This window comes from Ceratotherium simum, chromosome 21 (assembly GCF_057802395.1).
Source record: "Ceratotherium simum simum isolate JZ-2026a chromosome 21, ASM5780239v1, whole genome shotgun sequence".
Classification (NCBI taxonomy): domain Eukaryota; kingdom Metazoa; phylum Chordata; class Mammalia; order Perissodactyla; family Rhinocerotidae; genus Ceratotherium; species Ceratotherium simum.
This window is the reverse complement of record NC_141920.1, coordinates 13,326,625-13,397,838: the sequence shown is the minus strand read 5'-3', so window position 1 is coordinate 13,397,838 and position 71,214 is coordinate 13,326,625. Positions and strand designations below refer to the sequence as shown.

The 71,214-nt window shown below is 53.5% G+C and overlaps 2 long non-coding RNA genes across 6 annotated transcripts; both read right to left on the bottom strand.

Moving 5' to 3' along the window:
- Positions 1-5,046: 5,046 nt before the first annotated feature.
- LOC147914202 (uncharacterized) lies at positions 5,047-9,624 on the bottom strand. Its single transcript, XR_015555512.1, has 3 exons — positions 9,271-9,624; positions 8,991-9,117; positions 5,047-5,632 (listed from the first exon to the last, which is right to left on the bottom strand). It is a non-coding gene; the product is annotated as an uncharacterized LOC147914202 (long non-coding RNA).
- Positions 9,625-45,995: 36,371 nt separating this feature from the next.
- LOC147914201 (uncharacterized) lies at positions 45,996-68,916 on the bottom strand. 5 transcript variants are annotated; one of them, XR_015555575.1, is made up of 6 exons: positions 60,562-60,685; positions 51,516-51,816; positions 50,824-50,901; positions 47,977-48,231; positions 47,256-47,338; positions 45,996-46,726 (listed from the first exon to the last, which is right to left on the bottom strand). It is a non-coding gene; the product is annotated as an uncharacterized LOC147914201 (long non-coding RNA). The 5 variants fall into 5 exon arrangements; XR_015555572.1 differs by lacking the exon at positions 60,562-60,685 and adding an exon at positions 68,827-68,916 and having other exon boundaries at positions 47,256-48,231; XR_015555571.1 differs by having other exon boundaries at positions 47,256-48,231.
- Between the last annotated feature and the right edge of the window lie 2,298 nt (positions 68,917-71,214).

Below are 71,214 nucleotides of genomic sequence, written 5' to 3'. Positions count from 1 at the left end.
AACTAGACCCAGCTACAAGCTGTTTACAAGAAGCACATTTACTCAGAAATAAAAAAGAAGAACAACTGACAAACCCAACAACATTAAAGAATCTCAAAAGCTTGATGTTAGGCAAGAGAGCCTACTTATGATTCCATTTATATGAAGTTCAAGGACAGACAAAAAATCATCTATGATCACAGCTTATTATAGAAGTCAGAATGGTAGTTATCTTGGGGATGTTATTGACTAGAAAAAGCCACAAGGGAATTTTTAGTAGTGAAGGAAATCTATATCTTGATCTGAGTGGAGGTTATAAAGATGAGTATGTATTTTAAAATTCAGCAAGCTGTATATTTACAATTTGTGCATTTATTGTATGCAAATTTTACTTTATCAAATGTGTGTATGCATACATATGTATATATATATGTGCGTGTGTGTGTGTGTATACACCCCTTCTCACTGTGCCACAGTCCCAGATCAGGTTTACCAGGACCCAGACACTGAGATGAGGGTTGGCCAGGAGACGGTTTACTGGAGTAGTCTCCAGAATAGCACCCGTGAGGAAGCGAAGGAAGCAGAGAAGGGTGGAGGGAGAGGCTGCCCCTCGAGGCTTCAGCAGACCCCACTGGAGCCCTGGCCTTGGGATGGCCCTGCAGAGCTGTGCCCAGCTGAGGACAGGGAGCTGGGTCTTTGCACTCCTGAGTCAACCAGGCGTGGGATATGGGCTGCCTCTGGGGAGGGGTTGTATCCTAGGGCAGGCAGCTTCCTTCACACGAGAGCAACTGCCAGGGAAGGACCCAGTGGTGAGCCGTCAGCAGCCACCACTCCTGGCCACCAGTGGGATGAGGGCCACGGTCCTACAGGGGCATGGGGTGGCACAGTGTCCACTACAACCACCCGGGTCTGAGCCACCAGCCTTGCTCACCTGGACGAAGGCACCAGCCCCCTCACTTGTCCCCAGGCTTCCACTCTGGTCCTCGCCATGATTTGTTCACCCCACAGCAGTTATTTAAGAAAATATATCACATCCCATCAGACTTGAGCCCTGCTCAAACCCCTCCAGTGTCTCCCCAACACATCTAGAAGGAAATTCTTCACTCTGGCTACCATCTCCACCTGGGTCATCCACCCCCGTTACATGCCAGCTTAATGCCTTTTGTGCAGAAGAGGGTGAGCAACTTGTCTTGGTTTGCTAGCCACATCCCGGGAGCCTGCTGGGTCCCCAGCAAACCGGGATGGTTGGTCATCAGAAGACTTGCTGATGAATTGATTAGAAGGAAAACAAGGAACCAAGGGGATGCCAAGGCTCTGGCCTGAAGCGTGTGTGGCTGAGGGCTCACGGCACTGAGGACGCCCCAGGAGGAGCCAGGCCCCCTGCCCTCAAAGCCCAGCCCTAGGCGAGAAGTTGACAGAACTTTTTAACTCCCACATTCCCAGGGGACCTTTCCCAGAAAGCCTAGAGCCTGTGTGCGCAGGGAGGGGCGTGCGCTCCTTGCGGATAGAAAGGCGTGCCAGGGTGTGGCTGCAGCGGATTTACCCAGAAGACCTGTGCCTCCCTCTCTCCATGGTAATTAGAGCCCGCGGCGCATTCCATCCACCCCGGGCCTGCTGAGGTCGTATCTGTCGGGACTCGCTGCTCCCGGAGCCCAAGCTGGCTGGCATGTCAGGGCCAGGCGGTTCTCCAAAAAGGTACCCACCAGTTGTCCCTGGGCCAGCTTTTTTGGGTGTGAACCTTGCAGACTCTGATATTCGTAAAGAAAGAGACTGGGGGTGGTGGAGTGGGGGACATGAAACAAATTCTCCTACGACCTCCTCTGTTGCAAAGTTAACTCTAAAACTTCAAGCTTCATCCAGAGCGTCTCAACGGTGGGTGCTGTGGGCATTTTGTGCCAGCAGTTTTCATTGTGTGGGACTGTCAGAGATACCGCAGAGCATTTAGTGTTGCTGGCTCAGCCCAACAGAGGTCAGCAGACCACTCCTCTCCCTGGCCATAGGGATAACCCCAAACACCCTGGCTCATTCCCACTCACTCGGGTTAGCACGCAAATCTGACCCTCAAAATGCCTTTAAAACGCAGTGTGGGGACGGGGGCGGGTGACACACTCCCAGCGGCATTACTGGCTGGGGAGGCTCTTTACAGGGTGCCAAGCCATTTCATTCTGAGCTCTGATGCCTGTCAGAGAATCCCATTAAACCCTCACCATTTCTGCAAAGAGGAAGGAATGCTATTTACATTTAGCATCCCCAAATTAGACAGTTATAACAAAACCTGAGAAGAGGAGAAACGGATTCACGGTGTCCAGCCAGCAAGCATCTTGGGGCACTTACTCTGTGCCAGGCACAGTGCCCGGTGTGGGCAACACAGAGAGTGGCAGTCACTGCCCGGGCTCAGGAGCTCACAGTCTAGTCAACAGAGAAAATCACCCACTGCAGCAACAGCTCTTAGAGAGAGCCCCAGAACAAGGGAGAGTTTAAATGTGCAGGTGGGGGGTATTTGTGGGTCCTTACATTTATCTAGTGCATCTTGGACAGTAATTTGAAGATGGAATGGAATAGAATAGGGTAGAATAGAATAGAATAAAACAGAATGGAATAGAATATTATCAGATAGATAGTAAAAGTAAATAGTGTTCATGTTTTGTCTCAGATATATAAATATGAGTGTCTATTGACTTCTGATGCAAAATATATTTCATACTGTGGATCATGCACAAAAAAGCTTAGAAACACAGGGCAAGAAGCTACAGTGTGAGGAGTCTGCAATAATTGGTCTTAAAACAGGTATAAAAACATGTCATGAATCAGAAACTCGGCATCAGATTTTGGAATAACTCTCAGGCAGAGAGCAACTACACACCTACAAACATGCCCTGGTGTCCACCAGTGTAGGTGACCCCCAACAACCCTGGGAGCTGGCAGGATAGGCTCATCTCACTGCAAAGATGAGGAAATGGAGACCCTACAAGGCCGAGAAAGTCTCCAGAGGCCGCCCAGCTGAGAGGCCGGAGCACCAGGCCTGGGACCTGCACCCCGGACTCCAATCCTGAGGGTCCTGCGTCACCAGCTGCGCCTGGAACAAGGCTTCACCCCCGTCACACCGTCTCCAGGCGCCTCTGCATCACAGATGGGTTGAGAGACTCAATTAGGCTTTAGAAAAGAGACTCCCCACCAAGATTTCGTGGGTGCTAACCCCCAGGTTCCTCTCCCGGGAGGAAATCTTCCTGCGGCAACTGCCGACACTTTCCTGTGACGCCATTGACTGTCACCTCCTGGGGACGCTCCCTGGTGTGCGCTCAGGATGTGACGAGGGAAGCAGATCTTCTGAGTGTTTATCCCACCACAGACGGTGGCCCATCGCTCCCCAGACTAAAGGAGCCAAAAAACAAAATGAAATGTCAGGATTTCTCCCAGAAGAGAAAAGCCGAATGAAACGGGGGGCTTGAAACACCGCCGTGGCTGGGGAGGGGGGAGCAGCCCCCCGTTCATGTTCCATCCCCCGTATACAGGTGTGTGTGGAGGGGGTCCTTTCCACACTGCCACCTCCCCTGAGGGTCCCTCTGAGGGGCGCAGGGCCTGGGTTGTGGACTGGGGCGTCCACACGGAGCGGGATCCGCAGGCTGACCTGAGCCTGAGCGCAGACGGCTTCGCTCTCGCTGGAGAGTCAATGGGCTCCATGGCGACCCGTGTCCCGTGTGTCCATGACGTGTGCCGTGGGGCAGTGCCGCCGGGTGGTTGGGGCCCCCGTTCAGGAGCCCCCCACCTCCCACCATTCCCTCTGTCGAGTGAGCAGCTTGGATGGGGCGATCCTGGAGCTTTCTTCCAGCATTCTCCCACAGCCAGCGCATGGTATTCATTCAACGCGCACTGCTGAGCACGTGCTCTGTGCCAGGCACAGCCCCAGGCTCTGGCGGAGCAGCCGTGGTCCCGGTCCTGCCCCCAGAGACCTTGCACTCGTGGGGGAGACAGACAATGAGCAGGAAATCACTCCAGCCACACTCGGGACCATGTCATGGAGTGACACGTGCCGGGAAGGAAGTTAACCAGGCTGCAGTGATGCGTGACGGGCCTGGGTGGGCTTGGATGGGGACTCGGGGATGAGGAGGGACATGTGACCTGAGTCCTGAAGAAGGAGAAGGAGCCAGTCGTGGGAGGGGTCAGGGAGGGGGCTCCCGGCAGAGACCACAGCGGAGGGGAATCTGAGTGACGGCCACCCCCGCCCTTCCCAGGGGGCCCTGGGGGACCCACGGAGAACCGTCCTCCACCTGCCCCAGACAAAAGCCCCTGCAGTTGTAGCTGAGGGTCACCTCGGGGGCTGCACAGACTAGTGGTTAAGAGCGTGGACCCCGGCACCAGACTGTCCGGGTCCAATATCAGCCCTATCACTTACTAATTCACTTCATCACTGCTCTGCGCCTGTTTCCCTATTTAGAAATGGGGGTGGTAGTGACCGAACTGTTGCGAGGATAGGATGAATAAATCCTCACCCAGCACTCGGCCGGGGCCGGCCCACAGCGGATTCTGAGCAGCTGGACGCCGCGGCAGCAGATGTCCTCGGAGGTCAGAGCGGGCACTTTTCAACCAACACACGTTCAAGCTGGACCTCTGGGGCAGCTTTACTGATAAAATTGCTCCTTTTCAGAATGAGCGGGGAAATCAGTGCTCAGACTTGCAAACATCAGTGTTCTGTCTTGACACCAAATGACCTTCCAGAAAACCAGGGCTTGCCCTCAGACTGGGGACAGCAAAGGCCAAGCTTGTCTTCACTGGGGATATAGGTGGGCTATTACCATAACTGTCTTCACTGGAGATATGGGAAGGGGTCAGTGCGCCACAGACCCTAAGAACAGGACGGACCTCTGGGACCATCAGAGTGGTTACAAGTCAGGGCCCTGAGGCCAGACCCGGGTTCAAATCCCAACCCCACCACCTACCAGTTGTGTGACCTTAAGCAAGTTTCTTAACCTGTCTAAGCCTCAGTTTTCTCAGCTGTAGAATGGGGATAACAAACATAGCGTGATTGTAAGGAACGAGTTTCCCAAATCCATACGTCCATCCATTTATTCATATAACATATTGCCACATGAGTGTGAGTTGACATGGTTCATCTCATTGTCATTGCTCAGGACGAGGACAGCCTGAAATCCTCAGTGCTGGTGGGGTTTGCAGACAGAACCTCAGAGGTGGTGGAGGGAGACCCACGCTAATCACCAGGGCCCAGAGAGAAGCCACTGAGCCGCCGCAGCCCCTGTCTAAGGCCCGCTGCCGAGAAGAAGGCGTATTTCCGCTCTCTGGTTACACAGCACTTCTGGGGGCTCGTCCCTGTTGCTGTGGCCTCTCCACCTCACAGGCTCCAGGGAGTGCCACTGGCCAGGATTCTTGCCTTGTCAACCTTTTCCTTCGTTGTGAACTTGTATGCTCTTGCCCTGCTGGATTCCTCATTCCAAACTTCCCAGGGTAAGAGTCTCTGCAAACCAGCAAATGCATTCTTTCCCTGCGGCCCTTAGAGAATGACCGCTCTCCAGCAGGATCTTCACATCCGTGCTGCACAGAACCCCAGCAGAGGAGGGAGGGGGCAGCCCAGTGCTGTCTTTGGACCCGTCCACACGCTCCGGGAGATGTAGAAAAGCCCCACAAATTGCACAGGATTCTACAACAGCAGCAAAAGTGCCTGTGATTAAACTGAGATGTCAAAATCAATATGCAAAGGGTGTGATTAAAAGACAAGCGTGGCTGGCCCCAGAACATCACTCTTAATTGAGCCTGTGCCTACATTTGTACATGCGACAAGGAAATTAACGACAGCCTGATAAACCTTCAAGAAAAATTAATTACCCCAGCGGCTTGCCCCTCCCCTGTGCTCTCTGCTTAACCTGCTCTCTCCTGCCCCCCCCAACCCCTAGAGGGGTCCCTGGGCTGCCGATTACACATGCAGGGCTGCAGCATTCACAGCACGCCCAGCTGTTGAGGCCCCTCCCCGGGCTCTGAGTGAGTGTGTTTTCTGGCCCCATCTGCAGAGAAGCAGCCCGTGAAGAGAGCCCCGTGAGTCAGCCCAAAGCGCTGAGGGGGCTGGGTGTTTACTGCAGAAGGGGCAGAAGAAGGCAATAGCCGGGGTGGAGACTGCCCAGAGTTGCGGCTGGGGAGTTGGTGCATTGTGTGGTCTGACATGTGGCTTCCCCTGGGATAAGCCGTGCATTTCCACTGGATGTGGGGAGGAGAAGGGGTGTTTGTGGGGGTTTCGGCAGAGGCAGCAGAGCTGAGCGGGGCGTGCTGGCCTTGGTGGGCTGCGCTGAAGCCACATGTACACAGGGGATGAGATGTCACCGGGGGCTTCAGACAGGGACACAGGAAGGACTCAGGGGAGGCTCCGAGAGAGGAGTCCATGGGAATACCGGGAAGAGGCAGAAAAGAAAATTGACCAGCTCCCCACTGCCCTGCCGTCCCTGCTCTGCCCAGGACCCAGGTGGTGCCAGGCTGCAGGGGGGCTTTCTGCAGGAGGCGACCACCAGCCCTGGGAGTGAGCCTGGGCTGTCCCCGCTGCACAGACCCCAGGAACCAGGAGCAGAGAGAGCAAGCACGTGGGGCAGGGCACGGGGAGAGGGCAGTGAGCAGGGAACAGGATGGGCCACCAGTGGGCCCGTGAGTGTCCGTCTTTGCAGTGACCAAAGGGAGACAAAGTGACAGAGACCAGCAGGTTCCTGGGCGGCGGGTCCCCTCCCGGGAGGTCTCTATGGACAGTGGATCTGGGGAAGCAGAATGCAACAGGGCCAGCTCCACGCGGCCACTTTGGGTCTTGCTCCTCTCTGCGCTCTGCAGCCCCCCGCCACCCTGGTACCCCACATCCCAGTCCCCTGCTGCCCTGAGACCCCACATCCCTCTGCTGCCCTGGGACCCCATGTCTCAGCCCTCGCTCCCCTGGGACCCCACGTCCTAGCCCCCCACTGCCCTAGGACCCCACATCTCAGCCCCCCGCTGCCCTGGGACCTCATGTCTCAGCCCCTGGCATGAAAGCTCCCGCCTCCCCCTCTCTCCGATTTGTGTGACTTGGGTGAGCACCGACATCTCCACCTGTGCTCCCGGCCCCTGGTGCCTGCGACCTTCACCCTGTGGTCCAACCTCCTTCAGTCGTGTCCTGCACACCCGCCCCGCCTCGTGCCTATGCACAGCCTCAGATGGCGTGCCGTCCAGGTGGGGAGAGCCTGAGATACCACCTGTGGCCCCTCCCCACGGCGCGGGGGAAATGGTGCTTGAATGGCTCCCATCACACCTGACACACAGCTCTCCCGGCGATGCATAAGAGGGGGCTTGGCACCGCGTCCTCCTGGACATAACCATCTTTCCATAAGGCAAGGGGAAGTGGCAGAGAGGGCACCTGGCTGATCAGGGAGGCCAGAGTTTCCAGAACATCCCCCACCCACAGATGAGCAGCCTGCCCTCAGATGTGCCCAGGCGGCTGAAAACCAGCAGATGATAGACGCCCATGAACTTGCGGAGTCCTGCCCGGATTTCAGGCTTAAGAAGTAATTTACAAGAAATAATTTGCCGGATTGAGCAGCTGCCAGGAATCCGGCTGATTGGCATTTTCTCTCGGAGGCTGTTCTCCGGCTCAGGAGCCAGATTGGGGCCGGGGGCTCCTCCTTGGCCTCCGTGGACCCTCGCAGTCTGCAGGGAGCTACAGAGCTCGCAGGCCTATTTAATGGACGTTTATGGAGCCCTGCAGGAGGCCATAGCGTAGCATGTCCCCTCCTAATTAAAGGACAGCGGCCAGTTGTTCCCCATCAGAGCTCACAAAAGATGATTGCTCTGGTCCCAGGGAGCTTATGGGAGCGCGTCAGATGCCAAAATCTGGCGCCTGCCACCTGGCATTCTTAAAGTGACCCTATAAAGAGAGACGGCCATTGTGAGGGACACGGTTATTGCAGGGCCGCCATCCCAACCCCTGGAGGGGTCAGCTCTGCCCACACGGGGGCGGAGGGACAATGCCCTGAACCTGCCCCTGCCCTGGCCCAGCGGGGCTGGGGGCTTTGAAAGGGGGTGGGGGCTAGAGATGCAAATGCCTAGAGGCCTGGGGATCAGGGGACTCATACGGGGGCGGGGGGAGGGTGGTCTCGGCCAGCAGGAAGAGCCCTGTCTCCAGCCAGCGGAGGCCACGTGGAAACACACACCCAGCATTGCCCGACCTTCCAGTGGCCAGGGTGACCCCGGGAAAACGGAGGTCACTGTCCACTCCAGGGCTGTGAGCTATGTCAGGACAGGGCCGTGTCCCATCGCATCCCTGTCACTCTACGTCCTGCTCCCCCAGAGAGCCCTCCTCGACCCCCGGGTGGATGGAGCGGCCACCCCCTCTGAACTCTGCAGCCTGAGCAGCATCAGCTCGGTGGGCCCTCGCCCTGAACACAACTGACCTGCAGAGGCGGGTCTAAGTTCTTGGGGAAATGCCCTCATCTCATTTGTGTCTGTAACCCCCACACCACCCAGCCCAGCACCACACACACCCTTGATGCTCAGGACATCCCGGAAGGAATGATTGTTTCTCTCTGTGGGTCAGACGTCACACTGTGGACTCATGGCCCAAAACCAGCGGCAGACATGTCTTGTTTGTCCCTCTTGGCGTTTTTTGAAGAATATGAATCCAATGTCAACACGTGAAAAACTTAGAGATTTCACCTGAGAATCCGACTGCTTGATTCCCCTGAGGTCTCAGGAGATAGGGCCATCCTGGGCCCACATCCTCTCATAACAGCAATTAGTGGCACAAAGTCCAGGCTGCCCCTCTAGACGGGCTTGTGCTCCCAGTTTGCCACAGTCTCCACCCCTCCCCATCGTCTCCCAACACGGAGGCCCAGGATCTGCCACCCAAACTCCTGTGCTGTGGTGTCCACATTCCACTTACCAGCTGTGTGACGGGACGATCTCCTTCCCCTCCCTGGGTGTTTCCCCTTCTACTATGAACCTGTAATGAAACCCCCCTGACAGGGCGGGGGATTAGCTGAGTCCATATCCATCACCTGCTTGGAACCCGTCTGGCAGGGGGTCGTCCCTCAGGAAGTGCTGGCTGTCGGAGGGTCAGGTTGAGCCTTCCTCACTCCTTCATGACTCACCAGGCCTATTTGGGCGCTTGGCTTTGAGACCCTGCTGTGGATGGAGGAACCAAATTCGCCTGTTTCTCTGCAGCTTCCCCGTCTCCATCTCTCTCCCCAGCCCCACTGCCCACTCTGTCCCGCACCCAGAGGGCGAGGAAGGCAGACCCGGAGACCCGCCCCGTGGAGTCCCGGGTTTTTCCCAGACCTGACCACTCCGGCCACTGGAGGCCCCTGTGCCGGACGTGTCGGATTCTCTCCCTCTTGTCCCTGGAGGTCAGACCCCGTTCCACCGGCGATTTCAGGACTGCCCGGGAGGCGGCATCAGATCTGCACGTGAGCTCTTTCTTCTCTCTCTCACGTTGTGTCGTTGTGTCGGTGAGACGCTCAGAATCTGCCGGATGTCATGTGTCTCTGGATTAATACACCGTGTTAAGTGCTCTGACAGCAATCAACAGCTGTAATCCAATTAGCATTGGCTGGGTTTTTCACGCTGTTTCACCCCCAACCTCATCCTAACTGTGCGCCAAACTCGCCGCGCACACACACACAGACACACACACACAGACACACACACACAGCACACACACGGACACACAGACACACACACACACAGCACACACACAGACACACAGACACACACAGACACACACAAAGACACACACACACAGACACACACACACAGCACACACACACACAGACACACACAGCACACACACACAGCACACACACGGACACACAGCACACACACAGACACACAGACACAGACACACACACACAGCACACGCACAGACACACACGCACAGACACACACACACAGACACACACACAGACACACACACACAGCACACACACAGACACACAGACACACAGACACACACAGACACACACACACACACAGACACACACACAGCACACACACACGCGCGCGCACACACACACAGCAGATGCCAATTTTGCGCCTCGCCACCTCACGTAGCGGCAGGAGCACTGCCTAGTGAGGGCGGATCTGCGTGAACTGGGGGGGAGATCGCAGAAGCCCTGGAGCTTTTAAACCCACAGGCAGGCACCAGGCTGGGTTGCCATGGAGAGCAGGGGACGGGGCAGGGCTTGCCCTCAGGACTGTGGCCTCCTCGGATCAGCAGGTCACAGGGCTCTGCGAGGAGGTGGAGGGCCCAGCCTGGCGTTTTAATGACGCTGACCTGCTGTGTCTGAGAGTGCAAGTGTGTGCGGGTGCGAGAGAGCGTGCGTATGTGTGCATATGTGAGGGTTTGCACACACGTATGTCCAGGCACCACCTGTGTGGGATGAACACTGAATGGCCCAAAGATCTGCTGGACACATTTCATGTTCTGACAGAGTCTTAAGCTCTGAGGGGCCTCTGAGGGCACAGTCTGTGTTTCTGAGTCAGGACGGCCACTGACCCAGCCTGAGGACGCTGCTGCCCCAGCCCCGTAAACACCCTCCCCACTCCCTCTCTCTCACGGTCATCCATCCCCCACTCCCCTTCCTCGCCTCCGGCTCCCTCTCCCATTTCTCTGGCCGCACACAGCCCTCTTTGTCCCGCAATTCCCCTCCCCACACTGTGGATTATGGGGCGAGACAACCACACCCTTGCCCCTCACCTTATGAAACCCTTAACACAGGCTTGTACCTGTTTTTTGTCTTGCAAATCCTCCCCAACTCAGGGAAAATACATACGCACGTGCATACACAAATACACCCACACACATCATCTGCACAGAATGTAAACACACACCAGAAGAAGCCCTCCACCCTTTGTCAAGTAGTTCAAGTCAGGGTGTGGGGCAGGGAGACCAGGAGGGATGGAGACAATAAGCATTCTGCCTGGTTCTCTGGGAAACAGCCCAGGGGTTGTCTGCAAGGCCGTGGAGCCCCCCAGGAGCTCCTGGGGGCAGGAGCGCCTGCCCGTCAGAAGACGGGCCTGAGGTTCCTGGGAAGGGGCAGCCGCGCCACCTCCAGGAGGTTACCCCCATGGACAGACAGAGCCCAGTCCCGCCGGGGAGCCCACAGCACAAACATGCAGGCCCCTCTGAGGGCCGAGAGAGCTGGGTGTCCCCCCAACTCCATCAGACCTGGCTTGGGGTCCCCTGGGCATCAACTTGCCAGCACCCCTGGACTCTGGAGCTCACAGGCCCCCAGCCTGGCAGGAGGGCCCTCAGGGGAGACGCAGGGGCTGCAGCAGGAAGCCCAGCAGGGGGCGCGCGGGCAGGGCCAGGGGACGCGGGGACGTTCAGACGTTCGGAAAGAGGAGCCCACCCTCCTGGGCCGCTCTCTGGGGCTCACCCCCAGATGATCTGCACCCTCTTGACGGGTGACTTGGGCACCCCAGCCCTAATGAGCCCTACTGTGCACCGGCGCTGGGCTGGCACCCGGCACGTCAGGGGTTGGGGTCCTGTCCTGGGAGAGCCGACGCACCAAGGGGGCAGGAGACGGGACACAAGAGCCGAAATCACGACGGTGCCGTCTGCCTCTGACGGAAGCTGTGAAGAGGGGAAGCAGGGACACGGGTGCAGAGTGGTGACGACGAGAGACTGAGCGGCTTCACCAGGGAGGACATCGGAGGGAGAGGCCGGGCTCAGCGCTGCGCCAGCCACGGGCTGTCCCGCTGAGACCCCGGCCCGCTGTTCTTTCTCTCTCATTCTCCGGGTTTTACAATCTCCTCCCCAAATCAACAGAGCCCAGGGGTGTCGTGGGAGACGGAGTTTTTCAAACATTTTTTAATGCAACCCACAGTGAGACATACACTTCACACCGTGACGCAGCGTGCACGGGCACACACACACACACACAAGCACACACACGCACATGCCCCGATATTTCATAATCTGTTCTGTCTGGTCTGTTGCAGATTCTAAATGCCGGGCTTGACCCTCTACATTGGTTTCAAGACCCACTAACGCGTCCCAGCCTGCGGCGTGTCGCCCTCTGCACCAGGAAACATCGGCCATGGATGCGTCGCCCAGGTGCCATTTATCCCACAGGAGGGGGCGGGTTCTCCCAGAGACGCACCTTCTCCTCCTCCAGGCGGCGGGGCGGGAGGAGGCTGTGCCCACCAGACCCTCAGGGGTCACGACCTCCAGCGAGTGCCCAGCAGCCTGCAAGGCGGGTGTTGGGGTTGGGGGCACCGACCAGACGGCAGAACCCTGGCCTGTGGCGGCTCACCACGCCCTGAATCCCCCCAGCTCACCAGGGAGCAGGCCCCTGGGACGGCTGTGGGGGACGGGCCCCCGAGGGAGCAGCAGGCCGTGAGCTGGGCCCGTGCCCCCGGCCAAGACCCCCAGACCATCCCCTGACCCGCCCTCGGGACCAGGCTCCCGGGAGCCTGCAGACAACCCCTCGACCTGGAGACACGGGCAGAGAGAAACATGCCATTGTGAACACCATTCGCAGGAGTTGTTCTGACTGTTTCCGTGTGGGTGTCATCCGCTCGCTTCCCCCAGCCGGCCCCCTGGATCCCGCGTGCAGCACCTCATCTCCTGCTCACGAGGGCCCTCGGAGGCAGACACAGGGTGTAGGTCACGGCACCGGTGCTGGCAGCAGCAGTAATGACAATCGGAAACAGCATCTACGTTCCCGGAGCACCTACTGTGTGGCTGGCACATGCTAAGGCTCCATTTGATCCTCACCAGTCTGGAGGCCCAACTCCACAGACAGCATCTGTGTGACCCCAGGTAAGTGACTTAACCTCTCTGTGCCTCTATTTCTCAGCTCTAAATGAGGACAATAAAGTCCCTGCCCCTAGTAATTAACAATGCCTAGCAAGGGCCTGGCCCTAGCAGGCAGTCAATGTAGGCTGTTGACAGTAGCCCCACTTTACAGATGAGGAAACTGAGGCTCAGAGTCACTGGGCTGGCAGGAAGTGGGACGCACATCCAAGTCTGTCTGACACTGGCTCTGGCTCCCCTCCCTCATGGCTGCCTTCAGAAGGGACAGGGCAGGGGTGGCCCTCCCACAGAGGGGGCTGAGCATCTGAGGACCATCTGGCCGAGTGTCCCCGACTGCTCCCAGGGGACCACCAGTTGCTCCCTTGTGCCCTGTGTTCCCCCCTCGAGCCACACGCTGCCACAGTGTGGGGCCTCCCCGAGGAGCTCCTCCCTCCTCATGGCCGGTTCTCTTCCTGCTGTCGGGAAGGACTGTCCTCCTTCCGTCGTCCATGACGTCCCCTCATCTTGTTCATCTCTTGACAGACGCTGTCCCTCTCGTCTCCGTCATTTCCACCCGCTGACGGTGACAGTTCCTGGTCGTGCTGGGACACGGCCTTTCGGTTTCTGATAGACGTAGCTACAGCCAGTGTCCACCTGATTCCACTTACAAAGGCGAGTTTTCCTTCCAGTCTCACTCGGGGGTCTCGTGGGTTCGGGAGGCTGGGGGGCTGGGCTGCTGGCTGAGGGGATGGGGGGAGGACACAACCCCATCCTGAGCAGGGAGGGGCAGAGCTGGTTCCACCCCAGCCGCCTGGGGACGGGCGGGGCCCTCGGCCACCAGAGCCCTCCCCACAAGCCTGGTGTTCTCAGCCCAAGGCCGGGGGCCCAGGACTCCAAACTTCAGACCTGTGAGACCCACCCCGTCCTCTTGACCCCCAGAGAACTCTCCACGTTATTCCTGGGAGGACATTCTCCGTCCCTCCCGAGGCCTGACGTGGCAGAGCCGGCTGGGGAACAGCGAGCTCTGGAGTCACCTCCCTGCCCCAAATCCAGCTCAGCCACTTCCTGCTGTGTGCCCTGGGGCGAGCTGCTTGAGCCCTCTGTGCCTCCGTTTCCTCATCTGAAGAACAGACTGGTGCAATAATCTGAAGTGCAAGGGCCAAAATCTGACAGCCCCACAGGCGTCGTCTTCTCCCACAGCTGGGGTGTGTTGGGGGAGGGTATGGGAAAAATATTTTTTTAATGAAAGTACTTGTCAACATTTTAAAGTTGGGAGGTTTTCCATAAAAATAGGATTTCCAGATTCTCTTTTAAAAAGGGGGCATCTGCCATGGCTTAGCGGTTAAGTGCGCGCGCTCCACTACTGGCGGCCCGGGGTTCGGATCCCAGGCGCGCACCGACGCACCACTTCTCTGGCCATGCTGAGGCCGCGTCCCACACACAGCAACTAGAAGGATGTGGAACTATGACATACAACTATCTACTGGGGCTTTGGGGAAAAAATAAATAAATAAATAAATAATTTTAAAAAAAGGGGGGGGCATCTGTGCACACTGGGCCCATTCCTGTCTGGCACTGGAGCTGATGACAGCCGCTCCCTGTAGACGAGGCAGAAAGAAGTTCTCCAGTTCTCCACAACCCCCTCCACTCACTACTGCCTCTCTCCAAGCCCACTTCACTCCTCTCCGTCACTCTCCTGACACTACAGGTGTTGGGGTTTGCCACCCTGATGCAGCCCCAGTAGGATCGCAGGAAATGGTTGGAGGTGGGAGTCGTAAGGGCTGAACTTGACAACGTGCCAGTGCTGTTCTAAGGGTTTTACAATCATCACTTAAGCTCACAACCAGCCAAGAGGCAGGGACTTACATCATCCCTATTTGACAGATGGGGAAACTGAGGCACAGAGCTTAGGCGACTTGCCCAAGACCACAGAGACGTCAGGGGCGGCCCCGAGATCTGACCCCGGCAGCCGCCTCCACACGCACTGGCCACGCTGGACGGAGGGCAGCCGCCGGCCCCTGCTCCCTGCTCCTCCCACGTCCCCTCTCCCCATCTGCCTTTCTCCTCGACCTTCCCTCCTCCTCCCCCACTTCCTCCTAGACCTCCATCCCAGCACCTGCCTTCCAGGGCATCTCCCGTCCTCAGCCGCAGGTCCCACTGACGTCCCTGAACCCCACACCGTCCCTCACACCCCCGTCCACGGGCAGGAGCCAGGTCTCGAGGACCCCAGGGGCAGGCTTCCCTGGTCCTGCTCCTGGCTCTCCTCAGAGAGCCCTGCGGTCACCAGCTCCCTGTCCCCGGCACTGAGCATCTCTGGGGACTAAGGGACATCCATCACCAGGCCTTTGAACAAAGCCCACGAATGTTTAATGACACTCAGGCAGCCCCACCGGGTGCCCACTGGGTACTTCCATCTTGTGCGGGCAGAAACACACCCAAGCGGGAAGGAGGGGCCGGCGCTTCCTCAGGGTGGGGACAGGGTGGGATTTAGAAGCAGCAGCCCTCCTGTCTGTGTCCCAGCTCCCACCTGGAAGCCTCACTCCACTGACTGGTCTGTGTCCTCCTGACCGTGGGCCCCCGTTCTGCTGGGCCGATCTTCCTTTTCAGGGAGGACAATTATGTCCAAGCAGGCAGGTGGCTCCTGCTGGGTCTCGTCAATTTTGGAGCAGTCCTCCACACGTTTCCTTGAACATTCCTCCCTCTCTCGAGCATGCCCATCCCGTCCTCAGGTTCCGGGTTCCCATGGTGGCCATGAAGAGGGACTTGGTAGCCATCAGCCTGTCACCCGTCAGGCCCCGTTTTCCACCTTCTGCCTTACGTGATCTAACTCCTGGCGTGTATTGAAGAAATATTTGACAGGCACCCGCTGTGTGGCAGGCACTGTTCCAGGCACTGGGGATATGGCAGGGAACAGACACAGCCCCTGCCCTTGTGGAGCCACAGGCCAGTGGGGCATCCAGCTGATAAACAAACAGCACAGTTAACAAAAAGTTTCTTCCCACAGTGGTCCACGCTGTGAAGGAAACACAAGAGAAGGGTGGTGGGTGGAAGTAATGGCTTTAACAGAGGAAGATCTCAGAGAGTGTCTGAGACCTGAGGGCTGAGAAGGAGCAGCCTCATGAAAAGACAGAGAAAGAGCATTTCTGGCAATGAGAACAGCATGTGCAAAGGCCCTGAGGCAGGGCAGAGCTTGGGGGATTTGAGAAACAGAAAGGAGTCCTGTAAGGCTGGAGTCTGAGCTCTGAGGAGAGGGATGTGTGGGGATGGGAGAGAGGTGGGCAGGGGCCAGGTCAGGCAGGGCCAGGGGGTCATGATGAGGGAAATAAGGGGCTGACAAGACCTGATTTCTATCTTTAGAAGATCCCTCGGGCTGCTGTGTGGCGTGTGGACTGCGGGGGCAAAGGTGGAAGGCCAGGCCACTGAGGGAGCCACAGCTGCTGTCCCAGTGTGGATGGGGGGGCCTGGACCTTCGACTGTGAGTTGTTCTGCCTTCCTCCCTCTACCCCGAAGGGTGAGAAAACTCTATGCTTCAAGGAGACGCCTCCTTCTGGAGCTCTGCCACTCGACTCCCTGAATCTGTACTTTGAGGAGGGCAAGGCCCCGAGCCCCCTGCCCCACCAGCCCCTTGCTTACCACCTCCTGAGCCTCGCACCAGGCTGTCATGTCCCGTTGTGAGTTGAATTGTGCCTCCCCAAAAAGACACAACCAAGTCCTAGCCCCTAGCACCTGTGAACGGGACCTTATTTGGAAATAGGGTCTGTGCAGACGTAATCAGGTTAAGATGAGGTCACATTGGATTAGAGTGGAGCTAACCCAACACCGCTGGTGTCCTTATAAGAAGATGGACATGTGGACGCAGGCACACAGAGAGAACAGCGCACGAGGAAGGAGGCCCAGGTGCGAGGGAAGCAGCTGCCAGCCAAGGAACGGTGGGGCTCGCCAGCATCCACCAGCAGCTGAGGGAGAGGCACGGGACGGTTTCTGCCTCAGGGCCTGGAGGAGAAACCCACCTATTTGCACCTTGACTTTGGGCTTCTGTCCACCTGGATCAGGAGAGAATAAATTTCTGTTGCCACCCAGTTTCTGATCATTTGTTACAGCAGCCCTAGGAAACTGATACAGGTCCCTCCATCCTTCGTTTTGGTCCCCTCAAATCCTGCCTCCCCCTTAAATTCTCTTCTGTTGCCCAACCCAGGGTGACCAGCTCCCCCGCTGAACAGCACCCCCCCACCCCACCCCCGCATGTGGCCTGGTGGTCTGTGCCTGTCCTGCGTGGATCCTGTGCCCTCATTCTGGAATGCAGGACACTTCAAGGCCACCCCCTGGACATCCCGTAACAGAGGTGGCAAACACAGCCTGTCGGCCAGGTTCCATTCACAGATTTTTTTTTTGAATACGATAATTTTACTATTTTAAATTGGATGCCAAGATTTAAAACTCAGGAAGTTCCCTATTAAAATGAGGATTTTTCAGGCTTTCACCATAAAGAAATATCTGTCCACCGTGGCTTGCCTTCTCCAGTGTCTACAATTAGCTGGACTGAGCCCCAGCTGCCCCTGTGGATGGGGCACCCACTCTCCCATGTGCTGCAGACCCCACCCAGCCCGCGTCCCCCAAACAGTGAGGGAACACCCACATTCCTGGAGGAAGAGTCCAGCAGAGGAAAGAGCAAGTGCAAAGGCCCTGCAGTGGGAACGATCAGTGTGGCCGGAGTGGAGGGACAGAGCAAGGGAGAGAGGAGTCTGAGAGCCACATGAGGCCCAGATCACACGGGCCCTTCTGGGCCCGGCGACGAGCGTGGATTTTCTTCTGAGTGGGAGAGGCAGCCACTGGAAGATTCTGAGCAGGATGGTGACATGATCCAAGTCACATTTACAAAGAACATTCCTGTGCCTCCTGCATGATTTTTGGAATAGCTACATTCCCTCTGTGTTCTCACCTGGCCACGGTTTAGCTTTAAATCAGTTCCTTTCTTTACTCGACTGCATTTTTTAAGGAAATTTGATATTCCACTACCGCAAGTGAAAAATGAATGTCACTTGCCATAAATAGAAGAGAATCCATAAAAACAAATGCGATGAAAACAAAGCAGGGCTGCCACTTTCCTGCAGGGTGCTGCTGGAGACCATGCGCCTGAAGCCCCTGCTCCATCCCTCTGGTGCGGGAGGGTGGAAAGCCCTAGAGAGGCGGTCAAGCTACGCCGGCGCCCAACAGAGACCTTCTCAGTGAAGCATCAGCGAGACAGAGGGAGACTTGACGAGGGAACCCCTCGTGTGGGATTCCGTCGTGTTCATTCTGGTTCGGGTCCCACCCAACACCTTACCCACCTTCAGCGGGCACTCGCCACTCTTCGGGGAGACATCGTTTTGAACTATATTCTCAGTTCAACATCTAAGGTCCTTGAAAGTCAAAACCGTAAGGTTTCTGTCCTTTCCTCCTCAGCTCCTGCTGGTAAAAGCTTCACAAACGTTTGTGGCTGCTCCTCACTGCAGACGCCGCAGCACAACGTGCGTGGGGTTTTGTTTGGTTTGGTTTTGGGGGTTTGGGGAGTTTTGTTTTCTTTCTTGCATACTTGTTCAAGACATAACTGTGGCTAGAAGAGAAAGACAGCAGTGTCCGCACTGCTTTTATTTTTCCCCTGACCATCACCATGGGTGGAACTGTTGCTGCACCAGCCCCGTCCCTTCCCCCGGGTCCCCCCTGCTCACTTCGCTCTTTTGTCCACGTGGCAGCCAGAGGGGTCTTTGTAAAGTGTGAAGATTGTGTCTCTGCCCTACTCAAACGCCCGTGACACTGTCACACCTGGAATAAAACCCACCCTCCTCCTCAGGGCCCACAAGGCTGCTCCCGGCCACCCTCTCAGAGCGGTCCCATCTCTGTGCTCCAGCCACAGGCACCTTCTCTCTGACCTTTGAACATGCCAAACCCTTTTCCACCTCAGGGCATTTGCACTGGCTGTTCCCTTTGCCGGGAACACTCATCCCAGATTTTCACATGGCTTGTTCTTTCTCATCCTTCAGACCTCAACTGTCACCCCCTCAGAGAGGCCCCCTTCATCACGAGATTTAAGTGGCCCCTTCCAGAGTCACTGTCACCACCATGCCCACGTATTTCCTTCGTGGCACTTACCTTGCCTGCAAGTGTCCTGTTCATCTGTGAGTTTACATCTTCACTGTCTGTCACCCTCCACGAGCATGTCAGCTCCGTGAGGACGGGGACACGTGTGTCTGGTGCCTTGATGAGTCCCAGCGCCGAGCACGGTGCCCAGCATGACGTAGGCCCTCCAGCAATACTTCCTGAATATTCTCTTTGGAGGATGGAGCCAGTGTGGTCTGTCCAGGTTCTCTGGGTCAAAACCAGATGGAGCTTTGAAGGAAATCCTTTGGCAAAGGGCAAGCAAACCTCCAGAAATGGCCATTTGTCAGGGGGTCTTGAAAGTAGTAATACCTCTAATCAAAGAATCAGCCTGAGGGAGTCGTAAATGGTCCTGCAGGCCTTTTGCAGTGCCTTCTAGAGCCCCCACCTTGAAACCAGTCCCAGTGCTGAGAATCTTGCCTTACTGGTTATGTGTCGTCTTGGGAGAGTCCATAACCTTCTTGGCCACACATTCGGAAGGCAGATGCTTCATCCATCTGGCCAATGTTGATTGGCGCCCACTCCACGCCAGGCAGTGCCCTCGGCACTGGGCAGCAGGGAACCAAACAGGGTCCCTGGTCCTCCTGGGGCTCAGGCTTCTACTGGGCAAGACTGTCGCTAGAGGAGTAAATACATGAAGTGACACGGTCGTTTCCAGTCGTCGTAGATGGAAGCAGACTGATGTGATGGAAGCGTCACTGGGTTACATGAGTCAGTCTGAGCGACTGGAGAAGGCTCTTGAGGAGGCAACGTGGCACTGAGACCTGGGTGATGAGAAGGAGGAAAGCAGGGGGCATCGATTCAGGCTGAGAGGGCAGGAGGGTGACATGACCGCAAAGTAGAGGGGACCCAGCAGGATCCACTCTGTAGGGCCAAACCACCCACGGTCAGAAATTTGAGTTTTGGGCCGGCCCCGTGGCTTAGCGGTTAAGTGCGCGCTCTCTGCTACTGGCGGCCCCGGTTCGGATCCCGGGCGCGCACCATCGCACCGCTTCTCCGGCCATGCTGAGGCCGCGTCCCACATACAGCAACTAGAAGGATGTGCAACTATGACATACAACTATCTACTGGGGCTTTGGGGGAAAAAAAGGAGGAGGATTGGCAATAGATGTTAGCTCAGAGCCGGTCTTCCTCAGCAAAAAGAGGAGGAGTAGCACAGATGTTAGCTCAGGGCTGATCTTCCTAAAAAAAAAAGAGAGAGAGAAATTTGAGTTTTGTCTGAAGTGTAATGGGAGGATGTTTAGCTTGGGAAATTTTAATTTTAATTTACCATCAGGGGACAAGAGAGAAATCCAGGGGACCAGTGAGGAGACTGGTGGAGTCAACCGGGCAGGTGGCCTGGACCAGGTGGCCGCAGTGGGGATGGGAGACAGAGAAGGCTGATCCTTGGGGCTCCCTAGGGTCCACTCTGCATCCCTTTGGCCCTATCTCCTTCTTTCTCTTGTTCTGCACCTGCCGCCCTTTTGGACACCCCATCGTCTGCCTGAAGACCATTGTGAAGCCCCTTCCTCTTCACCGTCTCTTCCACAGCCTGAATCCCACATGCGAGTTGTCCTCAGCCCCTTAATCAGTGCAGCAGCTCTCAGCCGAGCTCTGAAAGGCTTTGAAATTGCAGATACATTTAAATGCCTCGTGCTTTCCCAGGCTTTGTTAATCACCGTTTTCCGCCCAAATGTGAAATGGGGTTATAAGGGGTGTTCACTTAAAATTGCCTGCGTGTAACAAATGTCAGAACATTTCTGAAGCTGCTTTCTACAGAGAAAGCTTTTTATAAGGGCAATGCCAGAAGACTGGCATTAAGTGGGTGTTTTAGTTTTTATTACCACATAACAAATTACCACAACCTTCATGGCTTAGAACAACACGTTTGTTATCTCACAGTTTCTGTGAGTCAGGAATACAGGCGTGGCTTAGCTGGGTCCTCTTCTCCAGGGTTTCTTGAAAGGCTGTATTCAAGATAGCAGCTGGGGCTGGGTCTCATCTGAAGGCTCCACTGGGGAAGGGTCTGCTCTCAAGTTCATGTGGTTGTTATTGGGAATCAGTTCCTTGCAGGCCTTAGACTGAGGGTCTTAGTTCCTAGCTGGCTGTTGGCCAGAGGCCCCCCTCAGTTCCTTGTCACATGAATCTCTCCAACATGACAACTTGCTCCATTGAAGCAAAAGAAAGAGTCTGCTGATAAGATAAAAGTCACAAAACTGTGGAAGTGACATCCCATTACATCTGCCATATTTTAGGGCTTAGAACCAAGTCATAGGTCCCACCCACACCCCTGGGGAAGGTATCCTCACACAAGAGAAGGAATACCGGGAGACAGGGATCATTGAGGCCACCTTAGAGGTTGTCCACCACAACCCCCCATGGTAGTCATCTTCTAAGATGACCCCAAAGATCCCCATTCCTGGTGTTCACCACCTGGTATAATCCCCTCCCTTTAGTAACTTGCTTCTAACCAATGGAATACCTCAACATTGATAGCATAGCAATTCATGATTGGGTTACACAAGATGGTGACTTCCATCTTGCTAGCAGACTCTCTCTTTTGCTAGATTTGAAGAGATGAGTCACCACGTTGGGAGAACCCATGTGGCAAGGAACTGAGGGTGGCCTTCAGCCAACAGCCAGCCAGGAACTGAGGCCTCAGCAAAACAACCCAAAAGGAACCAAATCCTGTCAACAACCATGCGAGTGAGCTTGGTAGCAGATCAGGCCCCAGTTGAGCCTTCAGGTGAGCCCCCCGTCCTGGCTGACACCTTGACTGTTGCCTGTAAGAGACGCTGAGCAGAGGACACAGCTGAGCCGAGCCCAGACCCCTGACCCGAAATGATGAGTGAGTGTTGTCTAAGTTGCTGAGTTTGTGATAAGTTGTTACTCAGCAATAGATAACTAATATACAAGGTACTCAATAGATCATCACTGAATAACTGAATGAACGAACTCATTTAGCAGGAAACGTGGAGTGAGTCTGGTGTGACAAGGAGAGAACTCGGCTGACCCCCCTCCCTGCCCCAGGGCCCCTGAGCAGAGCCCCTTGTCTGAGATCAACCCCACACCGCACACCTGCTGTGGCCAGAGCAGGTGCCAGGCACCGACCTCAATGAATCCGAGAGCAGACCTTACCCCTGCATCCTGGAGCTTACGGCCAGAGCGTGGAATCCTCCAGAACCACCTCTCCACACACAGAGCTCACCTGGGCCGAGCAGGCAGCAGGGCTGGGGGTCACCTGACCCATCCCCCTCCCCTTGGAGCGGCTGAGGTAACAGCGCTGTAGCTCACACAGGGGCTGAGGTTCCAGCCTCAAGACACCCCAAGGCCTCCTCGGCTGCTTGGCAATCAGACCAGGTCCCCGTAAGGAGGTGTGACTCTCATCTTCACATAACTGGAAAATCCGCATCATCAAAGAGAGCGCTGACATTCAGCGGCCCTTTCTTCCCTCGCCAGTGCCCCCTAACCTTTCAAAAGACGCTTTATGAGCCATTTGCTGGGCTCCTTCTCCGCGCCCAGGTGTAACGAGGCTCATAAAGGGCCGGACTCGGGAGGGGGCGAACATGAGAAATGTCACAATGAGAAGCTGGGCAGAGCAGGGCCCGGGCTGCCCAGCCCCTCGGGGGCGGGGGTGGTGTGTCAGCAGCCACGCCAGAGCCCAGCCCTCAGCCACGGACTCTGGGACGGCTGGGGGCGAGGCTAGTTCAAGAAGTGAGTTCAACTGAGCCAACGGAGGCAGAAATAAATAAGTGGGATCCTGTCTCTCCTCTGCTCAAACCCTCTGCTGCTCCCACCCGACTCAGAGCAAAAGCCGAGTCCACCCAGTGGCCTGGGGGCTGACTCGACCCCTCCTCACCGCTCTGATTCCCCTACCCCTCCACCCCTCACTCTCTCTTCTCCAGCCACACCGACCCTCTGGCTGTGGATCCACACCCACCCCAGGGCCTTTGCACAGCCATTCTCTCTGCTGGGAAATCTCCTCCCCTGGTAGTGTCAGGGCTGCTCCCTCTGTCTCTCTCTCAGGGACGCCTCCCTGGCCCCACTTTAAAATAACACCCCCACCACACCCTCCACACTCACGGTGCACCTCCCTGCTTTACTTCCCCCCAGAGCTGACCAGGACACAACGTACCCTTCCTTTGACTGATCTGCATCAGCGCTCGTGTCCACGTCAGGGTGCACGTCCGCTCCCCCAGGGCAGGGCTCTTGCTGTTCTGTCCACTGCTTTGTTCCAGGTCCTAGAGCAGGTCAGACACGCAGCGGACACTTCACAAATATTTGTGGAATGAATGAGTGAGCGAGCTAATGAATGAATGAATAAGATCATACTTGGAGGACAAACCCTGGGGACTTGGAAGAACTTGTTTATTAAAGAGGTAGGGTTCTAGAATCCGCATCCCTCATTTGCTGAAGGGAAAGACAAAGAAATATAAATGACCAGGTGGGACGGCCCCCTGCCCCCGGCCCGAGTGGGCAGCAAAGTGGCTGTTACAGGGCGCCCGCCGTGCAGAGGGGCAAAGACTCGAGCAGGAAAAAGAGTGAACATCCCAGAAGCTGCTGGTAACCCAGAAGCGACATGCTGGTGACTGAGAGCTTGTGGGGGCGTCTTGCTCATGGATTCCGCTCGTGGATTCCCTCGCCTCACGGACCTTCCCAGGGGGCTCTTCCCATCATCGGGGTCTCAGCTCAAATGCCACCTCCTCGGAGAGCCCCACCTTCCTCCAGCTCTAACGTGACCCCCTCCCTGCAATCGCGCCACGTGGTTTCTTTTCCTCGATGCCCTCATCACTGTCCGGAATTCTCTGGTTGACTCGTTTATCTACTTTCTTATTCTCTGTCCACCTCCAATGAAGAGACCAGCTCCGGGAGAAGGGGGACCTGCCTGTCTCGTCCACTGCTGACCCCTGTGCCCTCCTCAGGGTGCCACACACAGTAGGTGTGCAACAAACATTGTGAAATGAGTGGTCAGAGGAAACCATTGTGTGTACACTTCGGGGACTTATAAAGTAATGCTGGAACTTGTCATTTCTGAAAGCACTTACAAGCACCCTCTGCTGTCCTCTCGGGGGGGTTGGATGTGGCCTGACGTGAAAACAGTTATGCAGACAGGAGGGTGGCCCAGTCGGCTCCCCCAAACCCTTCAGGCTTTTCTATACCTCGATGAAAATGTTGCCTTTCTTTCTTTTGAATCTGTGTTCGTTGAAGCACTCAGTAAAGATGGGATCGAGCAATTATTTTCCTTTTCTTTTGCCCACACAACATGGTCTTTTAAGAAGTTGGTTCACTATCTGAACCCCCTCCTCCACCTCGGGGGGACCATGGGGTAGCATCCAGGGGGTTTAGCCATCCAGGAGTCCGCCGTCCAGTGACCAAGACCCTAGTCCCCCTTCTGCTCCTGCCGCCTGCCCAGGTCACCTCACAGCCCGGGCCTCAGTGCTGCCACCACCACCTGTGAGATGAGGAGTGTGATGAGGCGGCCCCTGGGGTTCCCCCAGCTTTGACCTTCTTTATTCTTGTGGGTCCTGCAGGGTTGGGGAAGGAATCACGCTGGGACAGACTCCTGGGGTGGACGCTGGTGCTTTGGTCCTGCTTCCTTCTGTGGATAAGGGCCCAGCGGTTCCCCTGGAGGACTTAATTCACCCCGATTCCCACAGTCTGCCCTACAGCAAACTCTTCCCGTTCGCTCCTGCTGCCCAGAGCCCAAGGACGCCCCGGCCCCCGCCCCTCCAGGGCCACGTGCTCCACTCCCCCGTTTCCTTCTGCTCAGTTCCTCTCGTCCTCGCCTCAGAATTCAACGTAGACTCTGTTGCCAGTGTAGGGGAGGAAGACAACTCCTCTACTCTCTAGGTCCTTCTGGCTGGTCTAAGACTTAAATGGACATGAAACAGAATAACAGGAGAAAATAAAACTGTTTAATAAAATGTATACATGAGAGAAACCTAGGAAAACCAAGTAACTCCCCAGAAGGGCTGAAGCCACCACTTTAAATACCATCTTCAGCTAAAGACAAAGGAGGATGTTGGGGGTAGTGGTTTGGAACTCGAAGGGGAGGAAGGCAATCCACATGGAGACAGAAAAGCAAATGTTTGATAAACAGGTGTTTGCTGGGCCATCTATAGACACTGCGACCTGAGAGAGAACTTTGATAAAAATGTGCTTGCCGGTGCCTTCCTGTCTATCATGCCTACTTGACATTATACTAGAGTTATCTTATGGTATTAGCTCCTTCCTGGAATGGGCCTGCCGTATTAAATTCTTTTAAGCAGTCAGGGGGAGGTCAAAGTTTCTTTCAGTCTTTTGTTCTTAAAAAAGATCAAGCCAAAGAGACATATTTTGAGGTGGCCAATTCTGATCCCCCACACCCGCAACCTCAGAACCCCGATGATGCAACCACCACCTCCCTCCCAGGACAAGTTCCCCGAGTCTTCCATCCCAGGAGGGTCCTTCCTGGCACATCATGGATGGCAGGGCATCTCCAAGGAACTGCAGGATCTCGAAGCCCTCAGAAGCATCCAGAGCTTCAGGAGGGAGCCCGCCACAGGAGACCACCATGTGGGGACCCGAGGAACAGGCCACACAGGGGCATCGCTCAGGCCTCAGCTTGTTGAGTCAGATTCATGGCTCACGTTCCCCTCCCTAAAATCTCCCGCCGACAGGCAAGCCCCGGGCTCTCCGCTCACACCTATGTCTCCTTATTTTGACCTGAGGGCTGGCCAGGCCGTCCTCACTGCCGTCCACAGGGAGCAGCGAGGATGGCGGGAAGGGGAGGGGCGTTGATCTGCATGTGAACGTGGGCACTAACCAGGCCGGGAGCGCCCAGTCCTCTGGGGCTGACAACTGCTCCGGGAATAACGGTCCCTCTTAACATTTGATAAAATATTGATCAGCTGTTTCCATGGGAACCCCCGTCTTCAGGGGGGATTGGACTCCCCCCATTTGTGGGTCTCACTTTGTGCACCAGTTTCATGAGATGAGTCTGACGCACTCAGTGCCCCCCTCCCCTCCCGAGCCTCAGTCACCTGGACCAGCCCTCCCCTAGGGCCCGACAATGCGACTTCTGTTGGGGGCCCAGTGCAGAGCCTGATGGGGTCTGGGTGGTTGTAATCAGAATGGTAAATTGCAAACCATCCAGGAACCAGGCTGTGTTGGGAGGCCGTGTTGACCGAGTCCCTGGGGAATTAAATCATTTAACAGATGAAATGGGCAAGTCCTCCTCATCTTCCGTTTGAATGAGCCGTGAAATAGGCTCTGGGATCGGCCTCCAGGGTGAAGTTGGCAGGCCTGGCGCCCAGATGCTCTGGGGAGGTGTCAGAAGATGGGGCGCCAGCAGGACACGGTGCTCAGGACCCCGTCACAGCGCGCAGTAGATGAGCCTGTGTCCACAGACTGAAACAAGGGGCTGGAAGGGGTGAGTCTGGGGTGCCTGTGGGGTGCCCGCTAACCACAGGCTGACTGGGCGGCCCCCCTCGGGGGCCGAGGACCAGAGCCGAGTTCCTTAGCCTCCCGTCAGGGGGCAGGTGTGGACTCTACAGAGCCGCTCCCATCTGCGCGCTGGGTGACCGCACAGCTCTTCTCCGACGGAGGGCTGGAGTTTCTTGTCAGACGGGCTGCTGGGCACCAACGACTCCCAGTGGGGCGGGGGCTTGGTTTCCTCATCGGCTTGAAGGCGGGTTCCAATCCGCCCCGAAAACGTGGACCCCAGGACCAGCCGGCTCAGCAATGAATTCTCTGCAAAGTAAAAGAACAACGAAGCACATCAAATCGGATTTGCACAAACACTCTTCCACGTGAACGACTGTGCCTGTGAGGACACAGTGACACGGGCACAGGACGCCCACAATGGGAGCTGTCAGGTGGGAAACATCACCTCCCAGCACAGGGTCTGGGAGACAGAGCCAAGGGGTTTTGCTATCCGGTGACAGACATGCCCCTTCTGGCCCGCTCCTCTGTGGCTTCAGAGCAGCTCTTCCCCAGAGTCAGCCCCGGCGGGACACGTCACATCTGCAGGTCTCAGGGCTGACCGGCCCTGGCTCTCCTCGAGCCGTCGGGAGTGGACTCATGGTCCCTATCCATCGAAAATCGTTCCCAATTATTGCAAAATACAGATTAAAAGTAATGAATGTCTTAGAAATGTTCTTTTAAATGAGCTTCTTAATAAAAATATGGCCACTACTTGATCATCCAGTGGCCCATTATCCCCCAAAGAGAGGCACAATGCCCTTGGCTTCTCTCTTGTTCCTCTGAAGAAGAAATGAGGTCGGGCTAAAACTACATGAGCTTTGGAATCAGGCTGCCATGGGTTCAAATCCCAGCTCTGATACTTTCCGTGACTTTGGACAAATTATTTAACTGATCTGGACTTATTTTGCTCATCCATAAATTGGCATGATGCCCACCACATGGGCTGACCTGACAGCAAAAGAAATGGTATAGGTGGAACCTGGCACATCCGTTCTCTTCTTTCCCCACACTCAGACGGCACACCACCCAGCAAGGTGTGACTGTACGTGAGGAGGCCATTAACTCAGATGACGCTGTAAAGAGCCTCTGAGGGGGGATTAAAAGCAAATCCTCTTGATTAATCCATTTTGTCTCCTTCTTTCTTCCTCACGCTGTGATTTGGAGACATCTTAAATGGAGGTGTGTGTGAGGTGCTGACACTTTGTCTCTTGGGTTCCTGGTCTTTGAAATGGATGTAAATCTTAATTATCTCAGGGGACATGTGCCATCAGAAGCGTTAGTGGTGGGTGACACTCACTGAGCACTTACCACCCGCTGTACTAGGCACACGTTAGTTTAATCCTCACAACCACACTTTGAGGTAGATACTATCAGACCCATTTTACAGATGAAGAAAATGAGGCAGGGCTCAAGTGACTTGGCCGAGATCACAGAGCTGCAGGTGGCAGATCTGGGACCTGAACCCAGCTGGTCTGACTCCAGAGTTCGTGTGTTTCACCTCTGGGCGCCAGGAAAGCCGCTCAAGAGCCACACTTCTGCAGGGGTGACCTAGCCCCACCTCGGTCCTCATTCCAGCCACATTGTGCCACCCTCACTCAAAGACACTAGAGTGTTGTTCCCGGATATGGTCAGGAAGAGGGTGCCGTGGCCATGGAGGGTGAAGAGCTGCCCGTCGTGGGGCGCTCAGAGAAGGGGCACCTGCAGGGTGTCTGGTGAGGAGCCATCGTGCTCCTCCAGCACCCCATTCTCCACGACCCCCCGTGAGTGCTCTGGGAGGGCGGGCTCAGAGCCAGGAGCAGTAGAGGATGAGCACTGAGTCCTCCAGACCAGAGGGGGCGCCACAGACACACGCCCTACCAGTGGCAAGAGAGACAGACGGGTGAGTTTGAGGACACCGTGGGTTTGCTCACCAGCGTCTGCCACTCCTTCTGGTTCCTCCTTCTCCTTTGGAAAAGCCGCCCCTCCTCAACTCTCAGTCTCTGGGGTCTGGGTGGACATGACCCAGACCTGGTCCCTCGGTGTCTGCTTTGCTCTGGCCACTGCAATTGGTTCAGGGAGAAGGGCATGAGAATAATTGTTCAAATGAAACTCAATCAAAGGGTTGTTCTGGTACAAATGGAAAGGGGGGCTCCCTTTCCACTGGGATAGCTAAGATAGGAGAAGGTAAGCCCGGGCTTCTGCCTGCAAATGAAGACAGCAACAAAGTTAGACTTGAGAGATACAGAGAAACTGAGTCCTGATGACGTTTTGTGAGCACCTGGATACAGCAATACCTGAAGTCAGTTGCCTCTGAACTGTCAGTTATATGAGCCCTTATGTTCTTTTTGTGTGTGTTTGTTTAAGCCACTTTGAATTGATATTCTTCATTTAACACCCAAAGAGTCCTGACTAAAACAAAAACCAAGAAAATCATGGATCAGTCTGGTTTGGAGTAGCCAGGCTCATTCACACCATCTCTATGTAAATGTGAAGCCCTAATCACGGAGGTCATCACCAGAATATTTTGCTCAACCTCTACAATTCCCTGGGGGGAGGGAGGAGGTAGGAGAGGGAGGAAAATTATTTTTTAATTCTTACATTATTGAAAGTCGGCCATGCACACTGCATATGAAAATTCTTGCTGAAATTGCTTGTAATTTGATTGACTTACGAAAGAGAAATCCTTTTGGAGGTTGGTCTGGGTCCTGCCCTTCCCACAAAAGTAAAATTAACAGCCTCTGATGAATGTTGTGAATCAATTCCTGTAGTGAAAGGAGAAAGACTCTCACAGTGAGAGCATGAGCTCCCCCGTCCCCTGAGCACGTCCCAGAAGAGCCCATTTATTACAAAGCTGTCACATTTTTCTCCCTTGACTCAGGATTGCAGTTTCAAAGTAGTGATCCTGGTAAGAGGTGGCACCAGAAGGTTATCATTTCTTCCAGAAGGAGGGTGGGGTGTGGAGGGGTGTCCTCACTGGACGGCCAGACGGGCCAGGGTGCAGTCGAGGTTCTCGGCTGCCAGTGGCAGAGACCCACCTGAGTGACGTGAGCACAGTGGGCTCTCTCTGCAGGATCTCGAGCCCCACAGACGGGATGAGACGGGGGACCAGGCGGGAAGCACAGGGATCCAGGGGCGGAAAGGAAGCATCTCACTCCCGGAACTGGCTGATCAGGACGCTGCCCTGGGAGAGGTGACCTCCCTCTGTCCCCACCTCTTTCCTTCACTTGCTCAAAACAAAGTCCCAGGAAAGAGCCTGTGAGGGGCCAGGCTCAGACCAGTACCTGCCCCTCAGGAGAGCAGGGAGGGAGAGAGGGCCCTGTCCCTCAGCCCTCCTGGTGGGAGGTGTCACCAGGAGTTAACCCACAACACTCCCGTGTGGGAAGGGGGTGAGTCCCAAAAGCAAGTGAGGCAGCTTCAGAGAGGGGAAGTGGATCGTGGGCAGCCAGGTATCACCCCTGTCCCCTACGTGTCACTTGTGATGGGACCACAGTGAGCCCTGAACGCCGGACTAATGACTCAGCCTCCTCCAGAGGCAGCGGGGCAGGGCCCACATGACGGATCTTCGTGTGGAAAAGGCAGCTCTCAGGACTCGAGGTTCCGACTGAAATGTTGCAAGGCTGTGCTCCCAGGGTTGTTTATTTTTACAATGAATATTTATCACTTTTATAATAAAAATGAATATTCCTTTAGGAAAAAAATCTACAGGTTCTGAGAGTAGCAGACCAGAAGTCGAGGCTGATGGGTACAACGCCTCCATCGAGTCCTCCACACACTCTGTGTCCCCACTGTGGCTCCAGCCCCACGTTCGGTGCCCGGAAGATGTCAGGACAGCGGGTCTCATGACACAGCCTCTAGGTGCCCAGCTGGGCTTCCCATCTCACTGCAGACCGGCCCTTAAATTGCCCTTAATCAGATTAGATCAGGAACAATTTCTTGTTGTATCTGCCTCGTGTAGACACAGCCGACACACACGTCTCACTGCCGACATTTCTTGGCAAACAGTGTCATTTGTCAGATTTCCGTTTTCTCTGCAGTGGCCTCCTTCCTTAAGGCCCGTCGTGCTTTGCGCCGAGCAGCACGTTCTGGGGGCCTCTCACCCCATCCCCTGAGGAGCAGCTCCGAGGCCGGCAGGTCTGGTCATGCGAGTGTGCACTGCGCACGTCCAGGGGGCCCCGCCCCCACCGGGTGGACGTGAGGGGTGCCCTGGAGGTGTGAGCGCCAGCCTCTACCGGCTGCTCTCTCCTCGGGTCCTCAGAGAGACCTTTACCCCTCCTAGAGTGTCAGATCTGGAAGGTTCCTCAGAGACATCTCATCCGGGGCGTTCATCTCCATTTCTTCTGGGGGAACTTTGCTCAAAGTGGCCTGGCTGCTCCCTGCCTTGGGTTTCTTTTTTTTTTTTTTTTTGTGAGGAAGATGGGCCCTGAGCTAACATCTGCCAATCCTTCTCTTTTTGCTGAGGAAGACTGGCCCTGGGCTAACACCCATGCCCATCTTCCTCTACTTTATACGGGATGCCGCCACAGCATGGCCTGACAAGCCGTGCGTTGGTGCGTGCCCGGGATCCGAACCGGCGAACCCCGGGCCACCACAGCGGAGTGCGTGCACTTAACCACTTGCACCACCAGGCCAGCCTGGCCTTGGGTTTCTTAAATCACCCAGCAGAGCAAATCTCAACACCCAGGTCCAGTCCACCGTCTTTGGTGAGAGGAGGAGGAACTTGAGGCCTGGAGAGGAGGCACGTCTGTTAGGGAAGCTTGCCAGGCGGAGCTGGGATGGACGACCGAGCAGCATTTTATCATTTGCAAAGGCCTCTCAACCCCCTGTCGTCACATCTGACCTTGATAATAGCCGGTCAGTGGCAGATGGCACTGCGTTCACACGTCGAAGATAAAGCTGAGAGGAGGATGCATCATTGTTTTATGTGCCACTAAGAAGGAAAACATCGCCAATTAAATTATGATGCAACGCTAAGACTCCATCAATTATATGACATGACCGGATTCAGGAGACATTAACACGTGAAAAAGGAGCATCTTAGAATCAGTGCAATTCAGAGCTCTTTCCATTTTATAGATTCAGAAACTGATTCCAAGGGGTCCTGGTCTGTTCACACACACAGCTGGCCAGAGGTCAAGCCTGGGTTGTAACCTCAGCCCTGGGGGAATCGTCTCCAGGCTGTGGCGGGCGGGGAGTTGCGCTGCCCCGATCCCCCTTCCAGGACGGATTTGCTGACAGCCGTGGGAAGTGTGGTCAGCAGACAGCCTCCCACTTCTTAACACAACTCCCAATGCTCATTGAAGAACAGGCGAATGCACTGCATAAATAATAACAATTCAAGGCTGTGTGTGCTCGTTCCTACTGTAGAACACTGGCCTGGGATTGATGCAAGAAACGCGATGAGCTAAAGTGTTGGACCAAAGACAGCAGCTGTGAAAGCCTCTCCCCAAGGTGAGCGAGGAGGCTGGGAGCAGGTGATGGGGCGGGGAGAGAGGAGGAGAAAGATGGTCCCAGCCACCGTCCACTCCACCTCTACGCTGGGCGGCAGACAGGGAGGAGGTGAGAGGCTGCAGTTCAGTGAAGACCTGAAGGTTCTGCCTCCACATCGCCTTCTTCCAGGCAGCAACAAGGAATGAAACTCTGCTCACTTCTCCTGCAGAGTCTGGCATCAAGAACCGTGTCCTCATTCTTCTCCAGCCAAGGCTGCTTTCTAACTATCTTAGTTTGTCCATGTCTTCATTCCATAGATATTGGTGGAAGGTCTACTGTGTGCTGGAAATCTTGCAAGTGCTTGAAATGCAGCAGTGAAAAATACAGCTCAAATCACTGCCCTTAAAAGCATATTTTCTAGTAGAGGAAAATTGGCCAACAAATAAAGATATAAACTGTAAGGGATGTGTATCAGATGCACATTACATGTCCTCTCAGATATTTTCAGCCTCACCTGTCTCCCACTGCAGAAACCGACTCACTGTAGGTCCACAGGGTTCCACTGTGTTCTGATCACCTCCTGTTCACCCTACCAGTGGGGGAGGGATCCCCCACCCTAAATAGTATGAAATGGCTAAAGCCACGACACCCAGCACTGGACAGATGAGACTGATAGCAGTTCATTAGTCACAGGTGCTCAAAGCCCAGGGGGTAGGACGCTTCATGTCCCACAGAGCCACATGGAGGTTGCACTCAGGAACAGCATGAACCAGGAGAGGCTGTGGGAGGCAGGCTTTGTAGTCACAAGAGGGTGAGGTGCCCCTGGTGTCCATGGGAGTATGCAATTGTCTTGTTTGAATGATTCCATGGACTGGCAGGGAGGTGAAACCAGTTAGGTTGAAGACCAGGTGGAGGGCAGCTGGTCCAGCTGGTGGGGAAACAGCCCGGTGGGGAGCTTTCCCGCTGTGTGGGGGGCATATCTGGGGGGAGCAGAGGAACTTGTGCTTAGGCCTTTGGGGTCCTCTGAGGCTCAAAGATGTCAAGACAGTACTTAATATTGCACCTTAATTTCAGGCCTTATACCACCATTGTCTGAGACCAACACCCCAATTTTCTGGACCCTCTCACCAATTCTGGACACAGGTAAGATGCCACAAAGACAAGCGTGGGATCTGGCTTCCCCAACGACTGTGGGAGGAACCAGGTGATGGGACCTGTGGTGAGGGGGTGATAACTCCCGAAAAAGTCAACTTTAACCACCAAGGCACCCGAGACAAGAGGGCCCAGCAATGGATGGCCTCTCCCTCCCTCCTCATACTCACTGTCCTGAGGTGCAGTGTTCCTGCATAGCTGGTCTGGAGACCGATCGGGTCTTTTGTGAGGCAGTCGCCAGCTTGATAATCGCTTCCCAACCTTCCCCACCTCACTTCCCTCTCCCCTCACTCTTGATGCCCTGGGGTTGCACCTCCCACTAAAGCATTAGCTCTCGAGGATGACCTCAGGCTGTGTTAGGAAACCTGGACTAAGGGGACCTCATCCAACATCCCTGGGAAAGACTGTGAGTCAGACAGGAAAATGCTATGGAGAAAAACAAAGCAGAGACTTAGGATAGGGAGGGCCAGAGAGCTAGGATTTTGGTCTCATTTCCCACTGAGTCATATGAGGATGAGTCCAGGGGATAAAGGATGACCAAGAGTACTGGGGTCCATGTGGAGACCAATTTCAGTGGGGATAGAAAGTGTCATGTGACAGATTTTAATTCTGAAGGTCTCAGGGTGGAACATGCTGGTGAGGTTGTGTTTAGGGGCCGAGGATGGAGGTATTTCTAGTGTCACACAGAGTTGTAGGTCTTCGTGTTGGCTCTTGTCAGTTGAGGTGTGGGCCAGGGAAGGAAGGGGTGGTCTTATCCAGAAGCCAAGGGGCTCCTGGACGTGCTCTTGGCTCCTGCTGATGGAGATGTGAACATGGAGAAAGGTGGTCCTTCTCAGAATGAAAACATTTGCAGCTATAAGGGAAAGATTTATTACCACACGTAGGCAAGTCCACTGGTGGTTACCTCAGCAATGTCGAGGACCTGGTACTCTCCATGTTAGTGCTCTCCCCTCCTCAGCACATCAGCTTTGTCCTTAGGCTTGTGCCGTCATAGTCACAAGATGGCTGCCATATCACCTGACACCCCTTCCTTTCAGAACCATGACAATAATAAAGAAAATATAAAAGAGAGAGTTGCTCCTCATGTGTCTCTTTAAATAAGGGACCCTAGTAGCCACCCATCAAAAGATTCCCAACTTACATCTATCTCATTGGCTGGACCTGACTCAACATGTCCCCCCAAACCAATCACTGGAAAGGGAAATGAGATTGTCACAATTGGCTTAGACATATTATAATTCAATCCTTGGTGCTAGAGAGCACATTTCTTCCAAACATCTTAGTAAAACTGGGGCTCTGAGAGGAAGGAGAGTACCTGACTATTGGTGTCTGCACTAGCAATTAACCAGCTAACTGTGAATTGCAATGGCACAGCTAAGTGTCCCAGGAATAAATGAGTAAAGTAATTGCAAAAAGACATGTAAAGTTTCAATATATAATTCAGAGCCCTTTTATTAGAATTTTTGGTAAGTTGAAAGTTTGACGTTCCATTAGAGGCTGTGACTCCTACACAACTCATTTGTAACTTCAAGGCTTCGTTCTCCCCAGGACACATCTCAGGATGTGCTGAGATCAAGGCTTCTCTTCCGGGAACACCAGCACAAGCAGGGTCTCGTCCATCTCTCAGTCTCCTTTATCTTGCATTGGGCAACACCAAGGATGTCAGAGGTAGTGTGGAGTTTATAGATGAGGAAACTGAGGCCCAGAGAGGGAAGATCGTCTGTCCAGCTCACAGGTGGCGGCAGGGCTGGGATCTGAACACACTCCCTTTAGCTCAAGTAATTTCAACGATGCTTCGACATTTCCATGAAATGTTGACGTGAACCCTGAGGTTCACTCAGAAGAAGACGGGATGGGTAAACTATGGCGGAATCCACATACTGCCTGGATGACTAGGATGCTTCCAAGAAAAGTCTTTTAACCTGAATTGTCTGGGACGTCTACCCAGCTTCCCTCTCTCAGTCTGTGCTGGTTCTCACGAATACTTGGACATGAGTTCGCATTTGCATCTAAGCCTTCTGTGTGTTTTCTTCTGCTTGTTGGAAGGAGGGCGAACCAGGGAGCATTTAATAACCTGGTTCCACTCTCTGGTTCCGTGATATTAATTTGAGTACACTGGATCTTTAATACTTCACCGTCACAAAGACACAATTTCATACATGAATGAGTCAATGTGAGCTGGTAGGAGGAGGGGGAGGGGCATGCCGTGTTGTCCTGACTCCTCTTCAATCGTATCTTATTTCGCATTGATATAGATCAGGGCCCATGGATTATGCTGACAAGCTCATAAATTACTTGCCACTCACCAACAATACCAAGGTCTTGTTTTCTTGGTGGGGCAGTGGGTGTTGATTGCAGAGGATGTCCATGAACTTGAGAGTGTGTTGGTTACCTGCCAGGGACCTTGAACTTGAGACTTTCCTGCTCCACGCAGAGGCACAGATGATGTGATGGTGGGAGTGTTGTCGAGGGACATAAATTAGAGCAATTAGATTGAGATGGAGGAAAGGAAGACATGTTACTGATTGGAGCACAGCACAGGGCTTCCGAGAAGCTAAAAGAGACACGAAACCCCAGAAGTGACAGGCAGAAGTGACCGCGTGTGGAGCCAGAGGTCATTAACACGGGCCATTGACAGGCTCGGTGACTCAGGGGAGGGCCACTCGCTCTGACATGGGACAATGTGCTAAAGTGGGCATTTCATGACTTTTCAGAAGCCATAATTTTCAGGTGATGACTTCAGGGGTCCTTGAAGGAGGATAATTGATGACCTGACGAGGAACTTGTAGCATTTCCTCCTCACAGTGGAAGAGGGAAAAAGGCAGCAATCCAGCTCTTTTGAGCGGAAAAGCAGCATTTTTCAGAGAAAACATTGCAAAGTTTATAACAATGGGAGCCCGAGGAAACACAAACACGTCTCGCCTTCTCGACAAATAAGATTTGATTCAGAGACTCTTCATGCCAGAAAACAGTCTTGTCTGTGCCACGTGGAGAGAAGCGACAGGCTGAAGACGAGATTCTTGTGGAAATATAGCCACGCATCAGCCCCTTAATTATTCATAAACATCCTTGTGGCTGAATTTCACTGCTCCACCTATGTTTAGTTAATTCTCTATTTGTTCACTCCAAGTGCTACTTGTGTTACTTAATGAAATCGTTCATCCCACAATAAGCACAGATGAAACAGAGGCTTAAGCTTATCCCCTCAAGGAATTTAATACTTTTAACACTTTGCAGGGACGTAAACCGTGGGCACTGAAGTCATTTGCATGGAGGTGCACCTGTGTCTCCCGGTTCCCCACGCAAACCTCTAGCCCTGGCGGGATCTGAACTTCCCGCCTGCTGGTGCTCCCAGCCGACCCTCCCAAAGCCAGAGACTTCCATTCTGACCCCGTCGCTGTCCCTCCATCGCCCCTGTGACTCGGGACACGTCCTGAGCCTTCTCCTCGAAGCCCTGCATCAGGCTCAGTCCCCAGAACGAGACCGTTGCTGACTGACTCTCTGACCCCTGCTGCCCACGCCAGAGATCCTTGCTGAATATTTCCTGACCAACTGCTCTGATTTTCTCCTGAGATGTGACCAGGGCCCTACAACAGAGCTCGGCCATCGCACCCAGGTTCTTAGCTATGGAACAGGCTGCGATAGAGCATGAGGAGGAAAGAAAAGAGGCCCAGACTAGGAGAGCATCCCATCATAACTGGGAACATCCAAAGAGGCAAATCTGATCCCAGTCACACCCCTGCTTCAGACCTTCCAGAGGCTGCCCACAGCCCTTGGGATGGAGCCCAAAACCCCACAGGTCCCTGCCCCTCACTAGCCCCACCACCCACCACTCATCTCTGTCCACTTGGTCCCGGCCACACTGGCCTCGGCATATCAGGCTCCCAGCACCCCAGGGCCTTTGCACATGCTGTTCCCTCCTCCTGGAATGTTTACCCACCCCAACCCCTCACCTAGTTACCTGTAGCTCACCTGTCAGGTCGCAGATGAAATGCCACCTCCTTGGGGGAATCTTCTGTCTCTCATCACCCCCACACCCTGGCCCAGGGCCCAGGTCAGGAAGCCCCTCTCATGACACCGTGGTGCCTTTCCTTCCCAGCAAGGACTGCATGTAATGACACAAGGTCTTTATTATCCGAGGATGATCTGATCAGATGAAAAGGCCATTTGAGGCAAATCTAATTAAACCAGCTACCGAAGTCTCACAGCAAATATTCTGTGATGTATTTAAGAAACACACACTGGGATTTACTCTAATCTAGGCTCTGCTCACAGTCTCTACACACATAAAATCATTCAATCCTCCACACCATGGATACTGCTGTTATTGTCCCCACTTCACAGACGAGGACTCTGAGGCACAGGAAGGTGCCCAGCTAGTATTGGCACAAGAGTTCCTGTTCTCAAGCACCTCTTCTGACCAAAATGCTTTACCTGGAATAGTGAAACTAAATGTGATGAAAAATGAGCTCATATTTAACAGCCTATAGGTGATAGTGGCAAATGTGCTCTGCTTCTCAGAGTGATCAAAGGATGAATCAAGAACTGATTTTTTGCATAATCTTTCTGATAAAGCTGCAGCCCAGTCAGCATCCTTCCCTCCAGGTTTGACTTCTGCAGCCTGATCAAAGGAGAGTCGTCTTCAAAAAGCCTCGCGGGCTCTGGAGCCTCCCCAGGGGCCTCCTGCCCTGTCACAGTCCCCATCCGCTCCCGCAGACCCTGCCCCATCCTCCTTCCTGCTGGTCCTCTTCTCCAGTGTTAACTGGTCTGAAGCCCCAGACCCTCATCGTCTGTGACTTTGTGGTGACTCAGGTAACGCTCCCCATTGTGTGGTGTGATGTACACGCTACCCCGCAGCCCACGGTGCCCCCACCCACGTCTGCTGTGAGGTCCCTAGTGGGGACCAGCCTGGTCACTCACACCAGCGTGTGCAGGGGACAGCCAGCTCCAAGAGCCAATTGTGAAATGTTCAGGAACTCTCCTAACTGGTCACTTGGGAACAGCCGTGATTGGAGAATTTACACCACAGAAATCAGCAGTTGCTACAAATCAGGGCTTTTTTTCCCTGAAGCCACTTCTACCAACACGCCACTGCAGCCACGTCTCATGAACAGCCCTGACTTTTGGGTGGAAACCCCTGTTATCAAATTTGGGGCCCCCTCCAGTGACTCCCCTGTTCACACTCTATCTTCCTCCTTTCACCCACCTCACTAGAAGGGGATCGGTGCCCTGAAAGCACTGTACTGAGACCACTTCTCTCCTGCACCCCGTCCACTGACACCCCCTGGCCTGTTCTGGGATGTGTACTCCGTCTTCACAGGGGTATTTATTGAGCGCTCACTGTGTGCAGGGAGCTGTCCCAGGTGCTGAAATTGTTGGCCTTGGGAGCAATCGGATGCTGGATGGGTCCATGATGGCAGACACGTGACTCTAGCCGGATGCTCTTATCAGACGAGGAAATGGGTGTTACAGTTGTAATAAACAGGCCTGTGCTTTGCAGGCCAAGCACACACAAAAAGAAGAGGAGGGTGAACAGTCAGAGCTTCACTCTGATTCAAGCAGCACATCCCAACCCACGCAGTGTCCTCACTGTGGCAGAGAAACGGGTGGGGGTGGGGTTCTCTGGTCACTTGCCCCTCATTCCATCTGTGGCACTGCACCCTCAGTCCCCAGTTCCCAGGGAGAGCCACGTAACCACACCCCAGTCAGCGGGAAGACTGGCCAGACCCTCTCCCCCGTTCACCCCTCACTCCCTCGTCTCCAGCCCCCTACACCCCACCACCTCCCTGGACTGTTCACCCTGCCCCAGAGGCCCCACCTCGTCTGGTCCCCACTGTGGCTGGGTGGTCAGTCACTCCTGCCCAGTCCAGGACTGCTCATGGGGTCGGGGGAGGGGAGGACAGAAAGGAGCATCAAGAACACCGTCGGATCCGCCACCTTGTGAGGCTTCACCTGCCCGCAAACCCACTCTGCCTTCTCTGTCTGCTTCGCACACACGGCGTCCGTTACCTTCCCGGCCTGTCACGACCTGGATCTCGAGAGACACCAGACCCCAGAGGATGGGGACAGAGGGTTCAAGTCTGCTACACCTGTGTGACTATTTGGTTAATATCCTCCTTGTTCTACTTTCCCCCGATTGTTTCATGTCACACCTGACACGTCATAGGCCCTGAATAAACATTTTCCTGAAGGAATGACAGGAACTTTTGTTCAAGAAGGTGCTGTTAACTTTCGACCTTGGAGTGAGAATCATTTCAGATGCTTTCAATAATCAAGAAATCTTTCATTTTAATTCGTTCATCAAAGATATTTTTTCTCTCTGAGATGTTGATTTGATTCCTTTTTTAGTTTCTCCATCATGTGGGAAGTAAATAGCGAGTTGCCTGAATGTGGAATGTCATTAGTGGAGCTGCCTTAATTGGCTAATCTGCTCACATCTCTACTGGAGTGCAATCAGAAAGTGTCTTCACTGAACTCCATCTAAGTGAACCAAAGTGTCCTTTCCTTCCCTGGCTGCAGGTGGCGTGGGGGACGGGGCTGGGGAAGGGTGGAAAACATTCCCACTCATTTGCCCTACATAAAATATCCTAATTTTTGTGCCCCAGCCACTACATTGTAATACGTTACCCGGCTGAAACCTGCGTGTGTCCTAAGAGTCCTGGGAGCTTTTCAAATCGAGGAAGAAGCCCCTTAGCTTCTGCCCATGAGACTTTGACCCCCATGGAGCGCTGACCTGGAGTCTGGAGGCTGCGCCCACACCAGGCCCACCGCCCACTCAGGGCACCCCAGCAGGCCGCGTCCCCGGGGGCCTCCTTTCCTGCTGTGAAGCAAAGGGCTGGAGCCGCCCGATGGGGACGGCCTGCCAGGCCAGTAGCCTGGTAACCGGGTCTCAAGCAGAGGGGACGTCACCTGCTTCCCAGACTCCCCCCAGGCCAAGGTTCCTCTAGGTGAGAGGTCCAGGTGTCTCCACTGATGGTTCAGCCCAAAGGACACGACCCTTCCCACTAAAAAGCTTTCTTTGAAAAACAGATAAACTGTCATCAAGATTTTGAACATCTCTATGCTCAGGTAGCTTTTGGCCCTCTCTCCTTATGACTAACTGGTTTAATATATTTCTTTACTGGACATCATTATCTGAAATGACCGGTTTTTATTCTGTGGTCAACAGACAGGTTGTTGACTTCTCTAAGCCTCAGTTTTCTTATCTTTTAAAGGTCGTTGTTAGAAACAGATGAATAATGTAGGAGGAAGGACGTGAAGCAGCGCTGGCTTGGACGCCCTGATCAATCCATTCCTGCCCTCCACCCCTCCTTCCTTCCATCCTTCCTTCAGTTCATCCTCCTTTTTTACCTTCCCCCCTCCCTCCTTGCCTTATTATCCTTCTCCTGAACTACAGAGACAAATGCTCTTCAAATCATCTAGATTCATCCTTTAGTTGGTAAAACAAACTGTCTGCTGCCTCATGTCACACAGGCAGCGGTGACGGGAGCTGTTTTTACAGGGCGGGCAAAGGGCGAAGTCTCGTCCCTGACCACAGTGCCTGTTCTGTCTGATTTATTTGATTTTATTTTTATTTTCCCCAACTTATTATTTTGAAAAATGTCAAAGCTACAGAAAAGCTTAAAAAGGAGTGCGGTGGACACCCACATCCCTTTCATCTCAGCCACCAGCTGGCCGCACTGTGCCCTGCCCGCTTCCGTCTCTATGTGCATATTTGTAATATGTGTCTGGATTTTTCCCTGTATTCGCCTAAACCATTCGAGAGTGCGGTGCAAACAACATATTTCACGCCTAAACACCTCAGTGTATCTGTCACTAAAAAGACGATTTCCTGCAAAGTGTCCAAACCATTTCTACCCTCATAACATTTTATGTTGATGCAGAAATATAATTTAATGTACAGCCAAATTTAGAGCTTTTTCCCTTAATTCTGGGATCCTATAAATAATCACGCGTTGCATTTGGTTGTCGTGACTCATCTCCTAGAACATGCACCCTCCTTCTCTGTCTTTTATGATTTTGATTTATTTTTTAAGATTTTGTCTTGTACCAGGAAGCTAGGAAGTACTCAAAGGATGATGGGGACAAATCAAGGAAACAGAAGCTGGAATAAAGGGGTTCCCACTGGCCAAATTTAGGAATATTTGCACTTAAAACAATTGTGGTAATGGAGGTGAATACATGGGATAAAAAAAGAATCCATGAGTCCACAGTGATACTGCAGTATAGTGATTGGGAGAAGAGATAGTTCTTCATGGAAGAAGGCCAGCTAATAAACGTGCAGGGCTTGACGGAGCTAGAAAGTCACCATCTGCAGCCATCAATGTAATAGTTGACACAGGTAGGCACCGTCGGTGGACACCAAAACCATTGGGGGAAGATTTAGGGGAATCTTTGGATATCCACGTGGCCCCAAAGTATCCCCTACATGTTACTTAACAATTACAGAGGGAAAAAGGATCCTTTACAACAGAGAAATCTGGCGACCACCACCCTAACGGACGACTCTAACCTGACATCCTGATGATGGATGAATGGACATTGTGAATCTCCCTCCTGCGGTGGGCCGGGCAGAGTCTCCCTCTGCAGCAATCCTGCCAACAACCTTTGGCCTGAATCTACAGGGAAACAGTCACACTCATCCAGACCGCGGGACGTCCTTCAGGCCAGCGGGCCGGCTCCCGTCTGACCTCAGCTGGGCCGTCGGCAGACACTCCTTGCTGTGAGCTCTGCCTGGTGCCAGGCCCCGTGCTAGTCCTGGAGACGCAGAGAGGGAACCCTGCCTTCAAGGGTGGAGACGATGCTCTGGAGTCCGTGTCCTTGGGGTCTTGGGCATTTGGACAATCTCCAAACAATTTCCAGATGATTGCAACTTCTCCACCAAAGGGAAAAAAGGAAAAACACATATATTAGTTGTTTTCTTCTCCTGATCAAACCAGGCAGGCTAGTTTCAAAAAATCTGTCATTAGAGAGGTGCACTCAGGAGCAATCTGTGGGCTCTTGGTCCCATCAAGCAAGATGGCGGGGTAATTGGGACTATTACCGTCACAGCTGCCATCAGGATCCGCGGCTGTGACAACATCAAAGGGCACCTCTCCAGAAGCATCAGACAAGCACCCACTGGAAAAGGAGCTGTTATCAGCAGGTCCGAGCCCCTCTGCAGCCCCGCTGCTGTGAGAAAGCCAACTGACCACAAAGGGCAGGAGCAGCTTCAGAACCAGCCAAGGAAGCCCCGGGAGCCAGGTCTGCAGCGGCCGGGTCAGAGCGTGTGGTCTAGAACGCGGGCTCTCTCAGGATTCTAAACAGCCAGCTCAGCGGCTCTCTAAGGCTCCGTTCGTTCGCTCCGCACGTACTTCAGGAGGGCTGACTATGTGCCAGGCACAGCTGAGGCCCCTGGGGACGCAGCAAAGCACAGAGCAGATAAAGACCCGGCCTCAGGAGCTCACGATCTGCAGAGGGAGATGGATGACAACCAGTGACAGCCCAGGACAGTAGGTGCAGCCACAGCCGGTGCCCGCCCAGCCCTCATTCCCTGACATCTTCGCCCACGGTGGCTTCTTACTGACCCTGAGACCCTCCCTCCGAGGCCTCCTCAGCCGCCGGAGCCTGCGTGGCTGGGAGTCGACATCCTGGGAAGCAGCCCCCAGCCAAGGCCAGACGGAGCTGGGGGAACCCACCCCGGCTGCCCCCCCACCCCCCAAAACGTCCCCTCTGAGGCCTGTTCCACACTGTCTCCCACGGGACCCCAGAGGGACTGAGCCAGCGTCCCACGTGGTCACCTGCTCAGCGCCCACCAGGGTCAGCGTGATAATCCCGCCCGTTCCCCCCTCCCTTCCTGCCCTCCTGCAGAGCTCCCTGGGACCACCTCCAGATACACGCTGTACTCACACCCAGGCTCTGGGGCGGCTTCTGGAAGGATCCCGCCTGAGGCCCATGTAAAGCATGAAGTCATCAGATGGCAGTGAGTGGCCTGGAGAAAGATGGAGCGGGAAGGGGGAGGGTGGCCGTGGAGGGAGGGGCTGTGGTTGTACAGAGAGCAGTGGAGGAGCCCCCCGGGGAGGGGACACTGGAGCGCGTGCCCAGGAGGTGAGGGAGCAGGCCGGGTGGACGGCTGGACGGCTGGGAGAAGAGCAGGGGGATGGCAGAGCCAACGTGGGACCCCGAGATGGGGAGCGCCTGGCCTGCCCTGGGCAGAGCAAGGGGCCGGTGTGGCAGGAGCAGAGGGAGCACAGGGGACAAGCGGGAAAGAGGTCAGGGGGCGGAAGGGCCAGAGTGCGCTGGGCCTTGTCCACCGTGTAAAGGGCTTCTGCACAGAGCGAGGTGGGGAGACGGCGGGCTCTGTGCAGAGGAGTGGCATGATCTCACGTCCATTTAATAGGCTCGCTCTGGCCACGTGTGGAGAACAGACTGCAGGGGGCAAAGGTCAAGCAGGGAGACCAGGGAGGACTCTATTATGATAATCCTCCCAGAGATGACAGAGATCTCTGGGGGAGCAGGGCAGGCGGGCCAAGTGAGGGGATTCTGATCTGTGTGGACAGGTGTGCTGAGAGAGCAGATGGTGGGTGTGAGAGGAGGAGAGGAGCTGAAGGAGTCAGCTGAGCACCTGGGAAGGGGGAGCTGTCACTCCTGAGAAGGGGGCTGTGGGGATGGGTGTGCGAGGAACCCAACGACTATTAGACATGGAGAGATCAAGAACGCGGCTGAATGTGTGAACCTGGACATGACGTAAGATGTTTTTAGGGATCAACACTTGTGAAGGGAAGTGGGAGAACAAGGCCAGGCAGGAGGAGCTGATCTGTGACGCAGGCTGACAAAGCCACGGCAAAACCTGTGGGGAGCCCTGGAGCACATGTTGCTTGTACGGGTCAGCCCACATAGGGCCCAAATGCCCGGGCCTTTACACCCCAGGAGTGGGCTCTCCAGGAAGGGCATGACCATGAACAAGAGGACTCCTTGCAGCTTAGACAGACCCTGAAGGAGCCATCTCATATATAAAAATTTTGCAAGAAAATCTAGGATATTGCAATTAGAATCTAGAGGGGTTTGAGAAACTTTACAAACCAAGATGGATAATCCTGAAACTATAAAAGAAAAAAACCCATACATATTGAAAATATAAAAATTTGGAATTTTTGTGCATAAAATGATTACATAAAGAAAGTCTTTATATACATCTGTAAAAGTATTTGTAGGTCAATAATAGACAAAGAGTCTATTTCTGTAATATACAAAGAACTCTTACAAATTGACAAGAAAAAGAGGTGATGGCCATAAATAGTTCACAAAAGAGCATATCTTCACTCTCAAATTGATGGAAATCCATCCCATAGAAATTAACATATTTATATCTTGTACCACTACACACAAGGATGTCACTACAGCTTTGTTCTTAGTGGCCCAGAACTGGGAACAAAATTAGTTCTCCTTACTAGTAGAATAGCTGAGTGCTTTTCAAGTATATCCACCCATGGAATATTGCACAACCATTGTAAAGAATAACTTTTTAATTTAGAGCTATACAAGCTGACTTGAAGGTATTTCTCCAAGGAATTGAGTAATAAAATCAAGATGCAGAAAAATGTAAGTTATGGGTTTATTGATTCTGTTGACCTTTTAAAGAACTAACTTTTAGCTCTGTTAATGTTATTTATTGACCATTTCATTGACTTCAGTTCTTTATCTTTTCTTAATTCTACTTGTCTGGTGTTTACTTTCATCTTTTTTTATAGTGTCTTAAGGTGAAATCTTAGGTCATTGATTTTTGATCTTCCCTGTTTTTTAATATGTGCATTTAAAGCTATCAATTTTCCTCTTTGCCCTGCTTTGGCTGCATCTCTCAAATTTTAATGTTGTATTTTCATTATCATTCAGCAAAATTTCCTTTTAAATTAAATTAACTTGGAAAAACTACTGAATCTATTTAGAATAAAATATAAAGCAAATAATAATTCAGTTGGTACTCAAATTGTGTCCAAAATTATGAAGGAAAAACAGAAGTCACTGAGGTGTGGGACACAATATTGTAGCATTAATTTGAAAAAACTTTTTGCTTCAAAATTTGTTAAAGAGGTCAAAAACCAAATAATCTCCGTCCATCGGGGTAAAACTGAAACTGAAAGCTAGTTGAGAATCCCAGTGGAGATATTAGAATTTTGTTTGTTTGTTTTACTCCGAGTAGGCCACCCTCTTGTCTGCTTGCAGTGACGAGCTGTCTCCAATTATCCGTACACCCCTTCTTCCTTACTAAGAGCCCGTGTTGTTTAGCAGGCACATGGCAGCCCAGAATTAGGACTATAGTTTCCAGCCTCCTCTGCAGCGATTCATGGCCAGGTGAGTGAGTGCTGCCCAGTGGAGTGTGAATACAGGTGAGGAATGCCCCTGCCAGGCTGAGCCCATGGAGGGAAGGTTGTGCCCTCCTCATCTCCTTTGCCCTCTTCTCACTGCTGAAACACAGACAAGTGTGGGGCATCTGGACCAAGTGGATAAAGCCAAGGGCCTAGGCACAGTGGAGCGAAAAGAGAGAGGGAGCCTGGGCCCCTGACACCTTCTTGGGCCAGAATTGCCACACCAGCTCAGCTGTTCACACGAGGGAGAAATAAACTTCCATCTCGTGTAAACCACTGTCTCTATCACAGCAGCCAAAGCCAAAGCCTACCTCATTCAGAGCCCACAGACACTGGATAAGGACCTACAGAGTCTGATGCGGGCTGTCGAGACTGGGCCTGTAGGGACACTTCCCACATAAACCAAACTTAGAGAAGGAGAAGTAAGTAGGTTTTAGAGGCTTTAAACAGAACCCATGGCAGAAACAGAAGGAGCTGATTTTGTGGGTGGAAAAATGGAGTCCTGGACAAATGAATTGAATCATTCACCAAAGTTAGAAGCAAATTTTGCTACTAGAGTGTACAGGTTACCAGTCTACCTCAGATGGCAAGGGACAGACCACAGGCCACATCCAGCCAGGAGAGGTGTTGTGACCAGCCCACAGCTCCTTGGTCTGTACAGTTGGTTTTCAACATTAAAGTTGAGAAGATTCCACAATGTATATGTATATCAAATCAGCACGTTGTACACTTTAAACATCTTACAATTTCAGTTGTCAATTGTACTCAACGATGCTAAAAAAAAAAAAAAAAAACAGAGAGAGAGAGATTTCACACAAAAATCTACATTTCCAGCTTCCTCTGAAAAATCAGAGACATGGCAAACTGGATGTAACTTCCATCAGGCAACTCATGCCCCGAGGAAGTCAGGAAGTCGCGGCTGCCCTCACTGGGCTGGGCCGTGAGGCTGAACTTGCCACAGTCCTCAACCCTCTCTGTCATCCCTGAGAGTCATCAGTATTTATTGTCTCTCAGACTGTTGGGGTTTTTTTCCGTCGTAAAAACAAATCTTTCTACCCATCTCTGTACTAAAAACAGCACAAAAAAAAGACAGATCAAGAAGCCACGTGGTTCAAGAAAAATGAGACTGCTTATTTCTTTATGAAAATGAATTCCCTATGTATTTACCATGCAAACAAAATACAACTGTGTTGAAAAACTACACTCGACCAGCTTCCTTCACATACACCCCCGACCTGGGCTGTGTAGGCACGTGAGTTATGATCCCATTCATACAATCTCTGGGTACAACCTCTGTTCTCTTCACAGCTCCCCATAACCAGAGCAGGGTTCCCCTGGCCCCTTCATTCAGGGCCCACAGTCCTGCTCACACTTTCCAGATGACGTCATCCCTGCCAGAGCCAAGTCTCTATTTGGAGGTGTTTTCTTCGTTCTTTGTTGTATTTTTTCCCTCTTAGACCCAGGAACCAATCCAAGCCATGTTTGCTTCCCCAGCAGGTTAACACAAACAGCCGGCCTGCGAATGAAAGAGGCGCATGTCGCCTTAATTACGGTGGGGGACCCCGGTTGCTGTTGAAACAGACGTGTGATAGACAAACCCTGCATGGGGAGGAAAATTAATTGCACACAAACAAGAACACATTTCATCTCAAATTAAAATCTCCAGCACCCCCTTGGCAGAGAGCTCTCTGGCTGTTTCTGTCCTTTTCTTTCTGGCACTCCGTCCCCTCCCTTCCGTGGGAGGTTTTCTTGGCAGCAGGCGGGGCGCTGAGGCCCCACAAGGGTCCCTGCTGGAACTTCCTTCCATCGGGCATTTGGCGGCCTTTGTTGAGGCGTCCATTGCTCCAGCCCACCTGGAGCCGCCGCCTCCCTCTCCAGCCCTGTCCCTCCCTGAGCCCAGTCCCCTCTCGCAGCCCCCAAAGAGTAACAATGTCAGGTCAGTAAGAGCGGCTCCCCCCCCCATGCCCGAGGCTCCTCCGAGGTGAAAAATGATTAAACGTGATGGATAACGTGAGCAGAGGACGCTACGTGGGGAAAGTACTCACTTTAGCTGAAACTCCCAGATTTATCGCCGAGTGCCACAAATAATGAGATCATCCATCTTCCACCAACTGAGAAAAGGAATCCGCTGCGGGAAGTTTGAGAAGGGCAGGGAGACAAGGTCCTGCCTCCTCGTCCAGCGACTCTGCTCTGGGACCTCCCTGCTCCCACTGTCCTGCTAATCCCAGGGCACCTGGGGACTGTGCCCAGGGGACGCCCACACCCCCCAGGTCTCCCTGAGGAGGAGGGGGGGGTTGCCAACACCCTGACCCGCCACCAGCGGGGCCGGTGGTCCCTGACCCGGAAACTTGCTAACTCAGTTAGGACTTACCCCCTCGGCCCCTGGAAGGAGGGAGGCCCCTGCTTCCTCGGTCACTGTCACACTTTTGTGTTAATGACATAAAACAACTCAATTTTCATCACTTCCCTGGGAACACCTCAATCACACTCCCCCTGGAATCTGGGATGGAAGTGCATTTCGAGGCTGCTAGAATTTAGAACACACTTCCAGAACTTTCTATCATCCTAACGACCCAACCATTAGGACATGCATCAGAGTCCCAGTAGTAGTGGCAGGCAGAGGACGGCCCCCACCTCACCTCCACTGTCCACAGGAGCCCAGGAAATGCAGGTTCCAGCTTTTGGGCCTCTGCAGCCCAGGAAGCACGCAGGACAGAGGCGGGCAGGGAGCCCGAGTGCCCGCCTCCACGTTCATCACACGCTTACCCGGGCTGGAGCATTCAGCTCCCCGACACGAGGCCCAGCTCACTCGGGTGCACTCCGCCCTGCGTCCACCAGAGCCTGCACTGTGCTGGGGTCTTGTTCAGTCTGAGGATCCAAGGAGGGGCCTTGAGGACAGTGCGGCCGGGGGAAAAGAGAGGCGGGCTGGACTGCTTTCCTCCCACTCACGCGCCAAGCCCGGCTGCTCCCCTGCATCGGTGTCCCAGATTAGAGCATCACATTCTCTTCAACAGCGAGGGTCTGGGGGCCACAAAAAAGTTTGAAAATTACCAATCTACGTTGCCCCCCCAGTAGAAGAGCTGCTTTGTTACAGTACATGGTTTCTGAAACTATGGTCGGGTCCCCTCAAAGACGGTGTGGGGGGATGACCATTGTTTGTTTTAATAGTATAAGACTGTTTGAAGTGTATGTATTGGAAAAAATATTAGCAGGTCAAATCCACAATTTCACTGATACCATTGCCTAAGATGAATAAAAGGGTTTTTTTCAAGTTAATTGATTTAAAAGAAAAATTTTCATACTATTAGAGGTAGTATATGCAAATGATGACAATTGTGAAGGCAGCTCGGGAAGGCCTGAAGTTTGGGAAACTCTGTTGCTTTAGAAAAATCCTAAGTCTGGGAGCCTGTGGGCTTGGCTGCACCCCCTCCCTCTGTTCCTTGCTGGCCACGTGACTTTGGGGGTGCTGAATGGCCCCCTGACCTCCAGCTCCTCGTGTGTAACATGAAGAGGCTGCAGTGGCTCTGTGGTTCCCTCTCCTTCACGTCCACAGACTGGGGGAGGTGGGGTCATGGATTCCAGAGGCAGAGCCCGAATGGGGTGCCCCACAGATCCTGCTGAGACCTCCCAGAGTAGCCCTGGAAGTGTCCTTTCCACGCCTGGTCCCCAGCCCTCCCGGTGCCTGAGAACACCCCACAGAGCTGTCTCCTCCATCCCCGTTTCAGTTAGGCATTTGTCACTTGCAGCCAAAGGGTCCTAAGGGGTATAAATGGCTCTAGACTCTCACATCTTCCCGGTTCATTGTCCAGACCAAGTCCCTCCAGCCTTGCTGGCCGTACTCGTGCACGTCCTGCCCTCTGCTCCTGGGGTCCTCTCCCGCACTGCTGGCCTACGGTTTCAGCAGTGGCCGCACCACCCGATGGCCACAGCTCCTCTCAGGTGTCCCCTCTTCTGAGGTTTCGGCTCAACCCTTTTCCGAGAATGTCACCCCTCCTCTTGCTCTCTCGCTTGTTTCCGGGGGGCAGCACCAACCTCACCGGCTCCCATAACCCTGGCCTGCCTCTGCCAACCATCTCTTCATTAAACTCTTCAATCCCCACTTTGCAATTGGGCCACTTGTTTCCTGCCGTCTGTTCCCTGACTGAGACACCTGGCTATTTTTTTCCTCTTCACCACAGTTACGAGTACCCAAAATCCTAGAGAATTCCATCAAATCTAAGATGTCATGGGAAGAAAACATGGGAATGTCCGGGAGCAAGGAAGGGCAGACAGAACGAGGAGATGAGGCAAAGGATGCCGGGAGACGGGAAGCTCCCAGCAGAGCCAAGGAGAAGAAAACTAAAGCTGCCAGTAACGTTGAGAGTGCCCTGCCAGAAGACACACGAGGCCAGAAAGTCTAAATTCTTTGCTCGGCTATTCACGGGGGAGGATGAGGAAGTGGTTGCCAGAAATAAAAGATAACCAAAATATGTGGTTTTTCAAACAGAAATGTGTGTAGGTGCGTGTAAATATGTAGATACAGAGCGGGTGAGCAACAGCAGGAAAGATAAAGAAGTGGGGATGAGGAAAAAAGGAACCGTGATAAAGGGAAATCGGGGTTACTCATCTCCTGGTGTTGTGGGAGTTTCTCCGACACAAATAGAAAAGCCACCTTTAGCCTGCCCTTGGAGCCGAAGCTGATACCCACCTGCAGGTCCTGGCCCTGGCGGGGACCACAATGGCCCCACAAAGCTCTCAGGGAGGCAGGGCCCCATCCACATCCTACGCATGTGAGTCCTGCATCCCCCCACTGCCGGCACAGAGTCCCCCACCACCCCGCTCCACCGTGAGGGCAGTGCTTTCCCAACCCCCTCCCAGCCCCCTTCTCCTACTTTGGAGCTTCACGAACCCCAGCGCATGAGATCATTTCACAAGACAGATGGGCATGCCATTAAGTAATGTCACCTCTTAGACGGATTCTTCTTCGTTTCTTCCAATCACCTCAAAGACAACATCTTGAGTTGGTGCTACTATGCCTATAGCATCTCTCTAAGCCTTGCTTTTCATCTTTTGGAATAAAGAAAGAACAGGCCCCGGGCTCGGTGCAGAATGCAGCCCCTCTGTCTAGGTTTATTGTTTTTATTTCTATGGTTACCATCCTTTTCCAGCACGACATGCTGGTTTTCCATCTACTCCGCTGATGTAGTTTTCCTTTCAAATAAAATTTTTTTAGTGGAAACAAAAATGGGATTATATAAAGAAAAATGTTGAGTGAATTGGGGGTCAGCAAACCACGGCCCACAGGCTAACTACCTGTTTCTGTAAACCCGATTCCCTGGCACACCGCCACGCGGAGTAGGTGATCTTTTGTCTCTGGCTGAGCTGTTTTGCACCGGCAGAGTGGAGCAGCCGCGACAGAAATCATGTGCCCCACGCAGCCTGAAAGACTTACTCTCACCCTTCACAGGAAGCGTTTGTCCACCCTTGGGGAAAGGATCGTCCCCACGGTGTGCGTGTGGGAAAGCAGAGACGGTGGCCTGTGAATGACTGAAATTGAGTGAACAGTGAGCAATGATTAGAGGCTTGGGCTCTGGGGGGAAACAGCACCAGAGGAACCCAAATATCTCCACTTACCATCAAGTCCCTTCTCCTGACCCCTCCTCGAATTCCTCGTCTGTAAAACGGGAAAACGGGCCCCACCTCACGCTGCCCCTGTGCAAAGCAATGAGATAATTCAGGAAAGGCATAGGCCCCACGCCTGGTGTAGAGCAGACAGTCAGGAAGAGGCCGCAATAATCATCACAAGTGTAGATGGGGAGAAAACCCACCTTGTGCCGGCTGGGATGAGAGTTGCTAAGGAGAGGAACTTTTATAATGCCGGGAAATTATACTGGGATGCCACTTGGGCTTGGAAAATGTGGGCCCCAAATTGAAAAAAGAGCACAAAGAAATAGCCACTCAGACAGGAGCGGGGAAACGGAGGTGAGATCTGGACGGAGGAGGCCGAAGGGGGAAGACTCGCTAAGCAGCGCCTCCTGATGCCGGAGTTGGCAGAAATGCAGAGGGACCAGGACATCAATAAAATCGGCTCCCCCTGTGCTGCTCCAGAGTCACCAGTGAAATGTGCCCGTCACAGCTGCCATGCGGATGCTGAATTTGGGGAGCGAGGAATGAACGGAAGGAACCCATTTGGTGCATGGGTGATGGAGGCCCGCAGAAGCGAGAAGAGCCCCGAGGAGATGCGGGTGGGGAGGAAGCGCTCAGCAGAGGCGGGAAATGAGAGCGGGGGGAGCAGGAGAGACGCCAGCTCGGTGAATCGCAGAAACCTTGAGGTCGGCTTTGGACTCCCCGTAGATGCGGGATTTGGGGACATCGACCAGCCGACACCTGGGTTACGGTGAGATCCTGTGGTCCTTTCAAGCCAGAGTTGTTCATGACCTTAACAAACTTGCCGTGAAAACAACAGGCGCAGGTAAAACATTCCTCTCCCCGCGGGGCCCAGGACAGTCCTGTCTGAGTCAGCCTCTTCCACAAACCTTTTTTCTTCTAGTTCCCTGAGCCAATAAATCCTCCTTTGCCTTGGACGGTTGAGGTTGAATTTCCCCTCACTTAGCAGATGGAAGAATCCTAATTACAGAAACCAGAGAACATAGGTATAATTACTCTCTCATTTTACAGATGAGGAAACTGAGGCTCCACCTCCTTCTCTCTTGTTACTGTCATTTTTGGGGCTGTTGCCTTCAGACATCCCTCCCCAGTTCTCTCCCAGCCAATGGAAAAAGAAAGAGAGACGGTGCTCACACCCCATTGGCTGTGTTCTGGTCACAAGGGAGCCTGGGAAATGTAGTCTTTCCTCTCAGCTCCCAGGTTCCCTGCGTCTATGAGAGACGTGGAGAGGGACTCTGGGGGGCACCTGCAGTCTGTGGTGCAGCTCAGCAACCCCTGCCCTGTCCCCCCACAGGGCAGCCGTGAGTGAGGGACAGTTGACCCACCGGCCCGAAACCAACGTGACAGGACATCTTTGTCACACTGGCCTGGCCAGGTCGTCCCTGTAGGACAGCACTTACCTCTGGGCAGGATCTAAGGTTCTGCAGACAGACAGACAGACCAGGGGCAAGAGGCAGTGAGCAATGATAGGGACAATACCCACAAAGGCCTGCGCCCCCTTCCTGGGACTCCCAGGGAAGCCCAGGGACTTCCCTCGTGCAGCTGGCTCCTTCCCACACCAGACACCAGACAGGTGCTGAGGTGAGGGGACCCCCAGGGCCATCACTCTGGTTGGGTTGGAAACTCCACCCTTTGAATGAGATGCTAATTATAGCCCCACGTGTGCAGTCTGTCATCTGCTAAAAATAGGCTGTCTGTGTTCTCTCTCCACAGGTGCAGGAGTTTGGGGGACTAACACTGTTTTTAGTGCTGGTGCGAGTAGGAGGCAACTGACTCCTAGACTCTGGGAACTGGGTCTGTCTGTGGGAACTGGTTTGCAGGAACACGACCCACAGGCAGCGGGCCAGTCAGAAGAGGTTCTGCAACCCCGACCTCAGCGGAGAGGGAGCTGATGGAGGAGGAGAATCCGCCCTGTCGGCCTTGCGGGGTTGCTCTGGGCTGCCTGGAGTGCGAAGCCTCGGCTCCCAAGGCTGAGAGACGTCCGTCACCCAGGCAGGAGGGAAGCCATTAAATCAGGGCACTGGGGGAGTGCATGGGGGCGGGTGGGGGCCAAATCCACTGAAAAAGCCAGGAAACAGGGACGTCGGAATGAGATGGGGGATAGGGGTCCCGAAGACAATACAGGAGACACGTGTGAGGGGAAGGGAGATTGAGAGACTTCATTCATTCATTCATTTATTCAATAAATATTTATTGAGTCCTACTACATGCCAGGTGCTAGGTTGAAAGGGACAGATAGGGTTGCTGCCCTCATTCATTAATTTAATATTTCAACGCATACTGAGCCAGGCAAACAAAATCCCTTCCCTCCTGGAGCTAAAATTTTATTGGGGGGTGGGGGGGCTGTCTAATACCCTCTTCCTCAAAAGCAAATGAACAAAGAAATAATGAGTTGGGGACACCCATGGGACCTCCCCGACACTGAGGGCCTCCAGTTCAGGCTCCCCATGTCCAGTAGGTACCGCCTTTCCCAGCTGCATCTTCTGCCCCATTCACCTCTGTGTCCCCACAAAGGCTCAAACCAACACCCTCAGCCTTGACGTGCCCCCTCGCTCTGGGGGGCACCACTACACAGGTCCGAGTGAGTTAAACCTCAGCGGAGGCCCCGGCCTCACCTCTGCCTCCTGGATCCAGACAAGCGGATCCACCCGGCAGAGTCAAGTTTGCACCCAGAACCCGAGCCGCAGGAGACTCTGGGAGGTGCTGCTCCTCATGTCCACCCTGAGGCTACCCACCGCCCAGCATGCTTTTCTACCCATCTGGAACTTCCCAGCAGCAGCACTGGCTCCAACATGCCCCTGCCCAACATAATCCGATGATCCTGAGCAAAGGAGAACACCCCCTTCCTGGGAGACCAGAGCCCACCAGGCCCTAAGAAAGGGGGTGGGGCTGGAGGAGCCACTGTGGCCTTTACAAGGAAACTTCCAGATTCCCAGGGAGACCAGTGTGGGCTGCAGCCCGAGAGAGGCACCCATGGCTCCAGGGCCCCCGCGCCCCTCAGATGAGCCCCTCCCAGCCCCCAAGGAGATGCCCCAGACCAAGGAAACTCCACCCAGCCCACCCTGCCCCTGTGTCCAACAACCCTCAGGTCATCACATGTTGATAGTCCCCAAGGACAAGAAAGTCTCAGCCCAGGGCCTGGGCCTCTGAGGGTCTGCCCCAGGACGTGTGACATCGGGAATGGAGCAGGAGGAGGCCCCGCAGGTACACATTCTCCAGAACTTCAAGGAGGACCCAGCTCTCCTGCAGGTTCAGTCTTAGGGAGCCGCTGCCGGGCTCCATGTGGACAGCAAGGTGTACCGTGCTGTGTAGACGTACTGTGTAGACACCGCACCAGCAGCCTACACTGTCCAAATGGCAGGATTCTGCTCAGCAAAGTGCACCAACATGCAGAATTCTACTGGCGAGAATATTTAACTGCCTGGCCCCTGGAAATCATGTTTCCATCTTTATTACCCGAGAACTGAATCACTGCCAAGCTCCTGATGTCCCCGGGTGCATTTCTGGTGAGCAAGTCGGGAACAAGCCTTAGACGGCTGTTCCGGCCCATCAGTGGGGCAGACCCATTTCCAGGACACAGAATGTCTGGCTCATGTTCAGCTGCTCTCTGGCCCCCGGGAATGGCCATCTTCGCTGTGATCTCTGGTTTTATGGTCTCACGCAAGAGAGGAGACATCGCTCAGTCTCGGAATCATGGCTCAAAGCCCCTCACTTTCCCTGCTGCAGGTGGATCCCAACATGTAACATGACCTTGAGCACAGCCTATCCCAGGTCGTAAAGCCACAGACACTGGTTATTCTCACGTGGAGGGGGAGGACCTGACCCCCACCTGACGACACTCCATCCTGCTCCGAGGGCACCTGGGAATCAGGATTTCCCTGTTCTTATCAGGGGCAGTGCATTAGAGTCTGGAGCAGAGAGCAGGAGGTCACAGAGGGAGGACAGAGTCTGGAAAAGAGGAGACACCAGGGTGAAGTGTTTTCATTTTGCCTTTTTGGAAGCCAGATGTTGGAATGCCAAGAAATTTCCACTAAGAAGGTCACCGAGGGAAACTATTCCTGATTGGTTTCTGGGCAGGTAGATGGGCCATCAGAAGAGTCAGCTTTCTGAGAGCACAGCCTCAGGAGGCAGATTCTCTGAGTTCAAATCCCACCACTTATTAGCTGTGTGACCTTGGGCAAGTTATGTACCCTCTCTGTGCCTCAGTTTCCTCCAGTGAGAAACAAGGATAATGATAGTCTCTGTTGCATAGGTTCATTGGACAGATTAAAGCAGAAAGTATCAGTAAAGTGCTCTGCAGTGTCTGCGCATAAGACGCAAGGGTTTAAAATGTTCCAGATCATCATCGTCATCATCACCACGACCATCACCATCATCATCATCATCATCACCATCAACATCATCATCATCACCATCACCATCATCATCATCATCACCACCACCATCATCATCATCACCATCACCATCATCACCACCACCATCATCATCATCATCATCACCATCATCATCACCACCACCATCATCATCATCATCACCATCATCATCACCATCATCACCACCATCATCACCACCATCATCATCATCACCATCATTGTCATCGTCGTCATCACCATCGTCATCATCACCATCATCACCACCATCACCATCACCATCACCACCACCACCATCACCATCACCACCACCACCATCACCATCACCCCATCATCATCACCATCACCATCATCACCATCATCACCATCATCATCATCACCATCATCCGGATTACATTGATGACACTCTGACCTTCATTCCTGGCCTTATCAGTTCCCTGTGTTTTTGTGCCGGGATCAATCCTGTCTCCTGAGTTAGACCTGTCCCTGCAGAAACGCAGGCTGAGAAGGATGCTCTAAGGTCATCCCCCTCATCATCACCACCTTCAACACCCTCACATGTCACTGAGCCCACGGCAGGTCCTAGCCCATCGTCCCTCAGGTGGGCAGCACTCTACAGTTGGCAGAGCACGTGCTTTCTCATTCACCTTTCCAGCATGAGCTGATCCGGGAGCTGCCAGGCCTCGTCCTGGCCTTCCTGCCTCCCCTCCTGCTCATGAAGAAGCCCTCCCCCACATGGGTCAGTAAGAGAGACCCTTCCAACACCTGAATCATATCACGGCACCTCTCTGTGCAAAACCCTCCAGTGCCCCCTCACGGGGACCAATGAGTCAGGCCCTCCCTCCTCTCAGGTCCCGTCTCTGCCCACACTCCCCTCACACCAGCTACCCTCCCCATCACTGCTAGTCCTATGTCCCTCAAGCTCATCCCACCTCAGGTCCCTCCACTAGGAGGGGCCTTGCCTACATATGTCCGCCCTCAGCCAACTCCTTCTCTTCAGAGAAGACAGATCAAGTGGCCCCTCCTCAAAGGGCTCTCGACTGCCCAGTCCAAATCAGCCACCCCCTCCCATGCGTCATGTCACTTCTTTCCATCACAGGAGTCATCACGGTCTGACACGACCCTGCGTTTATTTCATTTACGCATTTATTCTCTATCTCCCCCGACTCAAATGTAAATTCCAGGAGGACAGGGACGCTGACAGTACTGGTCACCACTGCATCCCCAGCACCCAGAAGGTGCCCAGCAACACTAGTGGGACAAACGGCAAGTCACGGTGGCCCAGGTTGGGGGGGAGTGGCAGTGTGTCTTTAATACAATGAGCAGCCATAAAGTCTGCTTTACAGCCTGCAGGTACCGAAGCATCTGCCAGCCCTGAAAGGGGAAGAGAAGCACCGATCCAGACACTTAGCAAGAAAGGGAGAGAAGAAGGAGAGATTCCAGAATGGGCAAGGATGCATTTTCCAGTGCTGAGTAGGAGCGTATGTTTCTTCCTGGTCTCATGATAAAAGAGGGATACCCAGAGGAGAAAGACCCTGGAAATGTCAATGCTTTTTCTTAAAGATCAGCCCACAGCAGCGTGTCAGGGAAGCTGTAGTGATGGAGGCTTTGGGATATAATTTTTAAAAAAAAAATTAAGCAGCAGAAGGAGAAAAGGCAGCGGGCCCCGGGGCCAGGAGCCCGGGGCTTCGGGAGGTGCGTCTGGCGGGGCCTCCTGACAGTCGCGGGTGGCGGGCGCATCCCCGGAGCAAGGCCGCCCATCCTCCCGGCCTCTCTGCTCCCGGTTCAGGGACCATCAGCCCTTCACGGCTTGTCTCTCCAGAGCTGCTGGAAGCAAAGCTGCCAATTACAGGCTAAGTCTCACACAGTTCCTACAGCAGTCCCTCCTCCTGAACCCCAAGCCCTGATCCGGGGCGGCCACCCGACCCCGTTCACTGTGACCCTGACTGGGGACCCGCTGACGACAGGGCTGACGCTCCCACGGCTCTTCCGGCGCGGGGCCGGGGCTCTGAGGGCTCCGCTGCGCTGACTCACTCAGTCCTCACTGGACGTGGTCACAGGCCCCACAGGAGCCGCAGGTCACAGAGGAGCAGAGTCGGGCTGGGTGGGGGCGACACCCCTGGGGCTCATGGCTGCAGGGCCGCGACCCAGAGTCCAGGCCACCCCGCTGACCACTGACCGCGCGCTGATGTGCCCTCGCTGGTGGAAGAGGGGCCTCGGCGACGCCCCCAGACACGAATCATGCTCCCGACGCCTCTTTCCAGGACAGTCCTACTCTTCTGAGACAGTGAACCCAGTGCAACGGGACAGTGAAACGGACTTTTCAGGGGGACTTGGAATTTTGGCTGAAGTCCCAAAGCTAGAACCCACTTACTCTAAAGAGAGTACCGGACACATCCCACAAGCCAGCAACCACGACCCCCATGTGGGAGAAGGGGGGACATTTGGAAGGAGATTCTGAGAGGGAATTCACAACAGGAGACGCTCTTCAGCCCAGAGCAAGCCCAGGCTGTGAGAGCCTGAAGAGGCTGGGGTGCTGCAAGGAGCACGTGCACGTCTTTCTTCCTCACGGGACATTTCCAGGGCTGCCTCAAAACCTGAGCCGAGAGAGCCTCCCGAGAGCCCGGCCTGGGTCCCCTGTAGATTGGAGGAAGGCCAAACCATGCTGGATCCCTAGGGACATTGGACAGCTGCTGAATCAACCTGCCCTGAAGTCCACCCCATGGCTGGTCTTGGTCATGGGAGACAACAAATTCCCTCACCATGCGAGTCAGCTTCATTAGGGGTCTCTCCTACTTGCAGCCAAAAGCAAGCTAACAGACACACCATCCCTTTGCAAAAGCCTTCTCAGACCCGCCAGCACCCAGCACTCCCTCCTTTCTCTGAGCCTCAGGACCTTTCTCACTGCACTGACCCAGTGCACCTGTGTGGGGCTATTTATGTCCCTGTTCACGTCCCCCACCAGCCATGCGCCCGCTGAGAACAGACCTGTTTCATCTCTCTCCTCCTTAGCCCAGGGCCCTGAACGTAGTAGGTGATCTGTAAATTTCATTGCACAAATGAATGAATAATAAGAAGCCGGGCATCTCTGTGTTGTTTCTGTTTTAGAAGCTAGGTAGATGTGTTTTCTTGTTTTTGTTTTTAAACAAACACATCATTGTCACTTAAACTGCTCGGCAATATTTTGATGCCAATAGCGATGGATATTAAGACATTTTCTTGTAATAAACTGCGTCTCCATCAAAGCCCCTCCCTCTTTCTCAGGTGATAGCATTTGAAGATGCAGGAATTTCCTTCCAGCACATATCCCTCTAACAGATGTGGCACATTCCGACAGCCACATCTGGACAGGTGGCTGCCATGATAAATCTCCACAATGGGCCCAGGGGACTCGGGGCCACCAACGAGAGTTTCGACAATTCATCCCCTTGTTAACTGTGAGAGTTGCTCATCCTTGTTAGGAGTGAACCTCAACCCTCCAGGACACAGTCCAGGCTGGGCCTTTCGAAGAGAAACTGTAAACCGTCCTGGGCAACCTTAGAGATGAGACTTCAGGAAGGGGCGTGACAGCCATGTTGTAAAGCCAGAGTGGACACGCCAGGACCGGCCGGGCAGATGGAAAGACGCTGTGGGCACCAAGGGTGGAGCCAGCCCTCAGCATCAGGACCATGAAACAGCACTGCAGGTTTCTGAAATCTCCATCTGCCCCCAGAGCCCGCCCTCCCGTGGTCTCCCTATCTCGGTAAACAGCAGCTCCACCCTTCCAGGGCTTCAGCCTCGTCCCCCACAGACACCACGGTCCAAACATCGTCATCTCTCACTGCACTGTTGCAGGCGCCTCCTCACTGGTCCCCGGCCTCCACTCTCACCCTCCGCACAGTTTCTCCTCCACACACAGTGGAGGGATCTGTTATCAAATGCTCTATCCAAGACCCTTCAATCATGTCCGATCTCATCAGAATATGAGCCAAATTTCTGTACCAGGCAGGGTGAACAACTCGTCCAGGTCTGCCTGGGGCTTTCCCAGTTTTAGCACTGAGAGTCCTGTGTCCAGGAAAACCCCTCATCCAGGCAAACTAGGGTGATTGGTCACTCTGGCATCATGACGGACAAGGCCCTACCTAACTCTGACTGCTCTCCCTCTTGCTCACTCCACTGTGGTGGTCACACTGGTATTCTTGTTCTTTCTAGAACATGCCAGGCATGCTCCCACCACAGGGCCTTTGCACATGCTGTTTCCTCTGTCTGGAACATTCTTCCCCCAGATATGCACCTGGAAGACTCCCTTAATTCATTCAGGCTTCTGTTGAATTGGCACACCTCAGAGAGGACTTCCAGGCCCCCCAACCTAAAGTGGCCCCCCGGAACTCTCTATCCCAATACCCTGCTTAATGACTTGATTTTTACAGCATCTATTACTATCCAGAATAAGACACACTTATATAGGTATGTGTGTGTATATGTGTGTGTACATACACACATTTACACAGACGTGCACACACACGTATGTATGTCTATATGGTTGTACTCATGTGGGGCGTGTACCTCAGTGCTCACTGCCCCCTCCCTGCTCCACTGGAAGGTCAGCTCCGTGAGAACAGGGCCGTGGTCTGTTTCGTTCACAGCTGTGTCCCTGGGGCCTGAACAGGGCCTGGCACATGGGAGCTGCTCTGTGAAGAGCTGTGGAATGAATGAATGAGTGAATGAGTGAATGATGCAGTCTCTGGGAGTGCAGCCTCAAAGGGATCCTCGGGGCGGGGAGACCGACAGAAGCTGGGCTGCACCCCAGGCTGGACTCCGTGTCAGCGTCCGCCCAGGAGGAGCCTCTGAGGCCCCAGCTCCCCTTGTGTCCCGTCTCCTCAGCTCAGAGCGTCTCTCCGCAGGGCTCTGGCCGCGGGGATCACACAGCAGCCGGCGCAGAGCTCCCCCCGAGCGCACTCTCCTGGACGAGGCTCAGATGGCGGGTCTGCCGTCTCCAGGGACCCGACTCCTGGATGGTCACCACAGGCAGCTCCGCTGTCCGTCAGGACAGAGCCGGGCGGTCGGGGACACTGTGGAGCTCGATGAACCTGAGCTCTCAGCCAGGCCGCCACCCTCCAGGGGAGGGAACTGCAGGCCGACGAGGGGACGGGAAGGGCCACAGGCGCTCAGGTGCTGGGGGCAGAGCCAGCTGAGACCAGCTTCCTCCCAGGCCAGGGCGCCTTCCTAATGGAAGTTTCCGGAAGCCTTGGCCCTGATCCTTCTCTCACCACTCCCTGTGAGTCAGAAGGGCAGGATTACTAGAGCCCAACTTGCCAATGAGGAAACTGAGGCACGGCCAAGGTAAGTGACTCACCTTTCTTCAAAGGGCTCATCACCGCAGGACCCGTGGCCCGGTGGGTAGAGCTGGGCCTGAGCCAGCGGCCTGGGCGGGGTCCTGCTCGGCCACTTTTGAGCCGAGAAATTGCTGATCCCCGTGAGCCTCGGGTTTTCCGTCTGTAGAATGATAATGAGCACAATGGACCCACGGCTTTTATGAGCAAGATGAAACCCAGGCATCACCCGGGGGAGGAGCCTGACTCTGGAGCCAGAGGGCCAGTCACCCCACCCGCCCTTCCAGTGCCCCCCGAGACCCTGCGCGGGTCACCAATGCCCGTCTGCAGACAGAGACGATGGCGGCGCCTCCACATGGGGTCCTCGTGAGGATCAAACGGTCTAACGACTAAATGGTTGAAAATGTTCGTTTACTTTTTTTGTTTTCTAAACAATCGGAACAGTGCCTCCACACAGCAAGCACAACGTGAGTATTTGTTAAATAAAAATGCACAAAATGCATGAAAAGTGCTCAGACCGTGTCTGACGCCCGTGCGCTCCGTGACTTTCAGCTGCTCTAATTTTTATTGACAAAGTGAGACCAGAACCCAGGAGTCCTCACCCCTCTGCTCCCCTCCTGCCCTCGTCACACCCCGGGCCACGGCTCCAGGCCGGCTCTGTCCCCCGGACACCGGCTCTCCTCTGAGGTCACCTCCTCACTCTGCCCCCATCTCCCCACCACCATCTCCTCCAGACACTCGCTCTCACACGCACACTCACACATGTACACACTCACTCATTCACACTCACTCTCAGTCACACACATTACACACTCACAAGGTACACACTCACTCTCATTCACACACATTGCACACACAGGTACACACTCTCAGTCACATACTCACATGTGTACACACTCTCATTCACACATACACTACACACTCACTCTCATTTACACAGTGACATATGTACACACACTCACACATTACACATACACACTCACTCTTGGTCACACACACATTACAGACTCACCCTCATTCACACGCGTGCACACACGGCCCCTGAGGTGCATGCAGACCTCAGCTCTCACCATGAGGGTCTGAATCCCAGCCGACTCTGCAAACTCTGCCCCCGGCCCCTCCAGGGCTCCCCCCTCCCGCATGCCCAGCTCGGGAGCCGCCCGCACCTGCCACCTGCCGGGACTCGGCGGGGCCCTGGGAGGGGGCACCTGCTGGGACTCGCTTCTCTGCTGAGAGGACAAAGGGAGTGGATGAGGTCCTCACGCACCTCCCTCCCGCCCACTCTCGACTCTGTTCCCTTCACAGCCTCCATAACTGGGCTCCAGGGAGGGGCAGGACCCTGTTCTCACGAAGCGCCGGGGCTGGTGGCGACCCGGCTGTCAGTAGCAGATGCAACAATCCTGGGGGAGGGGTGGCCCCAGCAGGAAGCACTCAGCTCCAACCGGGGGGAATCGGGGGTCTGGGGAGGGGCTGGGGGAGGGCGTGTGGAGCCCACATTGGAAAGAAGGAGCAGGAAGGTAGTGCAGCGGGAGGACCAGCCGGGACAGCAACAGAGACAAGGACGAACATGGTGGGGGCGAGAAGGGGACTCCCGTGGGCAGAGCCGTCGGTGGGAAATGAGAATGGGATCCAGAGAGGTGGCGGGAACCAGGAGGTAGAGCCTGAGACACCCCCTGCGGGTGTGGACTTTATCCCTCAGGCCAGCGTCCCCGTGCTCCGGCCACCCCGTCACCTGTCTGATGCAGCACAGTCTGTGAGGAATTCGCTTTCTTTTAAATCAGATGTCTAATTATGTAAATGTATTTTAACAGCAAACCTTATATCCTCGACTTAATTGGGAAAATAAACTGAAAAAGAAAATAACGGTAGAAATTCCAACCTAGGTGCTATTTTCTACCTGAGGCTCGGAGCCTGAGGTCTGCTTTTTCTGTTAAAAAGAGAGAAGAGGGTTAGCGCCGTTGCCTAGTGGTTAAGTTTGGTGCACTCTGTTTCAGCGGCCCAGGTTCACAGGTTCAGATGCCAGGTGCAGACCTACGTCATTCGTCAGCCATGCTGTGGCGGCATCCCACATACAAAATAGAAGAAGATTGGCACAGATGTTAGCTCAGAGCGAATCTTCCTCAGCGAGAAAAAAAAAAAAAGAGAGAGAGAGAGAGATGATCAAGTGTTAGAGAAGTGTTAAAAACATTGGCATGACATGGAGACTTTTCTTCTTAAGGGAAAGGAGAATTAAAAAAGACTAACTTTCTCAGCACTGGTCTCATTGCTGCAGAACAAATGTCTGTGTTATCGCATGAGGGACACTTAGCAGCATCTCTCTATTGCAGCTGACTCTGTCCCTACTCAAATCCCTCAGCCCTTTACCGTGCTCAGGCCCACTTACAACTGCAGATGTCTGAGTCTCTTTGCTTGGGGGCTTTTTCCAGAACAACAGAAGGTCATTCTGTGCACACAAGCACACACACACACACACAGAGCAGGCTGGAAATCGCAGAGAATTAAAAACCCCGCCAACTACCAACACCACCTTCCAGCCAATGACTCTCAGGGGTTGATGTGTAAATTACTAGCCAGGGCCCCTCTGATTTCCCTTCTAAGGAGGTTCTTGGTCTGGTTTCTGCTTTGCCCCTGAGATCAGGACTTTCAACTTCCACTTTATCAAGTCTAGAAAAGAGTATCTTTTAGGTACATGGGATTAGGAATAGGATTGGTCATAATCTTCCCATTCCCACAAAGGACAGCTTTCTCCTCGCACCAGCTGAGGGCTCTCCTCCTCCCTCACCCCCAAGGTCAGACCCCAGTCCTGTGAGATTCAGTCCAGAAAGGCCCTGAGGCCCTGACTGTGATAACCAGGAGTCTGGAAGGGCCGGCCTGGAGATCTCCTCTGGGCAGGGCTGGTTGCTGTCCAGGAAATTGAAGCCGGGTACCTGAGGGGTACTGTAGATATTAAACCAATTTGCTGTTTTTCCTGTTTAACTTGAGGGGTGACTCAGGGGTCTCAAGGATTTGTGAGCTTGTTTTGCAGGAGAAAGAGAATGCCTTCGGGGAGGTTGCAATCACCGGATGGCCAGCCCTCAGCAGCCCTTGAAGTCCAAAACTCAGATTGCCCAGGGGCTTATCAGGAGTGACCCTTTTGTTTCCCTGAAGTCCCTCCTGCCAAGCCCCTTAGCTCTATAAAACTCCCCACTTTCTGTTCTTGGGGAGGTGGATTTGAGGGAACCCAGGCTCCCACCTACTTGTTTTGGCCAATTCAAATAAATCTTTCTCCATCTCCCAGCACCGATGTCTCAGTGTTTGGCTTGCTGTGCATCGGGCACACAAACTTGAGATGAAGAGGTTCAGTATCAAAATATTTTCGTAGGGCATCGATTACTGAGAAGAACGGGAGCAGAGCTGATCAGATTTGCCGGCTGAGAAGCCCGCCAGCTGCTGCTGTCGAGGGTGGACTTGAGCGCTGTCAGCGGGGACGCCTGGAGCCCCATCAGGAGGTTGTTGCAGAGACCCAGGTGAGAGGGGGTGCAGGCCTGGACAGGGGAGGGGGTGGCAAAGATGGCGGGACTAGTGTCGGAGATACACACAGTCATCTAATAAAAAATATATTTGGTCCTTGTCCCGGCTTCCAGGCACAGAGCTCCTAAAACTCTTGGAGTTTGCTGAGTGATGGGAGTGTCTTTTGTTATTCATAAGAAGCCCCTTTGAGCACACAGGAGTTTATGCTAACGAGGTGACTTCAGGTGGGGCCCCTAGACAGCCTCAGGATGGGGCCTGGTCACCACGAACTCGCAGCCCTGCCCTCTGACCTCTGGGGACGGGAGCAGGCCTGGAAATCGGGTTATAAACACTCTTGAACAAAGCTGTTCAGTTTCCCATTGATGAACACGTGTGTGCACTGGGAGGGTGGTGTGTGGGGAAGGCGGTGTGTGGAGAGGGCATGGAAGCCCCCCCCCCCGCCATACCCTGCCCTCCGAATCTCTTCCATTTGGCTGTTCCTGAGTTGTACCCTTTATCATAAACCAGTAATCTAGGAAGTAAACTGTTTCCTGAGTGCTGTGAGCTGTTCTAGCAAATAACCAGACCTGAGGAGGGGGTCGTGGGAACCCCGATTTATAGCCAGTCGTTCAGAAGGACGGGTGGCTCCGGCCTCTGAAGTGGGGACGGTCTCGTGGGACTGAGCCCTTAGCCGTAGGGTCTGCGCCCACTCTGGGTGGTTAGTACCAGAGGCACGGAACTGTCAGACACTCGGTGGGAGAATTGGTTGCTGGTGTTAGAAAACACACTACACACAGAAAGTGTAATCGACAGGCATGTGTAACGGATTACATGGTGGAAATGAGGAAGAGAATATTTCTGATTTAGGCAAACAGATGGATGAAGGTGCCGCTCTCCGGGAAGACAAACAGGAGAGGGGCAGGAACCAGACGGGGGCGGAGATCAGGCTGAGTCTTAGCCGTGCTGAGTTTGGGCTACCTTTGGGCCATCTTGGGAAAATGTCATCTAACTAACTGTATCTAATGAGGTCCAGGGGTCTGGAACTCCGAGGAGAGGCGGGAGCTATAGAGACCCCCTGCCTCGCAATGGTTAATGAAGGAAGAGGACATTTAATTACAGGTGGGGAGACTGAGGCAGAGAAGAGTGACAAGAGATTTCCACATATTGAAGTATGTGGGGTAACTTCTGGTTCAAAACTGATTGGGCTTGAACTAAAGAAGCCTGACTTATGGCCCATCAAACATACGTTGTACATCTGCTTAACCACTGAAGTCAAGAAGGCACTCTCTTAAGATACAAACGCATACTTCCCCTCCTCTGCCCTGTTGGTAGCTCCCCGCCATATTAGTCCCTTTCCCGACATCAGGGGCATGTTGATCGGCTAATTTGCGACTGAATACCTCTTTGAAACTTCAATGAATCTGTATCCTGGGCGTGTTTAATGTATGCGTTTTGTTCTAAAAAGGTATAAGACTGTACTGAAAATCATGCTTCTCCTAAACACTTTCTTCCTTTCTGGAAAAGGCCTTCCTGGGCCCGGCCCCATGGCTTAGCAGTTAAGTGTGCGCGCTCCGCTGCTGGCAGCCCAGGTTCGGATCCCGGGCACGCACCGATGCATCGCTTGTCAAGCCATGCTGTGGTGGTATCCCACATAAAGTGGAGGAAGATAGGCACAAATGTTAGCCCAGGGCCAGTCTTCCTCAGCAAAAAGAGGAGGATTGGCATGGATGTCAGCTCAGGGCTGATCTTCCTCACACAAAGATAAATAAATAAAAAGGCCTTCCTGGGTTATAATCCTTCACCTTCTCTCTCGTATCTATAGAGTCATTATTGGTGATTTTGCATCGACAACAGGAAAGAGACTTGGCAAGGTTCACACTATCAGTAGGCTGGTGGCACAGTGTCGTTGTCTGGGTAGGCTGAATACCGACCCTCCGCAGATGCCCTGTCCTAACCCCAGAACTAGTCAACGTTACCTCACAGGGTAAAAAGGGGCTCTGCAGATGTGACTAGACTAAGCGTCTTGAGCTGGGGAGATTATCCTGGATTATCCGGGTGGACTCAACATAATCGCAGGGTCCTCGTAAGAGTGAGAAGGCGACATGGTGAGAGAAGCAGAAATCACAGTTACGTGCCACATCACAACAACGATCCAGTCACCCACAGGCCATATATACAACAATGGTCCCATAGATGAGCACCATAGAGCCCAGGTGTGTAGTAGGCTATACCATCTAGGTTTGTGTAAGCACACTGTGATGTTTGCACGACAACGGAATCGCCTGACGATGTTCTCAGAACGTGTCCCCGTCGTTAAGTGACACATGACTGTAGACTGGTGCAGCCTCTAGAAGCTGGAAGAAACAAGGAACAGATTCTCCCCGGAAGCCTCCAGAAGGAACCAGCCCCTGAGACACCTTCATTTTAGCCCCGTAAAACTCATTTGTGACTACTGACCTCCAGAATAAATTTGGAGAGTAAATCTGTGTTGTTTAAGCCACTAAATTTGTGGTAATTAGTTGCAGCCTCCATAGGAAACCAACACAGTTGTACTTGCATTACTGTTGACGGCCTGAACCCAGCTCTGTTGGGAATTCTGGCCATAAGTAGCAACGCTCTGAGGACATTTACTGTTTACTTGGCGAGAGTTCCCAGGGCTGGTTTAGTGGCTCAGACTCTTTCTCCTCAGCCTACAGGTTGGTAAAGTCTCTGCCCATAATCAAAATATGGCTGTCGTAACTCCAAATCATGACCTCAGATGACAGCATCTAAAGCAGAAAGAAGGTCTCTACATTCTGAGGACTTCTTGATGTAATGGAGAGCAAAGTCTTTCCATGAAGCCCCAGGAGACTTCTTTTTATAGCTTCTTGACCAGAACTTGTCACTTGCTCGTCCCGGGATTGCACTGATGGGCTTAGGGCAGCGTTGACACGTTTCCTTCAGCAGGAGCAGTGGCTGCTGGGGAAACGATAAAATGTGCTGCTCTGAGCTTACTTCCATGTTCCCAGGTCCCGAGAGACTCACCTACTCCCTCTCAGTTCCTCGTGTGAGTCAACAATTCTGAGACCAGGGCATAAGGGATAGAGACTGGCCAAACCACAAGAAAGTTCTTTTCTGCAAGATGGTAGCACCTGCCTGACCAGAGCCCACCAAGCTTGCGGCTGACACTCTAATTTTGTTTCCTTCCCCTACGAGCCCTCCCGTTCCCCGTGTTTGGAGAGGCTTTCCCCTTGGGGAGCTGCAGTAGCCACTTCATTGCAGTTTGAGTCTCCAAGAGTTTTTGCAAGTTCAACATGTGCCCGAAAAAGCAGATTTCTATTGGCAAGGAAGAGGGGGACTAGGTATTGGATGAGCAACCAGTAGCAGCTGCCACAAACTCTTTGTCGTGTTCACCTGTTATATCTACTTTACCTCCTAGACTTTAACCCATTGGTCCTCGGCCAAGAAGACCGTATCCCCTAGGGAATGTCTGGCAACATCTGGAGGTGTAGTTGGTTCTACAGCTGGGGCATGTTGCTACTGGCATCTGGTGGGTAGAGGCCGGGATGCTGTTAAACAACCTTAAACGCACAGGACAGCCCCAAAACAGAGAATCATCTGGCCCCAAATGTCCATAGTGCTGAGGTTGAGAAATTCTGACCTAATCCTTGGGAGCAGGATAGGGTTGCCAGATTTAGCATAGGACATAATTGCATTTATAGTAAAAAATGATTCATTGTGTATCTGAAGTTCAAATTTAACTGGGTGCCCCACATTTTATCTGGCAACCAGAAGAGGATCATGTCCTATACCCTGTTGTTGGCTAAGGCCTGGTACCTAACAACTTAATAAACGTTTGTCAAATGAATGAATAATGAGCATCTCACCAAGGACGCGCAGGCTGCCGCCGGCTCCAACAACCCTGATCAAAGCCCCTTCCTCCCCGGGCGCACACGGGCAGCTCCGAGGCCCAGGGCTGCCCCTCCCCCACCGGGCTCAGGGGGCCGGCTCCCCCAGAGCAGCTCACGGGGCTTCCCTCCCAACGCCTCCTCCCAGGGGAGGCCTGGCTCCTGCTCTGAAATGCACCGCAGGATCAGAGCTGGCCTGTGGGTAACCCACGAACGAGGCCTGTTGGGGGCCTTCACGGCTGCCCGCATCCAGGCTGAGGCCGACAGGCTGTGGCCGGGGGTCCCCAATAGTGTCTGTGAAGGGCCCACAGCGGATGGTCCCTGTTCACGGCAAAGAAACAAGCACTCCCTCCACCTACTGTCTAACCAGCACCAACCGAGAGCTCCCATGGCCCGGCTTGTGGTTCCTTCTGAACGAGCGAACGCAGGCACACAGGCCTACAGCCTCCTTCATCCACAGCGAAACCTTCTAGAAGGTTGATGGTGGGGAATTAGATCCCCAACTGCCCCAGATTTTCACAGTCATTTTGCAGACTAAGGAGGAGACTCACAGGGCCCACGAGAGTGCATTTCCAATTCTGATTCAATGAACCTCCATTGTGCACCGTCCACGAGCCAGGCACCACGCGTGCATTTTATTCTTGTTAATCTCACTTAATCCACGTGACAACCCGCAATGTCCTCAGTATTCTCCCCATTCTTAAGGTGAGGAAACTAAGGCCCGGGGAGATCAGCTACGGATTCACCAGCCGGCAGGGGCCGACGCCAGATAAATTAGAACCTCGGCCATGGGGCTGCTCTGCTCTGCCTCTATCACCACCCGCCATTAATCAGCTCACAAGTGAATCTTCTGGAAGGTGATTATAAAATCAGGTGTTCTGCTCAGAGAGACGCAAATGGAATTGTACTTACGGTCCAACGGACCCTGCTTTTCCCCTTTAGAGAACTGCCATCCACCAAAGACCCACGAGCTCTGCCTTGTCCACAGAGGCTTGCAGCTGTGCTGCTGGGGGCCGCATCGCTTGTTTAAACGCTCAATCACACGTGGACTAGTGCTGCTGTGTGTGTTTCACCACACAGTAAAATTCATGTTTAATCTTTCTTGTCTGCTTATCCAAAAGAGAACGATTGGTGGATGGTTGAGCAACTAGACAAACTGTCGCTGTTATCTGTGTTCTTAGAACACTCTCTTAACTGGAGGCTGCCCAGCTGACTTCCGCTGATAAGTCTGATTAAATCTCATTGGTCTCCAAGGTTACAAGCTAGCAACCCCCAGGAGACTGCAATTACACCTGTTTATAATTTTCCCACCTCCCAAACTAACCCTTTATTCCTGAACATGCACTTTTCGGCGTCAGGCATTAGTATAAATTATGCTATACAATTATTTGTAATTAAGGGAGAAAATGTGTACTGTGCTGCAAAAGATGAGCCCTGTTTTGCTGAACTAAATCATGTCTATGCCGGCTTACTGGCCCAGGGAGGCAGCATGAAACACAATTAACTTTCTTCTGCCTTAATGGGAGTTTATGTTGCTGTTTTTCATCATCATAATATCTCAAGACATATAAACAGTTTTTCTCTAATGTAATTGCATTTCTACCAACAAGACAGCTTGGGTTTAACTGAAAACTCGGGCAGAATTAACCACAAGAGTGTATTATACATGGATGATGCTGCAATCTTGTTATAAAACCCGTGCACGACCGTCCCCGCTCGGGAGCCGGGAAGTTTGATCACGAACCCCTGAGGGAGACTGTAGCCTCTTTCTGCTTTTCTGGAACAAGTTTCGGGCAAATTTCGAGAGCCATTAAAGCCACTCTGTGTCCCAGTTCCGTGCCCTTGTGCTCCAGAACCTTCCAAACACATCCCAGGCCACGTTTTCCGTACTTTTAATGTTTCTCCTTTACACATCGATTTGTTTGAGACACGTTAAAAGCTGGACTTTTACAACCCTCATAAAATCCCATCTGCTCCCAGCTCCAACCCAAACTCAGCCAGAAAGCGCTCGGACAAAACCTGTTCAGATTGTTTCAGCCCCCTGATGGGAAGATAAACACAGCAACAGGGTTCTTTTTGTCATTGATCTAAGTCAGGTATTCTTTACAAAATCCCTCCAAAAAAGATGCAGAATGAAGAAATGAGGCTTATGTCCAGCAAGAGAAAGGTCCCCTGGAGGTTAAACTGAAGGAAGTAAATTATATTAAAAATTTAAAAGTTAATACCTTAAAGACAGGCACCTCCACACCCTAAGGATTCCTGGTATAAGGGGGAACGTTTATCGATCCTGACTGACTCTATTCATAAAAGACTCGCCCTAAACTGTTCGGGGAAAATTGAGAACAAGAGAGTGCTCCAGAGGGATAAGTTTGGGAGGGTCGGGGTGGAGGGGGTCCAGATGGGGACGCGTGTGTGTAACCTGATAATTGCTTCGCGCCATAGCAATTCGCGCCATAAAATGTAACTGTTTAAATGTTTTAAATTAGCCAATCATGTAAGACCGCGCCAACCTTTTCCCGCTTTATGCTTCCGAATCCTATAAAAGAGCTTGCCCCTTAAGGTTCGGGGTCGACCCCTCTGTCTCCTGCGAGAGATACGTGTCGACCCGGAGCTCCGCTTAATTAAAACCTCGTGCATTTGCATCAAGCTCGGTCTCCTGTGTCGGTGGGTCCGCGCCTTCCCGAGACTGGAGTTAGATTTCCTTTTTGGAATCCTACATTTGGGGGCTCGTCCGGGATCTGCGCGGTCACCCCAGACTCCGAAGACCCCTTGGAGGTAAGCCTGAGTGACTGGGTGTGCGAGTGTGTGCGGCGCCGCGAAGCATTGCTTTGGTCTCGGTATCTGGGCAGCCGCCGCTGGGCCGAGAGGGCCCAGCGGCTGCAGTGGCAGTCGTGCTGGGACCTGCAGGCTGCAGCCCTGGGGGACGCGCCAAGGGACAAGGGGACTCAGGAAAGCCTGACTACCCCCTTTCAGGTAGAAAAAGACACGGCACTCTTTTTCCCAGGAAAGACACGAAAACCCCTCCGTCTGAAACCGCCTTGGTTGGCTTGTACAGACACCAACCGGGCAAAGTTGTTTTTGTCTTGCTGTGTTTTTGATGTTCATTGTTCTGTTTTTGTTCGTTCACGTGGACCTCATTTGACGGGATGGGACAGACTATGACGACCCCCTCTCTTTGACCTTAGACCACTGGACTGAAGTGAGAGCGAGAGCGCACGATTTGTCGGTAGAAATAAAAAAGGGCGTTGGCAGACTTTTGCGCCTCTGAGTGGCCCTCCCTCAATGTGGGTTGGCCCCTGA